Raw genomic sequence first — 72089 nt, forward strand, 5'->3', positions numbered from 1 at the left:
GGATAGAAGTGGTCGTATCCATCTTGCAAAGGGTTTCTTGTAAAAGGATAATGTCAACCAACTAAGATAATAAGAGACGCTTCAGGGCCAGCTTTTTTTCGGGGCTGGCCAGCCCTCTACAATTGAAGGATAAAATCTTCATGGAGGGGGGTGGGGAAGGGTGTCCTTTGCTCTAAGAACCCTTTCAATGGCGTGTTGTTTGCCCTGGATCACTTCGTCCCCAACTTGTTCTTTTGCCTTATGGATGTTGGAAGGTCTGCCTCTACCCTGCTTGGGCGAGAGGATGGGAGGGGTAGCTGCCAGCCCTATGGCGTCTGGCTCTTTCTGCTTTGCAGTCAAGCGGGTGGAGTACTTCGGTGTGGAGTTTACCGAGGGGGACGGCGATTGAAGGGAGCGAGAAGGGACGGATGAGAGGGAGCATGAAGTAAAAATGGCCGATGGCTGTGGGAGGGGGCAGGTCATATATAGATGGTTTGTCTTAGAGGGGGGAAAAGGGGGGCGGGAATCCACAACCAGGTCAAGGACCGACGGGGATAAGGGCGAGGGAATCAAGACCGGAGGGGGCAAGTGGGAGGAGAGTGATAAACAAGAAGAAGTAAAATGCGAAGCAGAGACAACAGGGGGGAGAGACATACCAGATGAAAAGATGACTCCTTTGGCTACCCTTGAGCGCGTTAGAGGAGGAGATGGAGGCCTGATCGGGTTCTTGCCCTGATTGTTTTCAGAGGTGCGAGCGGCGCTTCCACCGTGTATAAGGTCTTGATTTGTTCTGCCCTTGGTGCCGCAGCGACTGGAGGAGTTGGATTTTCTGCTGTTGGGGGCTGGTCCTGCAACTTGGATTCCTGCTGAGTATTTTTTAGGAGGGGTCAGTCTTTGTAAAGGTGACCCACTTGGTGGCATATTCTGCATCGGTAAGCGATTCCTTTGTAGTCTAGCTTCTGCTTCCTCAAGAAGGATTTCCACTGTATAGTGATGTGTTCCTACAAGCCTCCTCTTATATCTAGATGAACTAGAACCCTAGCGTATGCCATCATCCCCGTCGTGAGATAAGATTTGTCAGATTCCATGAAGGTGCACAGAGAGTTTCTGATTCTCCTGAAGATGTCCTCGGACTAGTACTGTAGTGGCAAGCCCGGGAGTCTGACCCATACTAGCCCAACCCCAATTTGTTCAATCTCTGGGTCGAAAAGGGGCGGCCATCTTTTGAGGAGTACCGGTGCTTTTTTGAAGTGCCAGAAGGATGACAATACCCAGCTCATGTGGTCAGCCCTTGCGAACCTTAGCACGAACCAACCTCGCACGAATGTCTGGACAGAGGGGGTTTCCGCCAGATGTTGGCCCCAAGTCTCTGTAGCCCATGTCTTCAGCTTTTCCGCAGAATAATTCCTGCCCCGGATGCATCCCACAAGTATTCTATCTGCTAAATCCATAACATCTCCCCACTGAATATCTTCTTCAAGCCTTAGAATGATGTCCTCAGGTCAGGATTTAAAACAACGTTGTTTCTTTGACAGGCGGGAGGACATGCGGTTAGGGTTTGAAGGTGCCTTAGATCCTACCGGTGCAGCAATCAAGGGGGAGGGGTAAGGGGTCGAAAGGGGGGGGATAGCCTCCAGGAGGGGGGGGATAGCGTTGTAGCTACCAGAGGAGGCAGGAGGAGCTAGGGGGGGGAGAGGAGCTGCAGGGAGGGGGGTTTCGGGGGATGCTTCAGGTTGAAGCGGATGGGGGTGTAGACCCAGCAGATTCGAGGGTCCGGCGTCGATGGGAGAGGATTGGAAACATTCCGCTAGAAAACCAAGGGAGGCCAGGGAGGGAGCAGAAAAGGGTGCCCAGGAGGAGGGTTCACAAGGCTGTAGAGAGGTGGAGAGAGCCGGATCAGTCGACTGTGTGAGGTCCTCAAAACTAGCGGATAAACTTTCACTGTACAGACCTCCAGAAACCGTAAACGTGGATCGCCAGATGGAGCCTTCTACTAGCAGAGAGTCCGAGTAGTCCACCTCGTCAAGATCCATTTCGCCAGCTGCTTAAATAGGATACAACCTCGAAACCAGGTAATCATTGGGGACCGGCACCGACAGCAAAGGAAATCGTTCGGGGCTGTTCAAAGGCGTGAAATGAGGAGTAGCAGTAAACCATTCGGGTTGTGCAGGTGGGGGGAAAACGACGGGAGGCAGCCATGAGCTGTCTCAGCGCAGCTTCAAAACCCTAACAATGATCGGCAGAGGGAAAATAATCAAAACGAGGTGAAATGAGAGGGTAAAACAAACCTGCGGTACTTGAGGAGATAAAAGTCGAGATAAACCCCAGGCACGAGACCCGAGGAAGAATCATGTCGGGTTGGCTGCAGGACCGATGCCAGCCTGCAACCCCGTTATACAACCCCCGTTCAGGCCATGTTACTGAGGCATGGTCGTACCTGCTCCGCTCTCATTCCCATCATCGGACAGTCACCACATAAATTATGTTATATAAAATGTCAAGTATTACAATATGAGTTTCGAACTTAATATTGGTTGAACTACAATTTACACATGAAATATTGTTTCATCACCTCAAAAAATTATCATTATGTTGCTAAGGCATTGCAGGTGAATTCACCAACTCTAAAGACTTGATCATCAATATCTGTGTGTGTTTTATGTGGGATATTGGCTCTACGGGTATCACTAGACCAATTATCTTCTATCTCTATGTTTTCATTTGTCACTCCACTGTTATTGTTCTCCTCCTTCTTCAATTTTTTCTTCTTACCATCAATACTGAGTTCCTTTTCCGAAAATGAAAGAAGATACAATCCATAGTATAAGACATGAAAAAATATGAGCACTGGAATATAAATGAAAGTGGACTATAAAAGATTTATATGACATATACCTCAACATCAACAATGTCAATGCCATTTTCCCCCATAAAAGCAAGAAACTCGAACAAGTTTTCATCAGTTGGGTGATAGTGGCCACTATGTGGCCAGATGCCTTGTATAAACAAAGAAAATAAAACTCCACCATAAAAAATAACACCTTAGTAAATTAGCATTCAATCTTTAGGGAAAGCTTAGGCACAATCATGCCAACTAAGTTACACCCTAAAATGCTCAAGTTATGTAGATAACTTGTGAAAGAAAATAATCTGAGGTGTGATGTCAAATCCTTATTGTATTCGCAATAATATTTCATTATCTAATGCATGAACTTGGTCAAGTATATAGACAACCTGTGCTCAAATAATAGCATTAAAGTAAAGTTTTCTAATAGTCATGAAAATATTTTAACACAAAATAACTAAAAGGATTTCAATCAATACCGTGCAATACTAATTTCATCTTCAAGCTTTTGATGTTGTTTAAATGGACATGATACCAAGTATTTTAAATGTCATAGTTAAAATACAAAACAAAATCAAAGGAAACGTTCAAATAAAATCAAACAATAAAGAGAGGATATCATGGAGTGGACATTGCAATTATAAAAAATGTGTTTACCTGTCCACCAGTGCCTTGTCTGGCATTCCTAAAACATTTGCTTGGCCAAAGCAACCATGAGGTGAAAGAATCACAACATTAAAAACCATAGAAATCCCTACTAGAAACATTTCCAAAGTCAATGGCTCATGTGCCTAAAGGATCTCCAACATCAAATTAGTCATATCCAAGATATGATATCCATTAATGTCTCCCCATACTCTTTCTAATCCCGTTTCCTGTAATCTTCCCACACTAGAGTCAAGTAATAATCAAATGAAGGAATTGACATTTGTTTTTATCTTTTATATATATAAACTTTGAATCTGATTTGTTTCAAGAACATATTAATTCATATTTAAAACCTTCCTAACATGAGAAGGTATCAATCAAATAGGACATCAGAAAAATCGACCTCAATGAGATCCTCAAACAATTCCTACAATATAAATATTTTTCGTGTTGTGATATCTTGGGTAGAAAAAAAACATATCTACAAAAGAAAAAGCCATATATTACTTGTGTTCAAACTCTGTATATGGTGTATTATTAGGCATATTTTTAATATGTTCCTCTTCCTTTACCAAAGCGGACTGTAGCTTGGCTAAACTTTGTATCCTTTCATTCAACATCAATTTCTACAAGATAAATGTCACACATTATTCTTTCTCATTCTCAACATGTTACAAATGATAAATTTAAAGTCACATAAAACCAAGAACAAAATTTTTCTAACCAAAACAAACAAACAAACAAATAGTGCCTCTAATAAAACTTCACACCTCATAAATTACTCTGCCAATTGTTGATGCTAAAGGTGATATTCTTTGAATCATCTTTAGGTCATACTTAATGGGATATTCATATTTTTACTGTGATGTCAATTTGGTGTTAAAAGTAATATATAAATTCAGGTAATTATTAGTTAAATTCAAGTATAATTCAAAAAAATAATGTCATTGCAAGGTAGTGGAAAGAGAAATATCTTCATAATTAGGATTCTCTATTTTTGTTTGTTTTGAGCTGAGTTTGTATTTGAATATATATTTTTCTCTAAATAAATGAAATAGAAAGATGAGAATCAAAATAAACCTGTTAATTTTTAATCAATTCATATTATATATCTCTAAAATAGCTAGGCCATCCTTCTCTGCTATTTGATAGAGATTTATTGTGCATAGAAGAATAACAAATTAATTATCAAGCACAATGATCCAATATATTAACCAAGGAAAGAAAAATGACATGATTGTGGTATTTGTGTGCTCAAAGGAAATCCAACAATGGTTGCATGCTTTCTTTATCATGAAATAGTCTTGAAGACAAATGTCGGTTCAAAATTTAAACTTTAATGGAAGATGTAATATCAAAATAAGAGTCATTCTATGTTATTTTATCTACGATGATGATAGAGTTTTAAATGTGATAATTGCATACAAAAATTCCAAGTATAAAAAAATGGCAGTCCAACATAGAGCATACTTTAGCACATATTTTAAAGTATGTTTTGCACTTCTACTAAATGAAATGAAAGAAATTTCCATAAACGATTTTTTTTTTAAAAGTCACCATAAATCTAAAGAAAAATGCTTTGTGATTTCATAAACCAGTAATGCTCCAACTACTCCTCTATAATAATATCTTGTGATAGATTGAAATGACTCTTGTCCTGCCTGCAAGATGCCTAAAGAAATGTTTTGTCAATGCATATGTAGTTATCAAAAAGGGATATTCCATTGTGACTTAGTAAGCTTGCAGTTGAGAATACATCATATAGACAATCACGACAAGGGGGACCCACAAGAAACCATTTTTGCATATTCAACTGATGGTTGATTCTCAAACAAAGTTATTATTAAAACTAGGAAAAATTCACTTATTAATCACCTTGCGGATAAATATATATTCCAAACTGAAACTATCAAGTTGGATGGATTTATTGTGTATAATGCAAATATATAGCAATATTCCTCCCAACTTTTCTTTCGCACTATCCTACCCACTACAACAGAAACTGGCAAAGATGTTATAAAGCTCTAATCATAAACGATGACAAAGTACATACTTGGTGATAAGGAAAATGTATGTTTTAAAGAGTTATCAGGTTGTCATGCAATATAACTTATTGTAACATTGCCATGGACTATTTTGTTTTCACTCCATTCTAGATATTTCCTTGGCTTCATTTTGCAAAGACATTCTTCTGATAAGGTCATCCACAATGAAGTTCTCTTTCCACTCAAACGCCGCCATGAAGTGAATATAATGAATATGCAAGTGCATTGCAATTTTTAACGTTATAGCGAGAACTAGTGAATCATGCATGCAATATTTCCTAAACATATCCAAATTTGTATGCATAACGTTGAAGCTTTTAATTTTTTTATGGTTTCCTTGTCCAACATTATCTATAAAGAAAAGTTGCATGTCATGATTTAGTAGACAGTTTTGACTAGTAATTGTGCAATGTGCATCAATATGCATTTCTTGCTAAGTTGTCTTGACTCCTAACTTAGGAATGGCTTGTAACAAGACAAATTCCTTGCTAAGTTGTCCTGACTCCTAACTTAGCCAGCAATGGCTTGCAACCAAACAAATCGAAAATGAACTTCATGAAAATGCCTTGGTCCATCCAATACTTAGTTTCCACCACATGGACATCATAAAGAAACCAACAGATAAACATATAACTGAAGATAATCAACAGGCTAGAGAAAGGGCTACAACAAAGGAATAACTTGCTAACACGCACACTATCGACCTCCATTGACTTGTTCTTGTTCCAAAATTGAATATATGTAACCAATAAGCAACAATAACACCCAAAAAAAAGGAAAATATTAGAATATAGTTAATATAGCTGAATAAACCCACATTGAAAAGAAAGCAGTAAAAAGGCCCAACTTACCATTTTTTAATGAAAAAATTTAATCAAAGATGGAATGAAGAAATAAAAAAATCATTATGATTCTAAGGATGTATGGATTCCCTTCCCTCTAAAACATAAAAAAATAATCAGTTTTGACACTTAACAAGGTATGCCAAAACTAGACTAAGATGCAACCTAGCTCTTGCTTATAAGAGTGGGAAAAAAAATATTAGGGAATTCGAAACCTTTCATTGAAATAACTCAACCACTAATACATTTATATTATCTTATTTGTCTAACTGTGACAACTTAGTGTGGCCATCTAGATTGTTTAAGGTAAATGATGATGAACATGGGACAATGATTCGATCAAAATGAGGACCAAAGTCTTTCAACACCGTCCTAACTAGCAAGCATTGATCCTTCAACAATACCCAATATTATGTAGTATGCCAAAGCAGGGGGGAGGATAAAGATATTGAAGATATTAAAAATGAATTTGACTTTGCCTTCTAATAAGAGAGAACATCCATGACAGAAGAATAGAGAACATAACAATAGAGAGAATAGTGCATAGAACAAAATAATAGGACAACATACTATGCCAACTTGGTGTAGCTCCAGATTGGTTAAGGGAAAGGATGACAACCTTGGGACAACAATTCATCTACAATACTGGCTAAAGATAATTAAAAAATCAATACCTATATTATAGAGACACCCACATAGTAAGGCGCCAAACTTACAACAATTACTTGATGAAATATACAAAATAAAATGTTAGTGCTGGACCTCACAGAAGATACTTATCACATCACCAAACCGAACCTAGGGACTTGCATCTCGAAACCAGTTTCCAAATTAACAAATCTTGGGTAATCCCTCATAATGTAATACAAATAAAAATATATTTTGATTCAAAATGAAACGTTAGAGCTTGAAATAGTGGAATAGATTCATTCTCTAATTTCATGCACATTAATAAGAACAATTGTATTCGTGAAAGAATATTGTGCTCTCTTCTATGCATTGAGGATAGCATTTTCATCTTGATGAGAATTTATTTGATGCATGCTTGCCCTCATAATGTCCTGAATGTCATTTATAGGTAACAATTGTGTTTAAAATAGCAACAAGAAATGCTAAATATAGAAGTGCTGAAAATAGCATTGCTATAAATAGCATTTCGGGATACATTCCAACTTTAGTTAGTCCATGAACTAAAATTTAGAATTAAAATTCGAATTTGATCTTAGCAGCTATTTGAAAAATAATTAATTAATTCATCTTGAGTTAATTAGTTGGAGAAAATCAAACATGAAGTCTATGTGAAGACATGCAACAGTTATCCCTTTGATTGAGGAAGTTATCCCTTAATTAAGGAGATCAGGATGAGTTGTACTTTGAGTTGTAATTAGTTAGCTTAGTTAACTGAGTTAAGTCCAGTTAGATTAGTTCCAATAGTTTATGGAACTGATTGTGAGTTTAGTTATTTAATGCATGCATGCATGTAACTAGTGTACTTCAGATAACTGAATATTCTCTCATAAATAACTCATGCATGTCAGTACAGCCAGAGACCCAATTGAGATCAGAGGATGGGACTGTGTACTATCAGTTGTAGGAATATTCCCTTGACGATATCTCTTGCATGCAGAAGGAATTCATTCCATGAGGATTGCACAGTTATTTATGAGTTTGGTGAGTTGTGTGAGAGGTGATTTCACACAGGTGGCAGCGAGAGGACCCAGGAGAAACTTTGCAAGGAAATAGGAGGCTTGGAGGACTGAAGGAAGGTATATGTTGTTTCTATTCAATCTATGAGAAGAATTGAGAGATTGTACTGAGAGCTAGATAGCAGGGTTTTTAGCTGAGGCTTTCCCTAGAGTATTCTTCTGTGTTTATCTGTGATTGATTTCTCATTCTCTGTTATATGTGTTCTAATTGATCTTGCTCAAAATCGATTAAGCTTCTGCAAGTTTGTTTGTAGAAGTAGATCAAGTATTTTGCTTTAGTATATTGCATTAACAGGTGATCTACAGTGGGAATTTCTACATGGTATCAGAGCAAAGGTGATCAAAGCAGAGAAAAGTATACAAATAAGGGAGAAGGGAGAAGGGAGAAGTTTGAAGTTCCTGGATATAGAGATCAAATTCTTATCACATCTCAAATTTCACCAATGGCGTTCAACAGTTTGAGACTCGAGTATGCCTTGGATGGCAGCTTGAATTATATAACCTGGAAGGATCGCATGAAAGTGGTATTAGAGGAAAACGGTTTGTAGGACTTCATTGATCAAGAAGTCCCCAAGCTAGCAGCTGCTAATGCCCAAGAATTGGCAGAATGGAAGAAATGTGTGGCTAGAACGAGGAGAATTCTTTTGGAGGGAGTTCGAGACCACATTGTCTCGTGTCTCCATGGGAAGGAGACACAGTTTTCAATGTGGAAAACATTGAAGGATATATATTAGAATAGCAGCAATTAGAGGAAGCTGGTGCTGAATGATAAGCTTCACAAAATCATGTGTGAAAAGGGCGACACGATCTCTACATATCTGAACAAGATCACCACCTACAGGGATGAGCTTGGAAGTGTAGGAATCATGACAGTCGATGATGACATGGTGAGTCTTGCTCTCCTCGGTCTTCCTAAGAGCTGGCATAGCTACCAAGACTCAGTAAATGGAAGATAGAAATTGCCAGATTTGGAACGACTATGGTCGGATCTGATGCAGGAGGAGATAAGGAGAAGCACTAAAGATGGTTCTTCATCAAAGCATGATGATGAAGAAAATCTAGCCTTAGTGAGTAAGTCGAGGAAAGGGAAAGGGAAGGCTTCCCATTCCAAATGGAGTTCTTCCCATGTGGGAAGAAGATTGACAAATCGAAAGTGTGATGCTTTCATTCTCATGAGGTGGGCCATTATGCTACGAATTGTCCACGGAAGAAATCCAAGAAGGGATCCTTGAAAGGATCAGATGGTGAGGCACTGGCCTCACAATTCAAATTGGATTTCACCCTCATCGCATGCATGGTTTCATTGATGGTGGATTGTGTTTGGTACCTGGACAGTGGAGCCTCATTCCACATGAACAATGACAAGAGTTTATTCAGTACCTTGGAGGAGAAGGACCTCCAGATGCGCATAAAGATGGACAATGATGGAAAGTACCGTGTTTCAGGTGAAGGCACGGTTATGTTTCAGAGGGATCATGGAGCTCCTCTCACTGTGACTGATGTAAAGTATGTGCTTGGACTGAAGAAGAACCCAGTGTCCATCACTATGTTGGAAGACAAAGGCTATGATGTAGTCTTTAGTAAAGGAAAGGCATTCCTAAGGCACATCAACGCGGGACAGGCCAAGAGGATTGGCATTTGAATAAAGAATCTCTACAAGCTGGAGGTAGACGAATGTGCTACATTGAGTTCCAAAGCAGAGTTGGTGTAAAGCCAAGATATTGGCGAGCTATGGCATAGAAGATTGGGCCACTTGTACCATGGGGTCTTGAAGTTCATGCAGAGGATTTCTACCGGACTTCCCAAGGGTAAACTTGAGCAAGTGGATACATGCAAAGGTTGTACCTTGGGTGAGTGTGCAAAATCTTCCTTTCAGCATCGAGACAGTCGAGCTGGAGCAACCTTGGAGCGAGTTCATACAGATGTGTGTGGACCATTCTCAACAGCCTCCACCACTAAACAAAGGTACTATGTTATTTTCATTGATGATTTTTCCCGTAGATGTTGGATCTACTTCATTCAGAATAAGGATCAAACCTTCTCAAGGTTTTGTGAGTTCAAAGCCTTGGTTGAGAAAGAATCAAGAAAGAAAATAAGGGCCTTGCGAAGCGACAATGGTGGAGAGTATGTCTCTCAACAGTTTAAGGACTTTTGTGCAGCAGAAGAAATTAAATGGGTATTGACGGCTTCCCATAACCCACAGTAGAATGGGGTGGCCGAAAGGAAGAACAGAACGATTGTGGGAGCAGTTTGGGCGATGCTACATGACCAAGGCCTACCACTTCATTTGTGGGCTGAGGCATGCAATACAACAGTGTACTTGCATAATAGAAGCCTGCATCATATACTAAGGATGAAGACACCAGAGGAGGCTTTCTCTGGGAAGAGACCAGATGTGACTCACTTCAGGATCTTTGGCTCACTAGTATTTTTCCATGTGACCAAAGATGCCTAGAAGAAGCTAGAGCCAACATCAGAGTTGGGGATACTTATGGGGTACACTGATACACCCCACAACTATCTAGTGTTCTTGCCTACCAGTCAGAGGACAGTGGTACACAGAGATTTTAAGTTCGACGAGTAGAAGGCTATGCGAGTTTCCCTTGAGAGGGAGCTCAAGCTGCATGCAAAGGATGAACTTTTGGTTCCTAAGGAGGAGGAGCCTCAGACTGATGCGGAGTAGCCGCATGCAGAGGATCCAGGAGTGGAGATATCCACTCATGCAAAGTCTTCCAGAGATGGGCAAAAATGCTCAAGGGAAGCTAACAGATTATTGATGGATGTGAGAGAGAATGTGGGACAACCATCTTCTTAGCACAGACAGAGGAGGTCACCTAAGCGGTACACTAGTTACATGGCCCTTTTTGGGGAATGTATAAAGACCGAACCATATTCCTTCGAGGAAGCAGTGCAACAACCATTCTAGGTTGATGCTATGGTGGAGGAGTATGACTCCATAGTTCGGAACAGTGTTTGGGATGTTGTTCCAAGATTGGAGGAAATGTCAGTGGTAAGTTCCCGATGGCTTTACAAGGTAAAGCAAGCAGCTGATGGTAGTGTTGAGAAACATAAGGCAAGGTTTGTTGCCCGTGGTTTCTCACAGGTTGAGGGGATCGACTATGATGAGACTTTTGCTCCTATAGTAAGGTATCAAATCGATGTTGGAACTATCCACACAGATGGGTTGAAAGATCCATCAGATGGATGTGAAGACTGTGTTCCTCAATGGCAAGATTGAGGAAGAGGTGTACATAGAGTAGCCGGAAGGATTTGAGACCTTCGATCATGAGTCACATGTGTGCCGACTCAAGAGAGCTTTGTATAGGCTGAAGCAAGCACCTCGTGCTTGGTACACCAGGATCGACAGCTATTTCACCGGGTTGGGCTTCACAAAGAGTGAAGCGGATGTGAACCTATACCACATCATGGTAGAAGGTAAGCCATTGATCATTGTTCTTTATGTTGATGATCTGATATTGACAGGTGATGATCAGTTGATCAAGTCTTGCAAGGAGGACCTTGTAAGAGACTTTGAGATGAAAGACATGGGTCTCACACACTACTTTCTAGGCATGGAAGTGTGGCAGAAGGATGGAGAAGTGTTTGTGTCTCAAGGCAAGTATGCCACTGAGATACTCAGGAGATTACACACGGATAAGTGCAAGCCCATGCAGACTCCTCTAGTAGGTAAATGGAGGAAGGAGGATGCTACTTTAGGTGAGGTAGTATTTGCTACTATTTATCGGCAGCTTGTGGGTTCATTGATGTATTTAGTGAACACATGACCAGATTTGTGCTTTGCAGTGAACTAGCTGAGTCAAGCTATGGTTCAGCCTACCAAGATGTTTTGGAAGGCAGTGAAGCACGTGAAAAGATACCTCAGAGGCACATCTCAGTGTGGATTATGGTACAGATGGACAGAGGGAGTGAAGCTTCAGGGCTTCACAGATGCAAATTGGGCAGGGAGTCCATCAGATCGGAAGAGCACTTCAAGAGGAATTTTCAACCTTGGTTCAACTGCAGTTTCTGGGTACAGCAGGAAATAGAGGTTAGTTGCACTTAGCTCAGCAGAGGCTGAATACATGGCTGCCAGTTAGGCAGAATGTGAGGCCATTTGGAGGCGGAAAATTCTAGTTGGATTGTTTGATCAAAGGATGGATCCAACTGTGATCTATTGCAATAATCAGAGTTGTATAAAACTCTCTTAGAATCTAGTATTTCATGACAGGTCCAAGCACATCAATATCTAGTATCATCATCTTTGAGACTGTGTGGTGAAGAGGATCATGTTGTTGCAGTATGTTTCGACCGAGGAGCAGAATGCAGATATTTTGACTAAGGCATTGTCAAAATGCAAATTCGAGTTCCACAGAGACAAGATCGAGGTGACAGATAATTGCTTTCTTGTTGAGAGGGAGTGTTGAAAATAGCAACAAGAAATTCTAAATATAAAAGTGCTAAAAATAACATTGTTATAAATAGCATTTCAGGATACATTCCAACTTTAGTTAGTACCTAAACTAAAATTGAGAATTAAAATTCGAATTTGATCTTAGCAGCTGTTTGAAAAATAATTAATTAATTCATCTTGAGTTAATTAGTTGGAGAAAATCAAACATGAAGTCTATGTGAAGGCATGCAATAGTTATCCCTTTGATTGAGGAAGTTATCCCTTAATTAAGGAGATCAGGATGAGTTGTACTTTGAGTTGTAATTAGTTAGCTCAATTAACTGAGTTAAGTCCAGTTAGATTAGTTCCAATAGTTTGTGGAACTGATTGTGAGTTTAGTTAGTTAATGCATGCTTGCATGTAACTAGTGTACTTTAGATAACTGAATATTCTCTCATAAATAACTCATGCATGTTAGTTAAGTCAGAGACCCAGTTGAGATCAGAGGATGGGATAGTATACTATCAGTTGCAGGAATACTCCCTTGAGGATATCTCTTGCATGTAGAAGGAATTCATTCCTTGAGGATTGCACAGTTATTTCTAAGTTTGGTGAGTTGTGTGAGAGGTGATTTCACATAGGTGGCAGCGAGAGGACCCAAGAGAAACTGCACAAGGAAATAGGAGGCTTGGAGGACTAAAGGAAGGCATATGTTGTGTCTATTCAGTCTATGAGAAACATTGAGGGATTGTACTGAGAGCTAGATAACTTGTGAGCTAAAGCTTTGTGTAATCCGGAGATATTTCCAGTTATATGATAATATAGATAATGGGGTTTTTAGCTGAGGCTTTCCCCAGAGTATTCTTCTGTGTTTATGTGTGATTGATTTCTCATTCTTTGTTATATGTGTTCTAATTTATGTTGCTCAAAATCGATTAAGCTTCCGCAAGTTTGTCAGGTGATCTACAGTGGGAATTTCTACAATTTGCATCCATTTTGCTATCAATTATATAACATGTTTCAAGCTCTCAAATATGGATGGAACGGAGGAAAGTAACTGAAACTTTGGATTGCCATTGTTATACCCAATACCCTTGAAATATTTGACAGATATACATTCTTCCGTAATAATTATTAGCAGTTATTACCACCAATGGGTGTACATGTAAGTGAACTGCATGGAATCACTCCAGAGTGCTCCAAAATATTTCAATGCAAACTTATCCCCCCTTAACATGTGCTTGTCAGCATTCAATTGCAATGTTGAATGTACCCTTTGTACTAAAGGATTAAGAGCCACTGTGGATATGGGATACCCACATCAGTGGTAGAAATTCAATCCATGGAGATGTATGTGGCATTGTAGCAATGTACTAGCATCACAATTGGAGATATGAGTTCTTAACTACAATGTTAGAGAAGAGCATACAAGAAGGTACCCATACTATTGGTAGAAGTTCAATCCATGGAGTTGTATATAAAGTTGTAGCAATGCACATGCACTACAGGGATCAAGTTCAAGACTAACTTCAAGTGGATATGGGCCCTTCACCAAAATGCCAGACTGGGCATTCAAAATAGGTATTTCATCCAAAAGGAATTGAATTTTTTTAACACTTAATACATAATGATAATGATTCATAACTACACATGAATTTTTTGTGAACATGTAATATTGTAACAACCAACATGCCCTATTCTATCCAAATCCCATATATAATCCAGTAGTTGTAATAGTTTTGGAGGGAAAGGGATCCTGCTATCAATTTGTTTGGACATGAAATGAACAAAAATGAACCTTCTGAATGCCTCCATTAATGAAACATAAATTCTCCAGCCTGAAAATTCTAGGTCCTTCCGAAGAAATTTAACGTGAATGCTTAAACACTTGGATAGTAACTTTCTAACCTCATGAGAAGCTTACGTAGAATCTTCTTCATGTGATGCTTACAATAATTACTTAAAATCTTCTTCCTATGATGCTTGCACCATCATGCTTTGCATTAAAGGAACCATTCCTGAATTAGTTGCAATTTATTCCAAAAGGTATATCAACTACAAATGGGCACCTTCATACATTCGATAGACATGGGAGTTATGTTGCTCTAGCTTACCATTCAAGAGGGACATGTGTTTTAGTACGTCATACCAACCACGAGCTTTATCCATCGAATGTAAGTATGCATTTATCTCTCAAATTGTGTTTCAAATCAAAGGAATCAATTTGGATGGCCAAAATCAGGGCTTCAAATAAAATGTACGCCACCTGCCAAAAGTGTATACCTTATATTTTAAGGAGCAATGGTTCAAATTTTACTAGAGAGGAATGCTTCAAATCTACCAACTGTTAATGTGGATAAACCAAGTATTTTCTATATATTTCATAGGCATTCTTGAGAGGAAGAACTTAGAATGCGAGTTATATTTACAAATTTATGTCTTGCGTAAGCTCATAAGATGGACTCCTCATCCTTTTATGGAGGATAGTATTTTAAGGAATTTATCTCTATTGTGTAGAATGAAATTCAAAGGTTTGAAGAATTGTGGGCCTATAATGATTACAAATCCAAGGTTGAGTTACTTGTCTAAGCAGAGATCACACCCCATTAGAGGCTATCTATGAGCATTACTAAAACGCTTCACATTCCCAGATCCAATGGGTAATGGAATGGCAACAATTATTAGAGTATTTCAAAGCCTTTGTTGATACTTAAAGTGACCATGCTATGAATTCCCAAATGACAAGGAATGAACTTACATAGGAATTGAAGAGAAGGCAACCCAACTCAATTCCAAATCTCAAACCAGTTATATTCAAGGCTCATCTTTACACTAGCTTTGTAATGCATCTTGAAATACATTGGATAGGACTTGGATTCAAATCTCCCTTGCTATGCTATCCAATTTTGAACTAGAAGAGCACTCGTCCAATAAATGCAGAAAGTGGATGTGAGCAATTGGAGTAAATTGAATCAATCATGGGCTATCATAAAAAAAAAAATGCACAAACCCATTTGAAATTTATGATTTAATGGAAATTAGATAAGAATGACATGGACAACTTTACTGCACAAAGGTGTACAATTCCTTCAGTTTGGGGGTGATGTTGAACCTCATAAATGTCTTGGTTTTCTCATCTTCCACTCACATTTTCATGAGTATAAAAAACCTAGCACATCCAATTTTGTAGATTTCTTAACCAACCTATTATAGAAATTTGGTTTTAAATAAGTAATTCATTGCAAATTAATTTGTTTGACAGTCTCTATGAATATTTTGAATGAAATGTCTTAGTTCTCACCAATTATGATATGTTGAAGGTTACCAATGTTCATCAACATTTTGTGTAGAATTAACACCTACCACAAAATTCCTTACAGAGAATGATTAAAGACAGTTGTAGAATCTCCATAATCACTTCCTTAGGGAAGCTATATAATTCTTCTTAATTCTACAGCACACCAATTCTAGGGTGGAATTCCCAAAAAACATTCAGGTTGACACATGGCACTTGGATTATAGGGCAACATAGTCTCCATAATATCAACTCACGAGCTAAAAGTAAAGTATAATCTGTTAATTCTAGCAATTGTTAGTTTTCATTTCCAAGAAGTTGTTAGGTTATTCTTCAAAATTTGGTTTTAGGAAGTTGTTAGGCTATACCTGGGAATTCCATTCAGGAAGTTATTAGGTTATACATGGGAATTTAGTTTAGGAAGTTGTCAGGGTATTTTGGGATTTTGTTGGAATAAAGAAACATAAAATCATTTGATGGCATTAAATATGATATAAGATAATTTTATTAATGTCCATGTATGACCAGAAGGGTAGGTCAATGGGATGCAAAGGTACAATTAGCGGTGACAGACTATAGGAGTGCTCGAGAAACTCCTATAATATAATATCTAAGAGGTAAAGCATAAAATACATAAACTAAACTACTGAACATAGCCCTAAAAATAACAAGATAAAATGTTACGCATCACCAAAAGAAGGAGAGGAATGAGAGGGGGAATGGGGAAGCCCTCCACCCATAACAAAGATAGAGACGAGCATCAAGGAGGAAGAAAATGGAAATGTCCCTATAGGATCATTGATAGTGGAAAATGTGCCAATACACTATCTGAGAATGTCCTCAAGAGGGAGTCCGTGTGTGAGAGGTTCAAACAATAAAACCCTGCAAGGAAATATAGAATGATCTGTCGATAATCTCCTAACAATCTAGGCCACTAGAAAGAACCTCGTGATGGCAGACCCTGGGGGGTTAGGGGGCAGGAGAAATTATCCTGTACTCACTGCTGAGATAATGAACTCAAATTTCTCAAGAGTCATGGGGGTCAGCCTACTAGCTGAAGAGGGAGTAGAGATCCATGGTGTAATAGATCTAATGCCATATGTATACCATGTCTCTACCTGTCACCTGCCACCACCAGGAGAACTACAGAAGGGACAAAAGAAAAGAAGTGATATACCTGATGGAATTTCTTAGAGGAAGTCCTCATAAGATCATAAGTTTATGCCCTGACACCTCAATTCCTAATAAAGGCAGATGAACCTACCTCTAATCTCATAGTAAAAGGGACATCAGAAATCTTGATGTCTCTGCCAAATACCAAGTATAAATATAGAGGATTAACGTAAAAACAATCCTTCGAGCCAGACTCCTAGAACCACTTGCTCAATAATGAATTAACAATATATATAAAACCTTGAAAACATGTGTTCTAGATTGGAAATGACCACTCGATACTTGTTCCCAGTCCATTCACAATTTTAGGATGAATCAAAACAAAAAATTGAAAATTCTTGTGCCAAATGCTACCTAGAACCAAAGGGAATTTACTAAGAGAAAAAAAGGGAGTACAATGTGTTTTTGTGTTTCTTTTTTGTGACAATACTTGCCAACAAAGACTTGTCTATAATGTTCAGACATGTTGTTTATGGGATAGTCTCCTTCCACCATTTGGTCATAACAACAAAAAATTAACACTGAATGAATTTAATAGGCCATTGATCATTGCAACACCATCTTAGGAACATAGTGTGAATAAAAAGGATCTTTTGGAAAATGTACAATATAATATGTTTTGATTTTCCGCAGTGTACATACCAGGGCGTCTTATATGTTCTCACATTCTATATTCAAGTAAATACAAGCACTAGTATACAATGGTGTTCCAAGGTTCAAAACTTAAAAGTTGTAACTAGTATTAGGTTAGTAGATAGAGTCGTTAACCCTGATTATGGAAGGCAATCATTATGTACAACTCTCCAAATAAGTTGTCTAAAGAAATTGTTTTCCTCTATCGAAGAAGCTACAATAGTAAAAGTCCTAGTGTGTAAGGTAGTCTTGGGAGCCTTGGACACGGGTAGAGAAGTCCCTTTTCATAATAAATGCCTACATGCATGAGGCAATGAATTTGTGGTGTGGGTACAGGGCCATGACAGTGGCTATAGAATTTTCAATTACAATGAATATGCAGGCCTCATTTATTAGTAAATAATCAACATCCAATCAAGTTGAGAATCCATGTTGATATTATAAAATGGAAAAAAATTTAGAGAGCAGAAGAAAAGTGAATTTGAAATGGGAGTACCTTGCCCATGAGAAGCTCTCTAGAGGGAAGAGACACATCAAGAGGAGGGGCACTTCTGCCACAAGGGAAGAGCTCGAAGAAGGCTCCAGTTAAATTATTTATAATAACGTATTCGAGCCTAATTTCCAGGAAAATGTTGTCCCCGCACCATGCCATTGACTTGACCACGTCGAGTACGGAGAATTCCTTCACTTCCATAAACTCCCGTTCCACAAACTCCAGGCTTCCATCACACCGATAGAACCCCAACTCCTCAGCTTCGTCTAGGAGGAGCCTTCCACGACTCAGAGTCCATGAATGAATATCCAGAATCAATGTAGGATCCATGAAGACCAACTGTTCTGAAAGCTTTAGTTTCATTCGTAACTTGTCACATTGAATCGATGAGAAGTCTTTGAGGGTCCAACTCATTAATTTCATCTTGCTTTAATTTGGGAACTGTTGGATCGAAAGTTGTTTCAACTTCAACCTCTAGTAGTTTCACTTTGTCCTACAGGGCGTTCGCCTCTCTTTCTCACTTGATATTCTGCTAATCAGTGATTTTCAAGTGGCCCAGGAAGCACCACCTCTCAAGGATGTGCAAAGGGAAATTTAAAATGAAAAATAAATGTAAATGTGCAAAGGGAAATTTAAAATGAAAAGTAAATGTAAATGTGTAGAGGGAAATTTAAAATGAAAAATAAAATAAACATGTGATCACTAAAAAACTATGGAGGGAAGGAAACAAAGAGGGTTTTGTTATAGCTTCACCAACCCCATATGTTAATAGTAAAAATGTGGTGGTCATGATAGTAATTGAGAAGAAACCCCCATACACACACATATATATATATATATATATATATATATATAATTTTCTCTATTTATGACAAGGATATTGAGTATGTTAATATATGTTGTGGTTAATCATTTTAATAGCAACTTCTATGTTGGTTTAGTAATGATTGTATAAAAGTGTTATAATTTTAGCATTATAGATGTATTCATGGACCCCTTTAAGGGGGTCGTTGAATCTATCTACCTAAATTTTAACATTGGAGATGAGAGTCTCTAAATTTTAACGTTGCAGATAGACTTAGAGACCCCTTTGTCTCTAAATTTAACACTGCATATGGATTCAAAGAAGGGGGTCTCTGAATCCATCTGCAGTGTTAAACTTTAAGGACAAAAGGGTATTCATAATTTTAACAATGTATATGGATTCATAGACCCCTATAGTGAAATGTAACACTTCGGTATCAAAATTGCAATTTTCCATTTCTAGAGTGACAAAAAAAATTTACTAACATAAATGACTAATTCATATCCTTGTTGTACTTGTTATTTGGTCATATTTTTATTCTTAGACTATAATAGTCATTTATGTTAATCATTATTAATTTTGTCACTTATTTTCTAGTCATATATTTTAATCCTAGACTAAATTAGTCATTTAAGTTACTCACTTTTAGTTTAGTCACTTATTGTCTAGTCGTATATTTTATCCCTAGACTAAATTAGTCGTTTAAGTTAGTCATCCTTAGCTCGGTCACTTAAAATTGCAAATTAGTAGTAATTCACTTGAAATAATTGCGGTGACTAACTTTTTTAGTCACCTAGTCACTAATTTCATCATTTTCTACTAGTGGATTCCTCTCCACTGTGAATCTTTTTTATATTTCCTATTCTTTCCTTGGTTCAAGAAAGCACGCAAAAATAGGTAGAAGGAAGGGATGCTTTCAATGATATTTTCACTTATATGTTGTTTATCTTCTCCTTGTAGGAATGACATTGTAAAATTTTTCCAATATATTTTTTTGGTTTGCAGTACAAAGTAGAGGTGGCTATTCTAGAGTGTAGGTGTGGGTCTTTTCTACTATAGATGAAAATAACTCTGAAAGCCATAAATAAAAAGATCTATTTATTGTAGATAAGGGAATCAATTTCTTTTGTTTTCCCACATGGGCGAGCATTTGGATTTTTAGATTAGTATACTTGTCTTCCCATGTAGTAGGGAATTCCTATAATGAAAGTTAGAATATAAATAATTGTATCAACATAAAATTTTATTGGTGTATTTCCAAAAATGGAGATATGCAATTATTTCATTGCTCAAATCTAGAGAGAGAGAGAGAGAGAGAGAGAGAGAGAGAACATATATCCATCTCACCCTAGATATATCAAGAGATCTATCAAGCACCAAGATGAACCAAGAGGTTTGACTCCTCTTGGGGATGATAAATCCAGGGTTAAGATGGATCTATGCTAGTTATAATAGTTTTTTTTGTCCAGAGGAATTGGGAGCTAAGTTTGGATTGTAACAGTGTGACATGGGGCTAAGTGAAGCTTATACTCGCATGACACAAGGTAATTTCCTACTCCTATCAATATAACCTTTTGCTGCAAGGTACACCTCCCAAGCACAATACATGATTAGGAAAAGTTTGAATTAACAACTTGGTAAAGGGTGCCTTAATAATACATTTCATAGTGAACTTATTTACACCGCTAAAAATAATTGATTGTTAATAATAAAGAACTATAAATAAAAAATAATAATATAACTATTAAAAATAAGACAATCTATAGGATAAAAAATTAATTATATTATTTGGCCTAGTTTAATTCCCATTCATGGGGAGGGGTTGAGGGTGGAAGCCACTTTTGGGGGAATTAAACTATCCCAAGGGGCGTCCAAGCTCAATTGAGCAAAATAATAATAATAATTGTATAATATAATCATATGTTTTCTACCCTATGCCAATATACATGTTTTATATAAAGATCAAAATAAATAATTATATCTTGATTGTATAAATGCAAAATTATTGGAGCAATTTTAGGATAGATAATAATTATCTTTTAGATATAGAAATAAAGGTTATACAAATTATATTTCAATGTTAAAATCTACAGATGTGTACATACTCTAGCCCTTTTGGATTTAAACCTATGACCTGTTATGAGAAAACACATACACTTAACAATTAAATCGACTCAAAATGTATTTATTATATATATATATATATATATATATATATATATATATATATATTAATTATTAAAAAATATTATAATTCATTTCAATATAACACTATATATTTTAAGTGCAATTTAATTAAATTAAAATTGGGCAATAAACTTTTGAACAAGATTATAATTTGCTATGATATAAAATGTAATTTTGAATACATAAATAAATTTAAAACCTAAAAAAAACTTTTAATGCATTCAAAATTGGCAAATTAAACCAATAAAAACTTATATTTCTTAAGCATAGTGGTTTTGGGCAAAAATAAACTAAAATAAAAAGCGTATTAATTAAACTACACAAATATTTTATATATGTCTATGCTTTAATCTTTTACACCTTTTAATACATTTTTAAAAATTAATAAAATATACCTTTTATCTAATTTTACATTTGTATAAATATAAAATTTATAAATTAACATCAGGAGCGTCACAAATAAATATTAAAAAATTAAGGACACCAAATGAATATTAAAAAATTAAGGAGTTCTGCATACCATTGGGCTGTACATTCCACGAAAAGGTGAAAATGATGCAAAAAATGGTAAAAAATTCCATATAGCCACACATGAATATTAAAAAGTTAAAAGAGCGACTTTTGCAACCTGTCAGACTCTACACTCAACGATTGGGTGAATAGAATGCAAAAGTAGTAAAAAGTTGCCCATCCGTAGTAAGGTGAACATGAAAAATGAAAAAAAAGGACGTTAAATTCTTTTCCCTATCACTGAAAACCACTCACGGCGTCGAAAGCGAACCGAGAATAGAAATAATACAGTTAAATTCTTTTCCCTATCACTGAAAACCACTCACGGCGTCGAAAGCGAACCGAGAATAGAAATAATATTTAATTAATTTTCAAAACCCTTGCTACTCAATGATTTCTTTGCAGTCTGTGTACAGCTTTCGATCTGGTTCTCGGATCAATCATCCGAGTTAGAAAGCCACTCACGGCGTTGAAAGCGAACCGAGAATAGAAATAATATTTAATTAATTTCCAAAACCCTTGCTACTCAATGATTTCTTTGCAGTCTGTGTACAGCTTTCGATCTGGTTCTCGGATCAATCATCCGAGTTAGAGAAGATCTGAGCCATGGGCCAGTACGCGAAAAATTTACTGACGACCTCGCCTCCTCCGAGGAAAAACCAGGGAATCAAGAATCGTGCCGCGACGAAGATGAAGAAGGAAGAGGACCAGGAAGAAGTCGAACCTGTAACCCGTGCCGTGCTACATGGAGACGATGATTAAGACAATGAGACCATAAATGCCTCCAACCCCGCCAACGATCAGGATGATTGCACCCGTGACGAGGCCGAGACTAATTTCACTAGTAAGTACAATTGATTTCACTGAAAGGATCTATAGTTGATAAGATAAAGATTTCTCATCTTTCATTTCTCGTTTTTCAGAACCAGTATAGCAATGGATCTAGCATAGCATTGATCTTTAGGTTTTTTAGAACCAGTATAGCATTGGATCAAGTATAGCATCGATCTTTAGGTTTAAAATCTTATAGGAAGAGTTGAATTAAAATCTTTAGGTTTAAATTTTTGAGAAATTAAATTATCAAGGGGCATCCTTGGCCGAACTTTGCCCAATCTTCGTAATCGCATCTCATGAATCCTAGCCTTAGCCTAGACTAAACTTAATTAACAAAAATATTTTTTAATATTGCTAGACTAAACTTAATTAACAAAAATATTAAAAAATATAATGTTCAGTGGTTTTTAATTTATCCTCGCTCATTTTTCCGTTTTTTCTATTAGATCTCCGTCGAGACTTAAAATCCCCTCCGTTGTCGCTTGTCTCCTTTGCAACTGTAAACACTAAATCATTTTAATAATTTAAAGATTCGTCCGGCTCATTTATCTTACTGAAATTAAGTATATGCTATAAAAGGTTGTGCTTTACTACTAAATTTTTTCATCCAATAGAGGAGCTGGTTTTAGCCTAAGCTAACTTTAACCGGAAAACATATATATAGAGTGTTGGTCAATCATTTTGATAAAATAAATTGTTTTTAATTTACCTCATTCATTTCCTCTATTAGATCTCTGCTAAGACGTCAAAATCTTTTCTGTTGTTCTTTGTATCTTTTGTGTTGGAGACATGATTGCCATTACACCAAAATCTGCAGGTGTTAGTAAACAGACACATCGCTAGAGCGTTGATCTACACGCACAATGCCACGAAACAAATGGCGCACAATGCCACGAAACAAACGGGGAGCGTTGAGCGTTGACCTACACGCACCATGCCACGAAACAAATAGCGCACAATGCCACGAAACAAATGGCGCACATTGCCACGAAACAAATGGCGCACAATGCCACGAAACAAACGGGGAGCGTTGACCTTCTACACCGCCATTAACGGGGAGCCAACAATCTCCCCCCAACACGAGCCCGGTGTGTTTCGGACTCAAGACCTCTGGCTTTGATACCACTTGTTGGAGACACGATTGTCGTTACACCAAAACCCGCAGGTGTTAGTAAACAGAGACATCACTAGATTTAAGCACATGCCACGAAACACACGGGGAGCATTGATCTCCACACCCCCATTAGTTTCTAGATCTCCAGGATTCTAGATCTTTTTACACTGCCATTAGTTTCTAGATCATTCCAGATCTCTATCTGAATCACATACAGAATTCTAGATCCTTCTTCTGCCTCCATAAATTTGTAATTTCTCTGGCCGAGGAATGCAAGCCAAGACCCAAGCCTGTTATGTAATGCAAAGTGATTTCTGTTCTCCAATGATTGTTCTATTCCGCTGTTTCTCACTAAGTAATCTTGTTGTTTCTCCATTTCTCTGTCTCTGTGAATTATTCTGTTTTTTTCTTTCTAAATCTCTGAGTATAAATCTGCTGTGTGTTATGTATGCTCCGGTCTAACGCTTTGCAAATGTAAACACTTGTTCCTCTCCATAGTTCAAAGACGCGTTCTGCTCAATGATTTTACTGAAATTAAGTACCTGCTATAAAAAGTTGTGTTGTTGTTTCTATTTATCCTGATAAGATGTAAACTAAATCCGATCTCCACAAATATTAAGTTATTATTCGAATCACTTTTTCTATTGGATCTTTGTCAAGACTTAAAATCTATTCTATTGTCCCTTGTGTCCATTGCAACAGTAAACACTTGTTCCTCTCAATGGTTCAAAGACGCGTTTTGCTCAATGATTTTACTGAAATTAAGTACCTGCTATAAAAAGTTGTGTTATTGTTTCTATTTATCCTGATAAGATGTAAACTAAATCCGATCTCCCCAACTATTAAATTATTATTCGAATCATTTTTTCTATTGGATCTCTGTCAAGACTTCAAATTTTTTATGTTATCCCTTGTGTCCTTTGCAACTGTAAAGACTTGTGCCTCTCAATAGTTCAAAGACGCATTCTACTCAATGATTTTACTGAAATTATGTACCTGCTATGAAAAGTTGTGTTATTGTATCATGATAAGACGTGAACTAAATCCGATGTCCCCAAATATTAATTATTATTCGATTTCCCATCGACCTAAATATTATAATTAATATTCAATGGTCTGACAGTCCTGGATTCCAATCACTGTGTTCAGTAATAGGTAGATGTTACAGTATAAAGCTTGGGTCCAATTTGATCATTTTATTTACTACATTTTATTTTCAGCTCTTTTTTTTAAAGGTGTTTATATGTTTTGATGTTTTTGGCTCCAATTTGGCCCCAAAAAATCTTATTTTTTTTAAATGTATTAGCTTTTTGAAAAACTTTTGGATCACTTAGATGGTAGAAAGTTCATAATTCAATTTGTGATTTCAATAGATTTTGAAGAAATTCCACCAGAAAATATGCCAAAAAAGTATAACAAATATGTTGCGGTACCTGTTTTCTGATAAAAATAAATTCAAATCATTTTTTTTCTCCGACAAACCTTGCATCCTCATGTTAGTTATGTTCGACAGCTCATTAATAAGATTAACAGTGAGAGCTGAGTCTTTTATATTAGCAGCTTGCCTCTTTTAAGCTTCTTGCACAGACAAACCCGTTAGTAAAGTTATGATTTTCTCTTATTGCTCCTGACAGGACTTATCTCATTGCATATGTGTCGATCAGTCTGTCTTAATTACCCTTCGTCACTATTCCCTATTGGCTCCCTTGAGCAGGTTTTCTTTGGCAGCACATATATATAGAGTGTCGGTCAATCATTTTGATATGATCAATTGTTTTTAATTTACCTCACTCATTTCCTCTATTAGATCTCTGTTAAGACTTCAAATCTTTTCTGTTGTCCCTTGTCTCCTTTGCAACCGTAAACACTTGTTCCTCTCAATAGTTCAAAGACGCGTTCTGCTCAATGATTTTACTGAAATTAAGTACCTGCTATAAAAAGTTGTATTATTGCTTCTATTTATCCTGATAAGATGTAAACTAACTCCGATCTCCCCAAATATTAAATTATTATTCGAATCATTTTTTCTATTGGATCTCTGTCGAGACTTCAAATCTTTTCTATTGTCCCTTGTGTCCTTTGCAACTGTAAAGACTTGTTCCTCTCAATAGTTCAAAGACGTGTTCTGCTCAATGATTTTACTGAAATTAAGTACCTGCTAAAAAGAGTTGTGTTATTGTTTCTATTTATCCTGATAAGATGTAAACTAAATTCGATTTCCCCAATTATTAAATTATTATTCGAATCATTTTTTCTATTGGATCTCTGTCAAGACTTCAATTTCAAATCTTTTATGTTGTCCCTTGTGTCCTTTGCAACTGTAAAGACTTGTTCCTCTCAATGGTTCAAATACGCGTTCGGCTCAATGATTTTACTGAAATTAAGTACCTTCTACGAAAAGCTGTGTTATTGTATGATGATAAGATGTAAACTAAATCTGATCTCCCTAAATATTAAATTATTATTGGAATTCCCATCAACCTAAATATTATAATTAATATTCAATGGTCAGATAGTCCTGGGTTCCAATCACTGTGTTCAGTAATAGGTAGATGTCACAGCATAAAGCTTGGGTCCAATTTGATCATTTTATTGACTACATTATTTTATTTTCAGCCTTTTAAAAAAAATCTTAATTTTTTTTAAATATATTAGCATTTTGACCAATTTTTGGATCAATTAGAGGGTAGAAAGTTCACCATTTAATTTGTGATTTTAATCAATTTTGAACAAATTCAACCCGAAAATATCCCAAAAAAACTTCAAAAAAATATAACAAATAATTGCGGTACCGGTTTTCTGATAAAAATAAATTCAAATAATTTTCTTTCTCCGACAAACCTTGCATCCTCATGTTAGTTATGTTCGACAGCTCATTAATAAGATTAACAGTGAGAGCTGACTCTTCTTAGATTAGCAGCTTGCCTCTTTTAAGCTTCTTGCAGAGACAAACCTGTTAGTAAAGTTATGATTTTCTCTTACTGATCCTGAGAGGACTTATCCTCATTACCTATGTGTCGATCAGTCTGTCTTAATTATCCTTCGTCGCTATTCCCCATTGGCTCCCTTGAGCAGGTTTTGTTTGGCAGCACCATCGAATTTAAGACAACCCATGATATTGGGATTGAATATCAAAATGAAAGCTTTAATAGGTTGAGTTCTCATAGGTTACATTTGAGGAGCCTTTTCCAGTAAATTCTTGTTGCTGAAATTGTTCAATTATTCACATGAAATTGCCAATTGAAATCTTCCCCGAACCTATATTAGTCCTCTCTATGTGATTACTAACATGAAATTCTTTGTTAAAGCTTCCCCGGACCCATATCAGCCCTCTCTTTTGTGTGAAGCTTTAGCGAGGGGAGATAAAGAACCCTCTACTTATCTCTGCTTTACACAGTTTTTGCTTCGTTTTCTCTGTGTGCGGACTTAATATTTTAATAAGTCAATGGATTTTATTTTTGGATTTTGCAGGTCCAGCAAAAACTAATGAATGTAGAGGTTGCAAAGCGTGAAAAGAAAAGGTTAAAAGATTTTTTTAACCTAAAGAAGGAGCTTTTAGAAGTCCTGGCTTAACTGTTGCTGCAATTGATGCAGACAAGGTAATTTGAATTGTTTTCGCTTGTAATACCTGTGCAGCTACATAATAGTTAGGAGTTACAGATCATGGAGTTATACATCATGGATAGGCTAAAAGCTCTCCTCCGGTATGAGTTTAAGTTAACGTCTGCTATTGCTATAGAAGTGAACCATGTTACTTGGGAGCGGGAGAGGGGAGCGAAAACGGGAGCGGGAGTGACCATTTTCAGAAGCTCCTGGTTTGGGAGCGAATTCTGGAGAATTTTTTAAATATATATATATATATATATATAGATATATAGATATTTTATATTTTTTAATTTTTGATACATATATGTCAACAAAAACATGTAGAATGATGAATTAGATATAAAAAACGTAAAAAAGCATAGATTGAACCATATAACAACAATCATCTAGAAGTTATAATCTTCATCAACCACGTCCGCAAGTTAGTAACATAGTAACATACAACATATTGAATCTCATGATTCATCAATCTTAAAGTTTCAAGCTTTCAAAATTCAATATATAACATTTATCATCATTGATCACCAAAGTTGTACTTGTAAGCTAAGTGTAACCATTACAACAAATAATATCTAACATGAAATGAAATGTTATAAAATGAAATGAAATGAAACAACTTTCATGAAGCATCATATTCATAATTCATTACTAATGAGTTATAATTGCCAACTTCAAACTTAAATTGTCATATATTGTTTAGAAAAATATCATAATAAATATGAAAGAGTCAATAGTTATAAAAGCTACTAGAAACTAGAAAAGAGAAGTAAATCTATTATCTATTTCTTATGCTTGGGCCTCTTGCCACCACGAGAAATGTCTAATTTTTTAGTCTTGTTGCGAAATCAGGATCTTTGTCATTAATATCACCCTCCAAGCATTAATATCCAGAGGTATCTTTGTCATTACCTTTGTATTGTATAGGGATCTTTGTCATTAATATCACCCTTTAAGCATTAACATAAGATAGAAAAAGCATAGCATGTCAAGTCTACATTTTTAGAAGGGTCATGATAGAGGAGTTCGACAACCAATGTCACTAACATCAAGGTACATAGAGGGATTGGTACTCTTGATTAAATACGAGTTCCATACCCTAATACATGACAATATTCAATGGAAACATTGCAATCCCCCAATCCTGAAATCCTGAAAAACTAATAAGTCTGCTGGATTTTGAATGAAATCTAAAATTCTACTTTCTCCATGTGAAATCCAATGAGGACGAAACCACTCTCAAACATCCTGAGTCATTTCATGGTAATGTTAAAAATTTAAGTAAAAGGATGAAAATGAAAATTAAAGAATTAACATTACCATGAATAGCATATCAATACTAGGGCCTAGACTTGATCATTAAGCTGCGTCGCTCAAAAACTATTTGTTTCTTTCAAAAGAATTGCATTTCGAACATTACTACAAAAAAAAATTCAAAAAAGGCAAAACGCTCCCGAAAAGGCAAGGAGCGAAATTTTTTTTAGGGAGCGATTTCGAGAGCGCGCTCCCTAAAAAAAATTTCGCTCCCGAGTCGCTCCGGCCCGGAGCGCGGATTGGGAGCGGGAGTGAAGGAGGGGAGCGATTTCAGGAGCGCGCTCCCGACCCACTCCCGAGTCGCTCCCGCCCAGAGCGATTTCGGGAGGGCGCTCCCGACCCGCTCCCGAGTCGCTCCGGCCCGGAGCACGGATGGGAAGCGGGAGTGAAGGAGGGGAGCGATTTCAGGAGCGCGCTCCCGACCCGCTCCCGAGTCGCTCCTGCCCAGACGTAGGTTGGGAGCGGGAGCGAGGGGGGTCGCTCCCCCGCAACTATGGAAGTGAATGTTTTCATGTTCTATCCAAATTATATCATTCATTGGAACTCTTGAATGTGCCATGGGGTTAAGTGAGAGAAGAAAGCTCGGAGTAGTAATGTTTAACTCTTCTGTAATAAACGTTTTTGTTCCTTTCAGAATAACAGAGCAAAAAAGTGATTGAAGTTTCTTCTTCAAAAAATAGGGATAAGCAGCAAAAGATAGAAAAAACCAGCGAGAGGCGAGTTTTCTGCATATTTGGAACCTATATAGAAAGATAGATTGGACCAAAATTTAAGAAATAAAACTTATATTTCTTTTGTGAGACTGGAGGTCGGCTTCAATCGAAAGTCACTGACGAAGAAGACGATGAAAAGTACCTTAAAGAAGAGGAGAATGGTCTCACTGGTTCCGTTTGATGGCACAGACCCTAGCAATATTTTCGTTGTTGTTGCACTCGAACTGTGTGCCTTTTACATTTGTGAGCAGTTTTGTCTGTAGTGATTTTGATATGTTTTAAAGTACCTGCTACTGTGTTGTCACCATGGACAATTCAAGATAACTTTTTCCAATCTGTTTAAAGCAAATGAGAGGAAAGAAAATGCAATTATAGCCCTTGCCCCTTACCATTACATCAAAACTTATGTGACCCTGCATATAGCAGACTTCTAATACATATGTTGTTATCATTTATTCAACTATTAAATTCTTTAGACATTACCTTATACTTTGCTTAAAAAACAGATAGATATGTTGACAACTTTGTTTCTCAGAATAGATTTCAAAAGTGTGGAGTAGGGTAGGCTGTCGGATCGAGAAACTCCATAGCGCATGCCCGACCTTATTTCATGGGTTTGTAATGCACTCAAAGCATAATAAAATTGTCTGCTTGCATTCTAAAGTTGTTTCGGATTCTAAAAACCTTTTATGACTTACGTTGACCGTTAATTTTTAGTTTTGTCTAAACCTTTTAATATATTAGTTAACTTTTCTAATAAATCAATTGGCTATTTTTGAAACTTCATCATACAGGTCACTTAAAACATGGATTTTTGAATGTAATTGGCCAATCTATATATAAATGGTTGCTTATTTATAATCTATATAAATGGCTATAATTGCATCCTTGAAACAATTATCAGTTTACTTTTCCATTCTCTATTTTGTTATCAAGTAAAAGAATATCTTATCTTTGGGATATACATAGGGTGGTCGTTTTTTTACTTGTAATCTATTGATCTCTTTTTCTTAGGGATATTCATACAATCATTTCAAGATTAAATGTTATAAGTTTGAAACTAATTTCAAGTGGCTTTAGTCGAATTTATACAATCTATTCAGCTTTTTTATATACATTTTAAAATGTAATCAGATTCAAATCTGGCCTCTAGTTCTCTTAATTTTGATTGGGTTTGGTAACTTAGCCTGAAATCTAGTATTTGATAGATTTTAGTTTTCTTAAATTCTGATTTTTTTATTGGGTTTGGTAACTTAGTCCCAACTCTAATATTTGGTAGTTTCTAGTTTTCTTAAATTCTAATTGGGTTTGGTTTATATTAATATCAAGATTTATAAAACTATTGATCTCATCCTTTTTTTTAAATCATTATATTGCTCTCTTTTAATCACAATGTTTAGTATTTTGACTTAATGTCATTGGTCAAATTAGTAGATTTATAAATATGTAAGAAATATAAAAGTAATTCCATATAATCCTATTAACCTTGCTATATCTGGCCCAAATCATCCATCTTCAGCAAAGAAATTTAATTTCAATGTAGAGATAACAACTTTTATCTCATAGGAAGCATTCATCCACTTCCACATAGTAGTGCATGAACAATATTTTTTTTTAAACCATTTTTTAATCTTTGGTGTACATAATTCTTGGATTGACTTGCCCATGAGGAAAAAGAACAAATGTTTTTGTTTTTGTTTTAATTTATCTTTATAAAATTGAACTATTTCATTTTAAATTGGGTCATTATATATGTAGGAAACTTATTAAGTATTCGTCTCTATTAAAATTTCGATATAGTTTAATATATTCATTCTTTGGGAATAGAAAGGCTCAAGTTAGAGGATGAGTTGATTTTCTTATTTCTTATCATTTGTATTAAAAGACGTGGAAGAACTAGAGTAGTTTTAATTTCTATGTCATTATTTAGTTTTAAGGATATATCCACATTATAATTTACCAAGAGAAAAATGGGAGATTGTTGATATTTTGAAATTGTTATCCATTATATTGTTCTTAAGCGTTGGGAGGAGTATCATATTGTGAATGTTGATGGAGGTGTGCATGATTTTCCAAACATGTAATTTTACAAAGATAATTAAGGCATAGTTGGTAAGGTCATTTTTTTCCTTCTTACTAATATTTTGAACTTGTCTAGTTGTGTTAGCTTCTTGTTTAGTGAGGTTAGTGTTGTACATTTTCTTCAACACCTTCTCATCTTAGTTGTTTCCTAGTGCAGGTTTTGTTTAGTTAATGATTTGGTTGGGACTATGAACTTACTAGTCTTGGTTGGGATATTTCATATGGATAGGCCTATTTTTTCCTTGGCATTTTTTGATATGAATGAAATTTATCAAGGTGACGTACTCATTCCAGCAGTGAAATGCCTTACAAAGCTTCATTCAATTGTAGAATAGTATTTAAAAAATTCATCTAACTAGGCAAATGGGTGCCCCAACAAATTGTTCAATAAGTTTGATAGAGAAACTATAACAAAATTTTTCTAAATGGAATATTTCTTCCGTAATATGTTTAAGCTAGAGTATAACAAGATTTTAAAATATTTTAGTAATCAAATAATATTTACTATCATTATATGGCAAGGGAAATCTCAATTGGACTTATTTCTTTTATGGAGTTGGGAGCTAACTTATTTAGTACTTTGGGTTCGAAGCTCTTTATTCCAATAAGCAAGATGCCTTCCACCACTTTTACCCATTAAATATATGAACTTAAAGTTTTGAGTGAGATGTGTTGTGTATTTATCAACAATTTGGCTTGTTTCATCATAAACTCCTAAGGGGGTTCCTACTACTTTGACTTTCATCATTGAGGCTTCTAGAACAACATTTTCTCTATCTAATTTTTTTTTTTTTTTTTAATGAAATGGGAAGGAGTGCTTGCAAATAAATAGGTTTGTTTATTAGATCTTAGGCTTAGATGCTTACTTTAATTTGGCTAACTTCCTTACTACATAAACCATTGTTAGGTCAAAAACTAAGGTTGAACTTAATCTCAATTGACATAAAGGGAGTAAGAAATGGGATATTAAAATTTATGAGTTAGATCTCAAACTTTTGTGATCCATATCGATAATTAGTATGTCTTCCGAATTAATCACATGTTATAGAATGGGTTGACGTTTCGTACCAACTAATGTGGTTCATCCTCAGGACAAATGGTGAGAAAAACAGTCTTAACAAAAAATTAAATAGCAGAGAAGTATCTGGGTCTTGAGGTAGCCGTTAGGAACTAGCCATTCAAAACTCGTTGTTAGGTTAAGAAATAGTTAAGGAGAAAAAATATTAAAAAAATTAGTTAAAAAATTAATTAAATTATATCTTAAATTTAGTTTATAATAATAAATTCCAAAATTAAAAATAAATAAATAAATAACTAAATAAATATAATAATAAAAATAAAAAAAGAAATAATAATAACCTTAATATATATATATATATATATATATATATATATATATATATATATATATATAAAATAAAAAATAATAATAACATTAATGGTAATAAAATTAATTATAATAATAGCAATAACTAGATAAATAATAATAAAATAATAAAAACAAATAATAATAACATTAATGGTAATAAAAATAATAATAATAACCTAAAAAAATTTAAATAAATAAATAAATAACAATAATAACCTCAAGGGGATATTTTTGAGCAAACATTATGAGTGGCTATGGGATCACCCCTTTCACCTATTGTAGCCAATCTCTTCATGGAAAAGTTTGAAAAGAAGGCTCTTGACGCCTATCCATTAAATCCTAAGTTTTGGATCAAGTTCATGGATGACACCAGTGTGGATTGGCCCCATGGGGAGGACGAACTAAAAAACTTTTTAAACCATCTCAATAGCATTTCCAAGGACATCAAATTTACAATGGAAATTGAAGAGAATAATTGCATCTCTTTCCTAGACATCCTCCTCATTAGAAACAAGGATGGTTCTATAGGTCACAAAGTGTTCAGGAAAAAGGCACACACTGATAATTATCTCCACGCAGATTCCCACCACCACCTAGCCCAAAAAATGGGGGTTCTTGAAACCCTCTTCACTAGAGCGTGTAGAATTTCAGATGAGAGCCACACCTATGAAGAAATCACCTACTTAAAAAGAGAATTTTCCAAACTAGGATACAAGAATAAAGATATCTTCAAAGCCATTAAAAAAGCCAAATCTGGAAACAATAAAAACAAATCTAACAATCCCCCAGCTACTAGTGCCCACCTTCCGTATATTCAGGGTGTAACTGACAAACTAGCCAAAATTCTCTTAAAAAAGAATATCAAAACCTCATTCAAACCCTTGACAACTATTAGACAAAGAATGAAATCAGTCAAAGACAACCCAGAACATCTCCAGCAAAAAGGTGTTTATATTATCAGTTGCTCCTGTGGAGAACAATATATTGGGGAAACTGGTAGATCAGTCAGTATCAGGCTAAAAGAACATAGTGCAGATATCCGTAGGGAAAGAACACATTCCTTAGCCTTGGCGGAACATGCTGGTAAGACAAACCACCATATATGCCTTGAAAACACAAAAGTCATTGCTAATGAAAAACACTATTTCAAACGAAAAGTCCGAGAAGCTCTTGAGATCATAAAACACCCGCATAACCTCAACAGAGATGGAGGCTTGGAAATTAGTAGGAATTGGACCTCTCTCCTCACCCCCATAGAGTAAATTGACCCTCCTTTTTCTTCTTTTTTTCTTCTTATCCTCCCTTCTTTAGATCGAATCGGCTCTTCCCCTAACCTTAAAACTTTGTATAATACACTATCTAGCTTTTAAGCTTAAAAACTCATCATTAATAATTCATTAACCTCCTAAAAATCTTGCATGAATTAAATAAATTAAATAAAAATAAACAAAAGAAAATTATTATAAAAATTACAATTAGTTAAAACAAATCATTATGATAAATTATTTAGTAAATAAAATTTAATAAAAAAACTCAAGCAATTAATAAACAAGTATAATAAGTATATTCATGTATAATAAATAAAATTAAAAATAACTTTAATATATCAGAAAATTATAAGAATATTAAAATATTAAAATCATCTGCAACATATATCACTTTTTATAATACATTAACAACATATTCCTTAGTAATTAAGAAACTTGTAAAAATTAAACAAATATAAACAAAATCATCATTTTATTAAATAAAATATAATAAGAAACTTATTACATAAATAATTCACTTAAAAAGCAATTAATATATAACTATAATAATTATCCATGAATAATAAATAAATAAATAAAATTAAAAAAGAGCCTTAAAAAGAGCTCACATTCTTGACATCTCAACCACAACCTTATTTATCAATACTGTTCTCTCTCCTTTGTAAATCAAGTCCTGATGATGAGTCTTGGTCTAGACTCTAAACGTCGACAAAGCAAAAATGAAAACTGTGGATTATCCGAGTTTAGATTCTAAAAAACCAAACCACAGAAATCTACAATCCAATAATAAAAATAATAACTTTAACATTAACATTAAAAAGAAGAAGAAGGGTAACTATCACAATGAGAGGGCATGAGTCGAGTTCTTGCTTAATTTCCAACCATCATCTCGATTTGAGGTTTAGATTGCTTCTCAATATCAATGGCTTCCAGTTCTTGCTTAATTTCCAACCATCATCTCGATTTGAGGTTTAGATTGCTTCTCAATATCAATGGCTTCTCTACGTTTCCATTGATGGAAATGATCAACCCTAGCGATGATCTAAGAATTCTCAATGCACACATGGTGCTTTGGTTACTTGATCCTGAAGTACATACCACCAATAATAGAATTGTTGTGGAGAGTGCCCAACCAATGATTTATCCTTCTTAAGTTAGTTAGTCCATTTCTTTGATGAGGTGTGGTCTATGGCTTAGTTTGGCACCTTCAAATATGTCTTCAAGATGTTGGTCAGCCTCAAGGAGACAATAGGTTGATGGGATATCTAAGGTATCATAATCATATCATTTGAAATACTCTAAAAAATTGTCAATTTTTTATTACTCTAAACTAATGGAAAAACATGAAAACATGAACCATTAAGAAATGAGCAATATAGACAATCATGTAATTTGGGGAAGATATAGGAAAGATGCATTCTATTGGTCATATTGTCCTAGTCCTTCTATATCGGTACAACTGGTCTTATTGTCTTCAAAATAAGAGCATAGTTGGTCATTTACTCATTAGGAGAATTAAACTACACATCCAACGAGTACCCAACATGTACACTTTTTAATGTATCTTCATTTTTTTATCAATGCCGGTCTTCTCAAAAGTATGCATGATGGGTGCTCATTGGATGTGGAGTTTAATTTTGCATCCAACGAGTGTCTACACTTGAAATTTGAGTCAATCTATAAGGAAATATGCTAAAAATACAATTAAAAAAATTTGGTTTGTTCTTTTCCCTCCAAAACTCATAACTCTTATTTTATTATTTTTCTCTAGGAGGCTACTTTTAGTTTAAAGTTTCCTCTAATGCAAACAAATTTCTCTCCTAACTCAGTCTAGATTTTCTCTACTACCATGTCTCATACAAACTCCCTCTTGAACCTTTCCTTATATTTCACTTAATTTGTTATATAGTGTACATTTTCTATGCATGTTTTGGCCCCTTATCTCAATTTTTCATATCATCTTACACATTTGAAAGACTTAACCAAATTTTCATGTCATTTCCTAAAATTTGAAGGAAAAAAAATCTTGCTGTATAATTTCATAGTATATGAAGGTCTAATGGCCAATGGTTTGATGTGGGATCTAATAGGACATGATTCTATTTCCATATTCTCCCTATATCATGTGTTTCTAACAAAAACTTACCAATTATTTCATTGATTATTGCTTTTCCATAGGTGGCTAAACCTATTCAATATCGTATTCCCTCCTTTTGTTTATAATGAAATATTAATCTTGAAATTCCTTTTAACTACCCAATCAATCTTTTTTTAAACCTTTGTACAATTCTATTTATTGCTAACATTGCGACTTATCTTGGTAGCTATTTTGTTTCTAATCATTAGTCCACCCATAAATCATTTTTTAAGGTTCTATTGTATATCTCAATTATCATCTACCATCATTCTCCAAGGGAAGATTTAACCTTTACCTTCATGGGATACCAAAGAATAACTTGACAGTGAGAACTTCTCCAAATATATTTTTTAGGGGGACTTTATGATATTTTCAATGGATTTACTCATTTTATTACCCTTGTCATCTAATAAAAGTCAGTGTGTTATAACTCTATTATGAAATAAGCAACTATCCTATATTTTATTACTAGATAACAGGGAACTACGAAACCAACTTTTATGCTAATCACTTATGTGTCCAATAGGGTATTGCTAGACTTCATATCCATATGAATAATATGTAAATGCAATAATGGTAGGAATATTATATCCCAAAAGTAAATTTTGGAAATCGAGAAAATATTCAAAGGGGGGTTGAATCAATATTTTAATAATTTTAATAATTATTTAGTCAATCAAACACATTCAACAATACATCAATGCACCTATCACACAAAGCTTAAACACGATATATTTATGTAGAAATCAATACAAGAGAAAACCACAATTTTTTTTTTAATTATAATATAACTGCAAGCACCAACTTCAATTTACATCAAATTTTGTAGGCTCCAATCTACATGAGGCATCAACCGCCTCTTCTTTGCAAGCACCAACTCCCACTGTTTTGCAAGCACCAACATGCTAGAGGCACCAACCCCTCGATATTTATAGGCACCAACATGAAGGAGACTCTAATCCCTTGATCTGCAAACATCAACTTTCTTCAGCCACTCAGATCCCCCTTTCATTCATTTTCAAACTTAGATTTATGGCTCTTTATTTAAAAACATCACACTAACACCAGTGTTAATTCTAGTATCTACTTCCTTTCTTTGATCTGTTCTCCTTTGATTTCTTAGCAATTCATAGATGCAACATTTCTTTGACATGGAAGCTTTAGTTTTCATTTGTAAACACCCCTACTTACCCTCGGTGAAGTGTTCACTTTGATAACCCAAATTCCCTAGTATAGTTAGGGAAATGGGGTAATGATGCTTTTTTTCAACTTTTCTCCAAGCTTTCAAAACCCAGAAGGCGTGTTACCATCACACTCATCTTCGTGAGACTTTTCTAGTGTATAAAATATCTCAAGGTATTTCTCTTTAAAGGGTTATTAATTTTACTACCATGTGGCACCCACGTGGCCTCCATGTGGTGCTCACGTGGCATGCCATCCCACTGCCATGTGGTGGTGATCCTTTAGAATTCAACGTCTCTTGCCTACTTGGAATGTTCCATGTGGCACATTCATTCATAATGTTTAAATAAGGTTCTGTGCTCCAAGCTATACATATGGTCACAATGCACATGTAATTTCAGGGACCCGCACACATTATTCACTACCCATCCATTGAACAGAGTTGAAGGGATTGATTGATGATGGGAAGAAAAAGTTCTACCCCCCCTTCAATAACATCATGGGGGGGTGTTGGGGGGGGCTTCTATTATCATTTTTGTGACTCATGATTCTAATGATCAATCAGACAACTATCCATCCATTTTATGATCCAATGGTTGGCGCTCAATAGCACTACCCCCACTCCCTCCCCCCCAAAGTCATAGGGGGGTCTCACATTATTATATTATTATTGTTAATTCCCATGCTTGATCATCGTCATTTATTGGGATATGGCCCCCTCCCATGAATGTGTTATGGCCGTAGAGACTAACTACCTATTTATTGGTCCAAGTCTCCAACTCCACCGAAATGGCTATGGTCACGTCGCACAGTTGTATGGCCTTACAACCTAGCCCTCAGGGCCAAGTTCTCTACCCAACGCATATTGTTGTCCCTGACTACAATGGGTTACATGATTAACCCTTCCATTTGGTACGACAAACCCAAACTCTAGTACTAATCTCTGATTGGTGTGAACATAAGGATGAAACAAACCCGGGACTCAACACACTCATTGTGATATAATGTGAGGGTTCGACCCTCAAGGCTTAAGCCTTTGTTCCGGCATGACTATTAGGCTGGCCCCGATCTCCAAGCATACCATGCGTGTGTGTGTGTGTGTGTGTGTGTGTATATATATATATATATATATATATATATATATATATATATATATAGATAGATATTTTTTATGCAGGATTCATGCATTTTCCATTTACATTTCAATGACTGTGTGTGTGTCACACACACCACACACACGCACACACAATACATTTCAATGACTATATTGTGTGTGTGTGTGTGGGGGGGGGGGGGTCTGTGTGTGTGTGTGTGTGTGTGTGTGTGTGAGTGAGTGTGTGTGGTCCATGTGTGTGTGTGTGTGTGCGTTTGTGTGCAACTATCACCGCCAAGCCAAATTATAGTGCTTGAGGTGGGGTGTTTTTGGAAGGGAAACCAAACTGCATCTTCAGTTGAACATGATGTCACAAGGTCACAACACCTTCATCCACCAGCTACACATATTTCCACTTGTGTGTGCTTGCAACTATCACTGCCAAATCAAATTCTAGTGCTTGAGGTGGGGTGTTTTTGGAAGGGAAACCAAACCGCATCTTTAGTTTAACATGATGTCACAATGTCACAACACCTTCATCCACCAACTACACATATTTCCACTCAGTCTTCGAGACTGACAACTAGGATTAAGATCCATATCAAGATACTATACAATAGAGAAGTACCAACTCACTGTTAGGAGAAGAGAAGCCACATTAAAGGAAATTTTCTTCAGTGGATAAGTTATTTTTAGGTTGAAGGAATCACCTCCATCTTCAATTGAACATGATTTCATAAGGTCATGACACCTTCATCCACCAGCTACACATATTTCCACTTGTGTGTGCTTGCAGCTATCACCGCCAAGCCAAATTCTAGTGCTTGAGGTGGAGTGTTTTTGGAAGGGAAACCAAACCGCCTCTTTAGTTGAACATGATGTCACAAGGTCACAACACCTTCATCCACCAGCTACACATATTTACACTTAGTCTTCCAAACTCACAACTAGGATTAACATCCATATCAAGATACTATACAATAGAGAAGTACCAACTCACTCTTAGGAGATGAGAAGCCACATTAAAGGAAATTCTCTTCAGTGGATAAGTTATTTCTAGGCTGAAGGAATCACCTCTCTAGGTGGTTCATCAGTGAGACAAACACCAGTTCTTCAACCCCCAAGGAAACCCCTAGTGGTTCATCAGCCTCACAGTCAACTAAGTGATTCTCCCCAATGCAATAGGTTCTTTAATCCCAAGCTTCTGGTGGTCTTTTTCAACCCTCAGGCAGTCTCTACTTTCCGTATTTTTTTACCCCAACAAACCTCTCTTGTGATATTCTTCTACTAGAGGTTTTTCCCAAAAATAAATTCATATGGTGTTCTCTTGCATACATTTGAACCCTCCCAATATTTTTCATAGCATTGTTCCCTTGGTCTCATCTATTGTGCATGCACCAACGAGTGAGAGTGAGAGAATCAATGAAAGAAAACATGTTTTGCAAGAATATACGACTCCTACCTGTCCAATAATGAAATTGCCTCCTCCTCTCTTCATGCCGCTTAACAAACAAAACCATCCATCTTTCCCAAGGCTCCACGCAATCCCACTCCTGGACAGCGCAACCCATGTTGCCCTTAATTCTTTTGTCTTCTTCTTGCTTGTTGTTGTAGCTGAAGGATACATGGCCTTTTCCTTGCCTTTGCAGATAAATTAAATACCCAGTAATATTATTTAATCTCCTCATCAAACCCATGGTTGATGCATTCAATTTTTTGTCAATACCTCAAGTGACCTTCCACCTCAAGCAAACCGAAATTCGTCCCATTTCTCATTTTTTGAGTAATTACAATTATTTATAAGGATGGGGGGAATTTATCCAGGGGTTGTTATAAACCCATCCCCTTAGGGGAACAACATCCTTGATGTTTTTATTCCCAAATAAAGAAAATCATGCTTAACCCAACCATAATGATAATGATCATTATATTTGCAACTCATTTACATTCTATTTTTACGCACACAGTTGCTGACCCAACAACTAAATGGCTATACAATCTAGTCAATTGGCCATTTTTTAGTGGTTCTCTTGTAATCCTCTAGTGTTTTTTTGTGCATTCTAATGTCATCCAAGGGTCACTATTGATTTTTCATCTAAATCCACTTCACCCAAAAAAAATCCAATGACCTGCTCACAACATATGACCTCTCATGAGATTCATCATAAGAAAAATTGCAATGAATGTAAACAAACCCTCACAAGCCACTTTATTCATGAATTTGGCCTTTGTAATATGGCCTGGAAGCATGTTCATTGACTTTTTTGTGAGAATGATCCTTGAATAACAACCTATCAACCACATTAGTATTTCATAAAATGATTCATTTGTTAGCATACTCATGGACTCAACACATCTCTACATATGTTAATAAGGCCAGTGTTGGGCGAGTATCCCCTAAACCATTCTCATGGATACTTTGTCACTGTTTGATTATCCTGGTCTTCCTTCCTATCTCCAACAACCCTCTTAATTCTACATTGGGATTCATTCAGATCTACTTTCCTTGTTAAATCCCATTCATCTGTTCCCCAAAGTTCCATTATCTTGCATCCATGCCAACAGATTTCTCGAGACCCAAGACATAAAAGGAAAAAATAAAGGAGGATGGAATATTCATAACAATTCATAACAACAATATAGGACATAACAATGAAACATGTCCATGCACAAGTCAACAGTAAAAAGAAAGATTGTAAGCCCAGTACGAGTGCAAATCAGGAGGAAAAATAATAAATCACCTATTAAAAGAAGTTTGAAATCACCAAACACATAAAAAATTCAATAGTTACAACAACCCAACTTATACATGAGTTCTAACATCTCCCAATGTCTCATGAGTCTTCTTGCTATAATGAGCCACAACAATTTAACTCAAATTTCACATGAAATTGTTTATAATTTAGTGACATTGTTTCCAATGGAAACAAGATAATTATGCTTCCACATTTAACCATCCCTCTCGGTAGTTAAGGTTGGATGATGATATTGCCTATCTTCCATAGTTATGTAGGTTCTAGGAACATTTAGAGCTACATCTCAAACTATCTTGGTCTCTTGAATGTGGTACAACCTTGAGCCATCTTACTTATTTTATGGGCGGTCCTTTCTCAAGTGGTCATCCCTACAATTCTAGCACTTATAGGGTCCTCTTCTGTAAATTTTTCGCTCTTCTCCTACAACTTGAGAGGGTTGATGTTTATTAGTAGCATTGAACCTCTGTTGAGTCTCACCGCTATTGTTGGTAAAACTTCTTTCCTTCTCTTCTGACTGCTAACCCAAATTTATGTTCTTTGTTCCTTTAAGTTTGATGTTGCCCCTTTCCTTCAAATCGACCAAGAGATCTAGTCTACATTTTCATTTCTCATAACAATGTTTTATTTGAATATTTCGATGCTAGAGGTAGCCCACTCATGAACCTTTGGAATTTTTCCTTCTCATCCTTAAGATATGCACATATCTCAACAATTCCAAAAACTTGTTGATGTACTCTTCATCTATCATTTGTCCCATTTTTAGGTCATAACATTCATTTTCTTTACTGTCATAAAATCAATCTGATAAATATTTATTTTTATTCTTTCAAATTCACTCCAAGATAGCTCCTTTTCTCTTATGCCCTTGAAATTCTTCAAGTCTTCCACCACATGCCTTCTTTCCCTTTCAAGCTATAGGTGGCTATCTTTCCCTTCATGTTCTCATAATTTCCATGGATTCTTAAGAACTCCTTCACTCCAAGCAACCATGCTTTGGCACCTTCAAATTTCTTCATTTCTCCACCAAATGTGGGTGGTTTGGACTTCTTGAATTCTTCTGTAATTCTTTTCACTACGAAAAAAACCCTCCAAAATTTAGCCTACACTTGAATTTTGGATCCTACTGTGGATCTTGTGATTGTTTGTTCCATAGTCACTTTATGGTTGGTCGATAAGTTTCAAACGGTCACTTTCTCACACATGCTCATTCCACAACAAGTTCATGAGCTCACTCTTTTAAGAAATCCTGAACAGGCATAGCACAAGTCCATCAAGGCAGTGCATGTCTAATGTTCAACCTGGATTGATAGTTAGTGTGCACTTTCATTGACAATCTCTCACTTTTGGTTGTGATTATTCTTCTATTTTGGTGAGTTTTTCCAACTGTCGCTCTTGCACCTTCGCTTTCACAAGTGTTGCTTTCATGTTTACAACTGTCGCTTTTGCTTATTTTCACTTTAATAAGTGTCATTTTCATGCTAACTTTGTTCTAGCATGTGTTTCTTTTAATGTCGTTCACATTTTGGAAGTGTCATTTGAACTTTCCTCTTATTGTCGCAAGTGTCATCTTTTGAGCATGGAAAGTGTTTCACATCACACACATGTAGTTTTCGTTTGTTTCAAGGGGTAATATTTGTGAGAATGAGTTATTATTATCACGTAGACATGTATCACACTTATTCCCAAAGTTTCAAGAATTGTCGCACAAGTGTCATCACTGTCGTCACAAAGCGTACCTTTTGTGTCGCACTTGGGAAAAGCTATCGCAATGTCATCGCATTGAGGTAAGTATATTTTTCATGTGTTCTAAGTGATAAATTTTGTGTCATCAATTATTATAACTGTGTGATCGTGCTTAAGTTTTTTCATTGTACACTTTGGCCTCACTGATCCCACACTTATCCAAATCCAAAAAAGTTCTTGCCCGAGCAACTTGGCCTCACTTATCCTTCCTGAACTGCGCGTTGTGAGCCTTAGTCCTTAGTCCTCAAGCTTAAACCTTACCTCTTTGCACTACGTAATGTACAGTGCTTGTCTTCCAAAACTGCACACTATGCAGTCTCAGTGTTGAGTCTCAACCCTTGAGCTCCAGAACTGTGTTGTCCATTCCTTCAGTCAACCTCCTCTGCGCATTGCATAGTCTTAAGCATTAGGCCTCCATATTGAGCTCTTGAATTATGCAACTACATAATCCCTAGTCCTTTTTCCCTGCACAACTATGTAGTGTGAAACCCTAAGCCTCAAGGCTTCAATCAGATCCCTTGAGCCTCTTAACTGTTCAGTTGTCTAGCCCTGGCCTACCTAAACCATGCACTACATAGTATTAAGGCTTGGACCTGGCCCATGACCTCCTAATATGCACAACTTCACAATCCCTGAACCTATCTCCCAGCCAATCACTTAGTTCTAGCTCAATCAGTGGGTGTCATGAAGCATGTTAGACTAGGGGTTTATCAGACTGATGTTGTCTTATCATGTGTGGATTTTAGTTACAGGTATTACATCATATGGCTTGGACCTGGCCCATGACCTCCTAATATGTGCAACTTCACAATCCCTGAACCTATCTCCCAGCCAATCACTTAGTTCTAGCTCAATCAGTGGGTGTCATGAAGCATGTTAGACTAGGGGTTTATCAGACTAATGTTGTCTTATCATGTGTGGATTTTAGTTACAGGTATTACATCATATTATGATAGGATGATGATGAAGGAGATGAATAAGGGTACCCTACTAGAAGACACCTTTGTATCTGTAAAGATAAGTTGATCAATTAAGAAAGAAAAAGGGACACCAGATTGTGACAACAACTGGAAATAAAGATCACATTGAAAACTCCCTACCTTGAAGCCTTATGGAGAAGGAAGAAAAAGAACATGTTACATCTTTCCAAAAGACACAAAGAAAGAAGCAACAAATAATGGCTTGGAATTTTCACATCATCATGTGTTTTGGGTAGAATCACTCTAGGGTCTTGGGTTGAAAACCCCAACAGAGTAGAGGGCATATAGCATAAAGAGACACACAAAGAAGCAATTCTAATACTTAAACTATTGTAGTAGGAAGAAGAAGTATTACTCGGAGGTCCTATGCTTGAGGTCGTTCCCGTAGGGTCGTCCAAACCATCTTCTTCCTCCAATGCCTTAAAACCTATAACTCATTCAAGAAAAACATATACAACATTAGTAATAGAAAGCATGTTCATGATATAAGGGTTAGATCATATAAGAATGTAAGAAAATAAACATTAACGTGAGATTTTATAAGCAAATCATGACATAAATTAATGCGTTAAAACCATAATCATCAGGAACAAGACAACAACTCTTTATTAATGTAAGCTAAAGAAAATATGGAAGAACCACAACTTGAGTCGTCTGTTGGCTCCAAGCGGAACTGTCTTCTAGATCTGTCCCACCCAGGCCTCAACAATCCTCCTCCATAAGTATACACAAGGATGTCATGAAGGGATGATGGACATCTCAAGAAGGAAACAGGGTTTTCATATGACTTGGGAGTGTAGGTGGCATAGGGATATCTTCATACTTGATTAGGGATATAATAAACTATAATATCAATTTTTAATCTTTTCTCCTCCTATAGGCCTTCCCATGGAGGTTTATTTATACTTCTCTAAATTAGTTTTTTTAGTTGGGAAATAGTTGGGCCACAGGCTATAGTAGGTCAGTATCAGGTCAAACCCGTAAAATCGGCCCAAATTAAGGGAGATTATATATTTTTTAATGTTTAACAAATATACGTGGGTTTGGTATAGGCTAACCTGCGTGTACGCGTGCTTTATATAGGGAAAAATCATGTATGGGATTTAAAACATTGTTTTTTAGAAAATGGACCAAGTCTGGTAGGGAAGGGTTGCCCTAGGCCATATCATAGAGCATCAAATCTACCAAGGGTGGTAAATGGTGCTATAACATCATGTAGTCCATGTCATTAGTGTCATATTATGTCATGTCAAGAGTCATCACTTTTGGATTATGTAGATCTAATATTGGAGAAATGTAATGTAAAGTGGAAGTCCAAGAGTCATCCATAGAATGTGAAAATTCATGAAGGAGTCAAAGAGTCATAGAGGATTCAAATAGTCATGAGGGTAGTCCAAGAGTCACAAGGAAGGTGAATGGTCATCCCATTTGTTATATATACACCCTCATAGCTAATGCAAATGACATTTTTCCTTGGCTCCTCCTACCAGCATTAGAGAGGAATATAATTATTTTGGAGGAGCAAGTGGTTGCTCTAACGCTCCACTATTGGAGCTAGTAGTGTTCACTATGATTATGTACCTTGGAACTTTTTTTTAATTTTGAAGTTCATTGAGCTAGCACACTTTCATGCGTATGTCGTAAATATTGTAAGATTATTCTTTGAATGTTTGTGATGTATGTTGTTTTCATATGTACTAAGGAAATTGAACTATTTTGGTGGCTTTAGTACTTATCTTGTTGAAGGTGTGTTGTATGTGTTTTAACAATAGTTGCTTCTATGTAAACTATTTCTCTAGTTGTCCAACGATTCATTCATATGTAGATGCTCATGTGTCTTTACTAGATTAGTACTCTTACTCTTATTTTAAAGGCTCACTTTTCTCCCCCCTTTGGTAGAAGAGCTTTGATACATTCTACAGTTTTACTTTCCATAAGAAATACTCGCTTGTTCATCTAAAATTACATGTGCATTACTCTCTTGTCCTTATCATTGTAGCCAAGGGAAATCTCTAAGAACATATGGCAGTGGAGCCTTACTTCCAGAAGGGCTCCCACACCAAACGGTGCAAAGTTTGATTGGGACTGTTCATCGAGGAGACCCCCTTTGTTGACGGATTTCTAGTACTACCAAAAAATGGTGCTAGAAGGAGGGCCAAATGAAAAGTTGTGCCCATTGAGTTTGTTTTGAATCTTTTATCTGAAATGTTTCATCCCAAAATTTTAATCTCAGAATGTTTCTCTAACCTATCTCCTAGTAAACTTTTCATCTATGTGGAACAATTTGATGAATTGCCTCAACTTAAGTTTGACAGTGAGGGTGATACATCGATTACCGAGCATGCATATCTTTCCTTAATTTTTGTGAATATTATCAAAATGAATATGAATATGTGGCTTGTATTCTTTTCTTACTCACACTCGAAGGTCGAGTTAACCAATGGTGTCATACCCTACCACCCGCTTCCATTCACTCTTTTGAACCTCATCAAGGAGCTTCATTTAGCATCTAATAGGTATGATTACCTAAATTTTCTTAAAATAATTAATCAACTAATAATGAAACCTAATGAACCAATTAAGGATTTCTCTGATCAATTCCTTCACCTTTGTTATGAATTTCTTGAAGAAGATACAGATTCAAATTTCTTTAAACAAAATTTTGAGCTTTTGGTTCATATCTCTTTGCATGGTGAATTTGAAGCTCCTGATGTTTTTCCTCCCCCAACTCTTGTAAATCATGAGACACCTCTAGTTTCAGAGGAGGAATCTACTATTCCTTTTGTTCCTTATCCTCCTCCTTTCCCAGTACCAGTTGGGGTGCCTCTATGAATTAATGCTGAAGTTTGGAAATCTGTAAATCAAATTACCAATCCATCTCTTCAACCTTCATCCACCTCTCGTGGTTCAGATCTAATGGAGGAAACCTTAGAATGGTTCATGGAGATTAGGGTGAAGACTAATCCTTTCATTCCTCAAGATGACATTAACGCTCTTAACCTAAATATTGAATTTGGTTGCACTGAAAGTGTTACTTCTTCAAGGGAAATTTTTCATCCTCTATCATCTACATGTCATGACTCTTTGTACCATGATCTGTTTGATCAATCCTCTACACCAACTAGCTCTTCACAATCTCTTGATTTTCAAGTTGTTGGTTAAAATTGTGATAAAGTACAAGATGGTCATGTTACACGGGTAGAGGAGAAGAAAGGTGAAGAGACTTTTTATCTCTATTCCCTCCTTTAAAACCTCTATATCAAGATGTTGTTCCCTCATTCGTGGATGACTTTCAATTTGCTAATCTCGGTAGTGAATAAAATGAAATCAATTTGTTTAGATTCATAGTCTTGAGAAACAATCATTTTGATGATGATGATTCTGTTGATGTATGAAATAATGAATGCCCAGGTGCACCAACTAATATTTTGGTTCTTCTAGAATATTTTGATTTGAAATATTTAGATCTAGAATCTAGTTCAGTCAAAGAATATTTTGTTATGAAAACTTCCTCTTCATCTCACTATCCCTTGTGTTCTATCATTTTCTATGCATCTACTAGAAATGAAGGTAATCCATGATTTTCAAGTTCTTCATCTGATGATTTAACTTCTCAATTGACACAAGGTAGTGAGGTTATCCATGATGAAAAAGGAAATAATAAAATCATTGAGTATCCACTCTACTCCTTGTCATTTTCAGTTTTCCATGAGGAAAAATCTTCACATTGGTTTGCTAATGAAATTTCTCTGATTCATAGATCTTTAGATTTGTGATCAGAATAATCTTTCAACTTGATTAATCTGGTTGTAGAAGTTGTAAAATCCAATCAAATATGGCTACCATGCGGTTAGTAGTGGTCTCCTTGAAATCAGTGGATGTAGTTATCCTCACACCATGCATGATCTGATTCAATCTCCAGAATGTGTTTTTACAATCCTAGAAAGTTTCAGGACTGATAAGGAATTCAAGGCATTTCAACTTTCATTAATGGTTATGTTAGGATCTTGCGACTCTAGTATGATCCCCGAACTAAGTCAGATTTGGTTTTTCTCGTAAAATTATTTTCTTTCCATGGTCTCACTAGATGTAACTTTCTTCTTGAAAGATGTTTGGTATTTTGGATATAGTCTTTCGAACTTTCAAGATTTGATTTCTGATTAGATTCAATATTTTATTTCAGATGACTCATCTCCATGCAAAGATCTTGTACTTAACTCGGGTTTGGAATGTTTATCTCTCATGGAAGCATGGAACTGTGAATTTGATCATTTCAAATAATGTCTTTGGCCAAAGTAATCGTGCCTATCAATTGCATTTTAGAATAGTTAGCTCTTGGTTTTTCTTGTGAATGATATTTTGCAAATATTTTTCTTCATTGCCCCTGAAATCCCCTTGAGTGCTAATGAATGCAAAAGTTATCTGGTGAATCAAATTCTTCTTCACTCATTGTATCCTGAATGGTTTCATGGGTTTTCTATATTAACATTCCTTTTACTTTTTTCGATGATTATGATGCTACTGTAGTATGTAACCAATTACAAGGAGATGGTTTGTTACATTCATCACACAAGGAACATGATTATATTATTCATATCATTTACAAAACTATTTAGGCTGACCTATCCTTATTGCCTTATAATCCAAAATATTTTGCTTTGATTGGTCCTTCTGATCATAATTCTGATTCAGATGACTATCATTCAACTTATCATTTTCTTACCATCCTATCTGATGACAGTTTTCCTATATCCTTTAATCTCTATGGTTTATCATCTCACTATTCGAATACTTGTCAAGTGGTTGAGGCACTTAAGCTCTTGTTGATGGTTATGTCATGCCCTCACTATCTTGGCAAGCCCTTTGAACACGACCATATTCATTTTCCCTTGCAAGACTCTCATCCTTGCTATGGGGTAAAATGCACGGGATGAAAACTACCCTTGAAAGTCTTCCCGGGACTTCCGACAGACCGTAAGGTTATCTACAAAAGGTACCTGTTACACACATTTTCATCTATCTGACATATATTGACAGGATATGGAGAAAGGATCACCTTTGGTTCTTTCTAGATTCGCTTGGGGATCTCCGTGCAGTAAGTAGAACTCCTCCTGATCGACTCCAAGACGATTCCTGCACAAAAGAACGAACCAAACCAATCACAGCATATACTTCTAACAATTAATGAAAGAATCCGTAACAAACATGTATAAATGTGTAACTTATCTACTCAACACAACAAGCATCAAAATGGATAAATAAATGCACAATATCATCGACACTTCGAGTAGTGGAACACAACCGCAGTCCTATATTCAGAATAGAAGAGTGATTACAACAACCCTATTGCATCAACCTTCCTTATCCCTTCTTCCTCTCTCTCTCTCCTTCTTTCAGCTAGCTCCTTCAAGAATATGACAATATCACAACAACACCATGTATTATCCTTCTAAATGCTTTGACCCTTGTGCAATGGCCCTCTCGTTGCTTAAATAGCAATCGAATTAGGGCTTCCCAACTCTATCTGTAGTTCATTTGGGTAAAAACCATGAACCTGCCTCTTTTACCAGCTTTTTCCCATTTGCCTCTGTTTCCAGAATAGAATTTCTCCAAATATCTTGATTTTTGGAGTTTCCCTGCTTTTCTTGCACAAATTTAGTGAACTTTATTGAGCATCAATAAAGTTCACTAATGCTCCCCCTGGTCTAACAACATGAGTTAGCAGGTAGACTAACGCTCCTTTATGCTTGTAAACAAGATTTATAAAGCAGGTTGTCAGTGTACAGAGAGCGTTAGTGTGGATTCTGGGCCTGCAACTGTGGTCAATCTTTCAGTCATCTTGTCCTTCTCCTCTAAGTTTATTAGGAGGTCAATTTGTCCTATAACAATCCTGTTCCCGCACTTTTAATTGAAAATCCATCTTTTCAAGGATTTCAAGGTTCTCAAGAGGATGTTTTCGAATTTCATGATCAAATCATTGAATGGTTGGAGCAATCTTACTTGGAAATATTCATCGCAAATAACTAGTTTCAACCTTTTCTCATGCTTGCTAAGGAGGATAGTATAGATGAGGATACATTCACAAGACGATTTCAAGGTTTGGTTAATTATGGTTTTCATTGAAAAGGTAAGAGTGCGAGCTAGTTAGAAATAGTGGTTATGACATATCTTTCTACTGATAAGCAAGTCCTTCAATTCATTGTGCTAATTATTCACGCTCTTATTTTTTATATCGCACATTGTTTTCTATATGTTTTAATTGCTTGTATCTTTGTGTATGCAAGTCAGGAAAAGTTACAGTGGCTACATTAGAAATTCTATTACACTTGACCTTCTAGCTGGTTAGGTTAGGAGTAGGTCTAGCTGCATACCAGTCTCCCTAGCACACTCTTCTTGCACTTACTCTAAAAAATCTTTCTTGTGTTTTCTTACTTTCATCTTGCATCCTGTTTTCAGTTAGCCTCCATTTACTTTTTCCTCGATTTTGTTTCCTTTTTTATGTCTTGTCTCTTATTTCATGTCTTTTTTAATAATACTTTGCATGAAGGATGTTTCCTTCGGCTCAAAATACAATGTGGAAAAATAACAAAGGGTATTGTGACACAACAACATTTGGCTAACCTTTAGTCCTTCTTCTTTGTCTTGGTTCATACCTTTTTGTTCGATGATGTTTTGATGGAAAATACAATCCTTTCATAAGGAGAGATTTGTGTGAAACCATGATACCCATATCTATTTTAGGAGCCTTGTTTCTTTGCTCGGTTATTTATGTTCTGGTGTTTTCCATGCTTATCCAATCAAGTAGATAAGGAAAAGGGGAAAAATATAAACGAGAAAACTCATATCAGTAGTTTTATATATGCTTCTTAGAAGGAACAACCTCTTCTTCTCTCAATAAGTCAGGATCCCTCTTCCACCCCATGAAATAAATAAGTGTCGAAGCACAATCCTATAAAAACAAATAAGTAAAGGGTGAAGAAAGATAAAGCCTTTGTGCACAAAGAGATGAAGAAAGTAACTTCGTCAGGGTATTATCTAGCCTCACTAGAAGCAAAGCAACACTTGTGTTCCTGAAGTGACTCTGTCGAGGTCTTGTCTAGGCCTCTTAGCAGCGGAGCAACACCAGAGATGAAAAATTACACTATGAATATCTTAGTCTCACAAATTATATTACCCTTCTCCCGAAGTTGATACATTGCGATATGGATACATTTATGATTGTTTCCAACCAAGAAAGAGATTAAGGGGGCTATGTCTATAATCGGGTTAAGTGGGGAAACCAAAGTAATCCACACGATGAATCAATACTTCTTAAGAAACTAGACCCTGCACAAAATATTTGACGAAGGCAGAGAAGCTAGAGTTATACTAGTGTGTCACGAAGTGTTTTCGCTATGTCAAACACCCTCCAAAATTTGGCCTACACTTGAATTTTTTAACCTACTATGGATCTTGCAATCATTCATTCCATAGTCACTTTATGGTTGGTCAATAAGTGTCAAATTCACCTGCTCACACATGCTCAGTCCACAATAAGTTCATGAGCACACTCTTTTATGCAAGCTTGAACAGGCATAGCACAAGTCCATTAATACAATTCTTGTGTAATGTTCAACCTGGGTTGACAGTCAGTGCACACTTTCTTTGACAATTTCTCACTTTTGGTTGTGATTGTTCTTCTATTTCGGTAAGTTTTTCCAATTTTCACTTTTGTGCACTTTGCTTTCATGTTTACGAGTGTCATTTTTTTTCACTTTAATAAGTGTCATATTCATGCTAACTTCGTTTTGGCACATGTCACTTTCAATGTCATTCGCATTTTGCAAGTTTCATTTTCACTTTCCTTTTACTATCGCAAGTGTCGTCTTTTGAGCATGAAAGGCATTGCACATCACACATATCTAGTTTTGGTTTGTTTCAAGGGGTAATATTGATGCTAATGATTCATTCTTATCATGTAAACATGTATCACACTCATTCCCAAAGTTTCAGGCATTGTAGCACAAGTGTTGTCACTATCGTTTCAAAGTGTACCTTTAGTATCGCACTTGGGAAAAGTTTTCGCAATGTCATCACATTGAGGGAAGTATGTTGTTCATGTGTTCTGAGTGATAAATGTTGTGTCATAAAGTGTTCTAAGTGTGTGATCATTCTTAAGTTTTTTCATTGTTAACTATGGCCTCATTGATCCCACACTTATCCAAATCTGGAAAAGTTATTGCATAAGAAACTTCTCCTCACTCATCCTTCTTAAACTCCACACTATGCAGTCTCATTCCTCAAGCTTCAACCTTTCCTCTTGGCACTATATAATGTGCAATCCCTGCCTTCCAGAACTATGCACTTCACAGTCTCAGTGCTCAGTACCAACCCTTGAGCTCCAAAACTGCATATTCTCTGCCTTCAATCATTCTCCTCTGCACACTACAAAGTCTCAAGCATCAATCCTCCATCTTGTGCACTTTAACTACAAAATTGCACAATCCCTACACCTTTGTCCCTCTAGAACTGCGTAGTGGGTAACCTCAAGCCTTCATCTTGTCCCCTTAAACCCCTCAACTACACAATTGTCTAGCCCTGGCCTACCTGAACTGCACACTATGCAGTCCCAAGGCTTAGCCCGACCCCTGACCTCTTGAGTTGTGCAACTGTGCAATCCCTTAGCCTGTCTCATAACCTATCACCTAGTTTTAACTCAGTCATTGGTTGTCACGAAGCATGTTAAACTAGGGGTTTATTGGACTGATGTCTCCTTGTCGTGAATGGATTTCAATTGCAAGTATTACATCGTATTATGACAGGATAATGATGAAGGAGATGAAGAAGAAGACCCTGCTAGAAGCCACCATTGTAGATGTAAAGACAATTTGATCAATTATGAAAGACAAAGGGACAAAAGATTGCGGTAGTAGTTTAATATCAAAATCACATTGAAGAATCCCTACGTTCAAGCCTTATGGGGGAGGAAGAAGAAGAACATGTTCCATATTTCTAGAAGACACAAAGAAAGAAACAACAAATAATGGCTTGGCATTGTCATATCATCATGCAGTCTGTGTCATCAGTGTCATGTCATGAGTCATTGTTTGCCAGATAATTTTTGGATTATGTAAATTCAATATTGGAGAAATGTAATGTGAAGTGGAAGTCCAAGGGTCATGCATAGAATGTGAAAAGTCTTGGATTCAAAGAATCATAGAGAAGTAAAAAATTCATGAGGTTATTCCAAGAGTCACAAGGGAGGTGAATGGTCACCCCATTTGTTATATATACACCCTCATAGCTCATGCAAATGATATTTAACCTTGGCTCCTCCTACCAGGCATTAGAGAGGAATATAGTTATTTTGGAGGAACAATTGGTTTCTCTAATCCTCCATTATTGGAGCTAATGGTGTTCACTATACAGATGTACCTTGGAACTTTTACTTAATTTCGAAGCTCGGTGAGGTAACACACTTTCATGTGTATGTCGTAAATATTGTAAGACTATTTTTTGAATTTTTTTAATGTATGTTTTTTTCATTTGTACTAAGGAAATTAAAATATTTCGGTGACTTTGGTACTTATCTTGTTGAAGGTGTGTTATATGTGTTTTAACAATCATTGCTTCTATGTGAACTATTTTGCTAGTTTTCCAACGATTCAGTCTTATGTATATGCTTGTGTGTCTTTACTAGATCAATACTATTTATTCTTCTTTTAAAGGCTCATTTTTCTCCTCCCTTTAGTAGAATAAATTTGATACATTCTACAGTTGAACATTCCACAAGGCATATTTTCTTGTTCATTTGAAACTACATGTGCATTACTCTCTTGTGTTGATCATTGTAGCCAAGGAAAACATCTAACAACATACGAAAGTTGGGCCTTATTTCCAGAAGGGATCCCACACCAAATAGTCTGAATTCTAACAGGCATACAGTCCCTTTCTCTCCTTCTTTGATGATGATGATGGTGATGATTTATTCTGGTAGCAGAACTTGATGGTCTATCAAAATGGTGCCCATAAGTGTTAGTTCTTCTCACTGGGGTGCTCAATGGTGTACTTCCTCTCACATTGTCTTCACTATCTTTTGTCTGCATTTTCTTGGCTCTGCTACCATCTACCCCATTTTTTCTTTCTTCTGGAACCAAAGGGCTCTACCTGTCTCTCTAACTAGCCCCCATCTCCTACTACCTTTGTCTATGTAAGTCAGAAAGGCTTTGAAATATTACTGCATTTACTTCATATTTCTTTTCCTGAGCCCTTACAAACCTTTTGTTATCAACCTTACAACTCCTAATATCGGCCTTTAGGCTCCTCAAAGTATCCATTAAGTTAGGAGAGTCTACCTCTCCCCCTTGGTCAATTGATATTTCTGCTTCATTTGTCCTTGTTCCTTCACATCCATGCTATGATTTGTCAGAGATATTCTGCATCATTCTTGTCCTCATTGCCCTTTGCTTCTTGTGATGTGTTTTCATTCACACACAATTATTACATACATCACAACGTAAATAAATAACAAAATCATGACCATGCACTTATTTTTGTGGAGCTATTATAGTAAGGCTAGTTGTAACAACAATTTATGTTAGTTTATTGATATCAAGCAATCATCAAATCAAATATGGAACACTGGTTATATACGATTCACTAACAACAATGCATTTTTGGAACACAAAATTATAGCTTTGTCCCCATAGATATCTGCAACAAGCTCAATATGGTTTTATGGCCATAAATATTCACAACCAGTTCACACTGGCCATTTGAGACAAGCTAAACATATATATCCACCTCACACCTGCCATTTAAGTTAGGATCCATTAGTTAAGAGAGCCAAAAGTCCGCAGCCAGCTCATGCCTACCATTTAAGATAGGCTCCATCAGTCAACAACATATATCAGTCAAGACCAAATGCTAGCTCATATATTGATCAACTATAGACTCGCTTTTAATACCTAATAATTTTGTATATAAATGTCTTTTGGATTAATCACATCATTAGGATTCGGTCGACGTTTCGAACCAACTAATGTGGTTCATCCTCAGGACAAGGTGAAAAAATCATACAATCTTTAAGAATAAATATGAATCCATCAAGTTCATGATGGAAGTTGAGGTGGATGGATGCCTTCCTTTCCTTAACATTCTCCTCTCTAGAATGAATGATGGTTCCATTTCTCACCATGTTTTTTGAAAAAAAAACTCACACAGAATAATATCTTCATGCTAGCTCTCATCATTTTCTTGCTAAAAAGTTTGGTGTTCTCAGCACCTTGGCTACCCGGGCTCTGAGAATCTCTGATGAAAACCACCTAGAGCAAGAGAAATCTCATCTCCTTGAAGTTTTTAAAAATAATGGGTACAACAAAACTCAGAGCCTCAAGGCCTTTCAAAGAGCCTGTAAAGGACATAGAGTTAAAACTGCTCGTGTTGATCCTATCTCGAAGGTTCATCTCTCGTTTATTCAAGGGACCACATATAGGATTGCCCATATCCTTAGAAGGAATAATGTTTCCTCTTCGTTCAAACCTCTAAGGACCATTAGAAATTCTCTTGGTTCGGTTAAGGACCCTATCAACCCGAAGGACATGAAAGGAGTTTACCTAGTTCCATGCTCCTGCGGTATTCCTTATATTGGAGAAACAGGTTGATCAATTAACCAGAGGATCCATGAGCACGTTACAAACATAAGGCACAATCGTTCCCACTCTTTGGCTCTGGATGAGCATGCGGAGAAATCGAAACACCATGTCTGTATTGAGGATTCCAGAGTCATTGCTAGGGTTGATCATTTCCACCATAGGAAGCTTAGGGAGGCAATCAAAATTGAAAGGCATGCTAGAAATCTCAACAGAGACGATGGTTGGAAATTAAGTAAGAGTTGGATTCCAGCCCTCTCCTTATAATCCTCTTGTCTTTGTCCTCCTTGTATTATTATTATTTAACATAATTATTCTCAAGCTCCTATGTACTTTATTTTAAAGTAAATTCCCTCCTCTCATTTTCTTTATATATTGATAGCATATATTATCCCTTATCTTTATTCATTTTCTAACCCTATTTTAACATAATTAATATATACTATTAAGCTCTTAATTGCTTCATTAGCATATAATATTTTGAATCTATCTCTTAACTCCTCATTGCTTCATTAACATATAATCTTAACTCCTCTTTACCTTATTTTTTACAGTATATAATATTCTAGATCTAAACCTCATTAGTATTTAATATTTTTATAATCTCCTAACAACTGTCGTTAGTAATATTTATAGGTTATTCTTAACCATCTTATTAATTTTTTGAGTATTCTTAACAATACTAATTTATAACTAAATTTATAATAATAAATAATTCCTATCCATTTTAGAATATTTTGAATCCTACGCTTAACCTTATAACCTAATTATTAATTAAAATTATACATTACAACTATTTTTATTTTATTATTATATAATCTCCCATCCTCTTTTTATTAAGAACTTATTCTAACTTTCTTAACAACTTATTACTATTATTTATCATAACAACTAATTTATAACTATATTTAGAATAACTAAAATATTAAATAATTTATAACTAAAATTAGAATATCAAATAATTCCATTCTAACTTTTTAGAATTTCTATTTACCTATTCAACTAATCTCCAACGGCTAGTTTTTCAATCACTGACTCTGGGTTATGATGCTTCCCGCTATTTATTCTTAAACATTGTATGATTTTTTCACCTTGTCCTGAGGATGAACCACATTAGTTGGTTCGAAACATCGACCAAATAATAATGATGTGATTAATCCAAAAGACATTTATCTACAGTGTGGATCACAAAAGTCTCAGGTCTAACCTAATAATTTTTTTTATCAATTTTCAAAAAATCAATATGAAACCCCCTTGTAGGAACCAATATTGTCACTTTCCCATGATAAAACCCATCCATTCCAGGTGTTGAACCTGGATGCTCTGACACGAATGTGTAAACACCCCACCTTACCGTTAGTGAATTTTTCACTCGCATAAACCAAATTCCTTGGTACAATTAGGGAAATGGGGCAATAATGTTTTTTTTTCCTCCAAGTTTTCAAAACCTAGAATGGGTGTCACCATCACACTCATCTCAGTCAAACTTTTCCAGTGATGTATTTTTTTTCCCAATTTGGACCTTGGGATATCAAGGTATGTCTCTTTAAAGGGTTATTAATTTTATTGCCATGTTACACTCACGTGGCTTCCATGTGGTGCTCACATGGCATGTCACCCTACTACCATGTCGTGGTGGTCCTTGAGGATCCACCACCTCATGCCTACTTGGCATGTCTCGTGTGGTACTTTCATTTGTAATGTGAAATTAAGTTTTTTCACACACACACACCATCCTATAACCCGCAACCCATCCATGTACCAAACACTCATGTGGGCATCATAACATATATATATATATATATATATATATATATATATATATATATATATATATATATATATATATATATATATATATATATATATATATAAGCTAGGATATACATATAGTCACAGTGCAGATGTAATTTTGGGGACCCACACATTGTTCACTGCCCATCCAACAAACATAGTTGAAGGGCTTGATTGAAGATGGTGAGAGTATTAGAAAAATACTGATGGGGGGTAGTGAATCATTATTTTTACTTACTTAATCTTCAATTTTAAATTCAGAGAAGTATACACTCCTATTATTCAGAAAACTCACATGTGTACACAATTACCACTATACACTACTATTATTTAGTGAATGAAAGCTATATATATGAAGATCACCACTTTTTTCACAATTCCCATAAGTCATTTAGCTTAAACATTACATCATTCTTTTATTACTTATTCATTATGCAATTATCAAGAGCATTAAAGATAAGATATACCATAATAGATAAGAAACACATTAACACATAAGGACACTGGGATTTTAGGTGAAAACCCAATGTAGGAGAAAACCACCAATGTTGTTGTCTCTGTCTTCTTTTTTTATAAAAACTCTTCTTACAATTTTATACTGGCGTAAACTGTTGCCTGGATGTATGCTCCTTCTTGCGAGAGCCTACAACCTCCACTCATTATCAAGCTCCTACTAGAAGCAAGTTCCTACTTCCTCTTTGAAGGTTGCGACCCTCAACAACTCTATGGACCACGTTTCATAATTTTCATACTGAATCCACCTATATCAATCATCAAAACATGTATGCTACCACCCACATTAACCATAAACAATGCTACCCAATACTAAATCCATTAAAACCAAAACCAATATTGAATACCACTATGCCAATCATTGAATATTGAATACCAGTTGAATCACTGAAGAAGACCTATAATTGAATTCCCATTAAACCACTACAACCAAATCTAACCAATATACCAATCCAACCAAAACAATCAACATGATACATTATCGTAAACCCTTGTCATATGCCGAAATAACTCAAATGATCATCATGAAATATTGTCATAGCTAATCAGTGCCACTCAATCCAAAAACAAGTCAATACTCGATTCTCATTATTACTACCATAAACGAACCATAGATCAACAAAATCAAGAGCCAAATTTCTTGATGAAAAACAACAAACAACAAAAGGCCCATCCATTGTCATAGTTAGAACAACATTACACACCCTAATTACTTCAAAATGTATACGTGATTTTCCTTAATATTATCTGCATATGTACACAACTATGCATGAAACCAATGTACATATCTCAACTCAATATTCACAAACCATGATTTATGTCAAAGACAACTTCTGCATATAGTACATTCTGCAACAAGTGTATGAAGATGCTAAAATCATTCAGAATCTTTGTAACAAGCTTATTATTATACCAAATCCTAAGTCAAAAAATATCATCTACCATCAACATAATCACAAATTAGCAAGGAAGAAGATGTCAGTTAAACACTCTCATTCATCATAGTGACTGTAGTCGACCATAACCAATAACAAGTAGCTAATTCAAATAGCCCACATTAACTTAGATAGTACACGCAACTATTTGGAAATAGATCCACGTATGTACATGATATTCAGGAATACAAAAAGTGTACAAATCTCAAATTACTGAATTAATTCATCTCTGAAAACACAACCCATTTCAAAAATATATATTTTCATATACAATTCCAAAATCACAAATCTCAGCAAACACATTCAGATCATAGCTCCATTATAACCACATCTTTCATTGTTAGCTACTTAAACATAAGAAAATCAATCAAGCATATTCATTAGTTTTTTTTCAATACACTTTCAGATCTTTCATATTTGAGCCTTCTCCTTACTTCCTGGTGCAAACCTATTGTAAATCAAATCACACATGAATAAGCCTTCAAATACACACCCAAATCCTTAATCTCCTTCTCCTTATATAGTCATTTTCGTTGCCAATACCATAGGAAAATCCTTTGGTAATTGTTGACAGGATCAAATAGATGTAGTCGTCACAATACTATGGGTAATTACCATGGAAAAATCACTTGGTTTTATATTTTTTAATGGTTATGATCACATACATGACTTTTTTTCATTAAACCTGCATATGTACGTGACTATTCTTTACAAGGGTTGCATATACTCTTCAAACTTCACATTTTACATGTTTTCTAAATTACAAGGTTGTCGATACTCTTCCTTATTTTTTTAATACATGTACCAATATTCATGTTCTTTCTTATTTTTGAAATACATGTACCAATATTCATGTTCTATAATCATCATACCATAACCAGGTTAACATCAAGGAAATATTTGACATGCATGTTTCCATCAAGGACAACATACTAATCATAATGTCAACAATCTCCCTCTTTGGACTTGATGACAACCTCTTGCAAACACTAAGTATTCTCTCCCCATTTGAAATCAAGGGCAAAGGGAAGAACCAAGCTGAAGGAAGGAGTCTTGATGTCATTCTCAGCACCGATATGTTGCTATGAACCAAGAAGTGCAACTGCAAGATATGAGAATAATCTTACATACTAACAATGCTCCCCTTGAGCATATGTTGGATTTTCTAGTGATATGTAATGTAATTACAAGACTTTATAAACAAAATACATGGTTATCCATAAGTACATATGATCTCTCTCATAAACAACAACTCTATGACCCAAGTTTACATCAATCACCGAAAATAATGGGGTAACATACATGACATGAATTGATCCCAATAATCCATATATGACTGAATTTTGCAATGTTTACAACATGGGACTTTTCATGACCCTTTCATCAAGATACATACATGAGATTAATACATGACATCCATAGATACTCTCAATAGAAGAAATAGATATATACATGATGAAATTTTGCAACAACGATAAAGACTAAGAAACAACATATGAGAAGGCATAGGACTAACCAGAAACATCAACAATGAACATTTCATACCATATATTTTTTTCAGCAAAAGTAGTAATAATGAGGAATTATCAATAGCTTCAACATACATAAACCAGAGAATACTGACAACAACAATAAATATGTCGATCATTGAGTAATGCAAGAAGATATATCAACAATAATATGAACTCATAATAGTCAACATCATGCAATAAGGATTGCCCATAATGCCAAAAATGAGCCATTAGAAATATAAAATGTGTTCCCCTTGAACCTGTGCTAACTCTTTATCACCACAACTTATATATATCCTATTCACCAAGGAATATGTTAGCATGAAATGCATCAAGGAACTAGATCAATAACATCAATAATTTAATATCATTGATCATTGATCAACACATTTGAACATTAGATAGCCATCATCAACAGTATGTAATAAACCAATTTCAAAACCATAATTTCATAAAGGTGTCAATGGAAGCATGAGAAGCTCCCCTTGAGATTATGCCACTTCTTCTTCACCACAAAGAACCGTACACGACAATACGAGTTAAGTACCACATACATATGTGATTTTCATCCATAAGAAACATGTATACAAAATAAATGCTACCTTCTGAACAACCATAGCTCCCCTTAGTACATACTTCCCTATTGTGTTAAAGCATTTAACATAGGGAAGAAGCAGAAATCATCCCCAACCGTTGTCGAAGATACTCAAATGAATCACATGGAAGAAGTTTGGTGAATAGATATGTAATTTATTCTTTTGAAGGAACACACTCCAACCTTATTTTCTGTTCTAAGGCTTTCTCTCAAATAAATGATACATTATTGGAATGTATTTAGTTTTCGAATGCATAACTAGGCTTTTTGAAATACTAATGACACTTGTATTGTGACAAAGAATAGGCATAGGTTGAGGAAAATGAACTTGTATTTCTTGCAGTGTTGGAATCATCCATAGTAGTTAAGTACAACATTCTACAAATGAAACATATTTTGCTTCAACAGTTGATAAGGCTATAGAGATTTGTTTCTTACTGAACCAAGAAACTAGACGTGGGCCCAAATAAACTGCTCCTCTACTAGTACTTTTTTGATCATCAACATTAGGTGCCCAATTTGCATTAGTATAAGCATGAAGTGAAAAATTAATGTTTTTAGGATACCATAGTCCAATATCTTGTGTGCCCTACAAGTATTTGAATTTTATTTTAACAGTGTTGAGATGTGTCTCTTTAGGATTAGCTTGGAATTATCCAGCTATACCAATTTCATGCATGATGTCTGGTCTAGTACATGTAAGATAAAGTAAGCTTCCAATTTTATACCTGTATTCGAATTGATTAACAAAAGGAGAGTCATCATTTTGGCTAATATTTCTTCTTGTTACCAAAGGTGTGCATACAAGTTTATAGTCTTCCAATCCATATTTTTTCATGATCTTATTGAGATACTTACTTTGAGAAAGGAAGATACCATCCTTAGTTTGATGTGTTTGAAGACCAAGAAATAATGTTAGCTCAACAAGTAAATACATTTAAAATTCTTATCGCATGGATTAAGCAAATCTTTGGCTCATAGATTCAACATTTCTCCCAAATATGATGTCATCAACATAAGCCACTACTACCATTAGTTTGTCTTTCTCAACTTTAATATATGTATTATTATCTGTTGAACCTTTCTTGAACGATTGTTGTTGAAGATATTTTTTAATACGAAAATACCAACCTCGAGGAGATTATTTTAATCCATATAAAGCCTTCTTGAGTTTTCAAACAAGATTTTTGTCATTACCGAGTATGAAGCCTTCTTCTTCTAAATCACCATTTAGGAATGTAGATTTAACATCCATTTGATAAACTTTAAAATTATGAAAACTGACAAATGCTATAAACATTCTTATAGTCTCGAGTCTATCATATGAGGGCTTCACTGGGGAAGCAATATCATACCACATGCATTCATATTGGGGTATATATATTAAGAAAAAAATGACATAATATATTGAGCATATAAAGGGGGGTAAAGGTTTTTTATATTGGCATGTATAAAAAATGGAGCTCAAAGATAATGAAAAAATATAAAGGGGTATAAAAAATGTTGATGAAAAAATGGATACCTAAAATATCTAGTGAAAGTAGGCATTTTTTAAATGGGAAGGTGTATTGGATTCGTATTGGTAGGTGGTTAAATAAAGTGATTTTTAGAGGCATTTTTGAATATGTAGTCAAATTAAAGGTATTATTCAATATGCCATGAACACACATGATATGTTAAAGGTTCATTGAGTGAAGCCCTCGTGTTCTAGAAACAGGTGCAAATGTTTCTTTAAAATCTATTCCTTTTTGTTGATCATAACCTTTGCAAACAAGTCGTGCTTTGTTTCTAATTACTTGACCATTTTCATTTAGTTTGTTTTTAAACACCCATTTAGTCCTAATTATATTTTTAATATGATGCCTTGGTACTAAATCTTGTGTATGATTCTTTTCTATTTGATTGAGTTCTTCATTTATTACCTTAATCCAACATTTATCCTTGCTCGCTTGATTCACATTTTGAGATACAATCATGGATAATAAGGCTAATTGACCAGGTGATCCAACGAATTTTCTTCTAGTTTGTATTCGAGCTTCTTTATCACCTAGAATTTAGGATTTGAAATGAATTTTCTTAACATACCTTGATGGAGTCTTTTGTGGCACATTTAAATTTTCATTTTTTTATTATGATGTTTCTCCTTCTTCTTCTCCTACAACTTCTTGGATCTTAGTGTTGTTCATTATCTAATTGTACTTATCTTTTGATACTTGCAGATCCTTCATCAACAACAACATCTACACTTTCAACAATATTTTGAAGCCTTTTATTATAACATTTATATCCTTTACTTCTAGAAGAATATCCAAGAAGGATTCCTTCATTAGCTCTAGGCTCAAATTTCTCAATCTTATCATAATTTTTCTTTCAAAAACATATGCTTCTAAAGATTTTAAAGTATTTAACATTTGTAGGTTTTCCATACTAGAGTTATGAGGTGTTTTATCATTGTTAACTTTAAATATGCCTTGTTGATTATATCAACAATTGTTTATACTACTTCCTCCCAAAAGGTGTGAGATACTCTAGACTCATCAAGCAGAGGATGTGCCATATGTTGTATTGTCCTATTCATTGATTATGTTACTCCATTTTGTTGAGGAGTTTTATTTATGGACAATTGTTGTTTGACACCATATTGCACACAAAAATTGAAAAATTCATCTGATACAAACTCTCCTCCTCTATCACATCTAAGACATTTTATTTTTAATTTCAATTCATTTTCCATTATTTCCTTGAATATTTTAAGCTTTTCAAGTGCCTGATTTTTAACCTTCAGTAAGTTAACCCAATACATCCTAGTAAATTTATTAATTAATAACTAAAGTATTATTCACCACGAGGAGACTTCTCTCTCATATGTCCACATAAATATGTATGAAATAGTTCAAGAGGTTTACCTGAAGTACATTCTTTAGCTTTGAACTGAACTCTTGATTGCTTACCAAATTGGCATGATTTTCAAATGCTATTTTTAGGTGGTATCATGTATGGCATGTCACGAACTACTCCCTCCTTGCTTGATTTATATAGTTGAGAGAGAATGAGGTGTCCCAATATTTTAGGCCATAGCCAATTTTCTTCAAATTTGCTCAAAAAATGATGTCCTTTTCCACCTAATATGTAGACATTTCCTAGAGTTATGGTTCCCTTGATTATGGTTTTACCTTTGCCCAACTCTTTCACCGAGCAACTTTTTGACCTGAAAATAATTTGGTGCCCCTGATCACTCATTTTACTAACTCTCAACAACTTATGCATTAGTCCACCAAAAGATAACACATTCTCATCTTTGACCTTTTTGTCAACACTACAGATCCTTTTCCTTTAATAGTAACAAATGAATTGTCACTGAAAGTGAATTTCTTTTCTTTTTAAATTTCATTAAAAGAAATGAACTTATCTTTGTATCCTATCATATGTTTTGAACCACCGGTGTCAAAGTACCATAGATTCTCTTAATCTCCTGCATACAGGGCTAAACCACATTTTTCTGAGGAAGTAATCTTCATTTTCCAAACTTTGGGAAGTTCTCACTTCTGCTCATGCTGGTAAGATGGGATCATCCTACTTCAGTGTTCAGTTTCTTCAGATCCAAAGTTATTGAAAATAGAACATTCAACTTCATTCTTAAGAGGAGATAAAACATTATTGGAAGACTTCCTTGACCTATTCACATTATGTTGATTTCTTTCTTCTCTAGTCATGATAGTTTTATAAACAACATAATGAATTTCCTTGTGACCAAAGTTATGACAAGTAAAGGTTTGACCATTGAAGTAAGCATACGTGGGAGTGGAGTACCTTCTTGAATATATTGGCCTTTGATCTTGCTTGATTATGGCTTGATCCTTCAGTGTTTTGCCAAGTTTTGTTGCCCAGGGAATTGCTTCCTTTTACAACATTGGCATAGATTTTTGTACATGCTTCAAAAGATTTCATAGATTCTAATGTTTCACCATTTTGATCTGCATTATATCCAAGGCCCGCCTTGATTAATGGAGAACGTTGAACCTTAATAATTTCATCTAAGGTTTTAAATCCTTTTGAAAATCTGAGATTTAGATTTAATTGTGTCTTTGTTTTCTTAGGCTCTTTTCTTAGTCCAGCAATTTCAAGTTCTAAATTTTCACAATGTTTTTCTTTTTCTTGGACTTGTTTCCTCAATGTTTCTTCTTCTAATTTAGCCTCTTCTAGACAGATTTTTAGCTGAGTTATTTCTTCAATTAGATTATTTTATTATACATACTGATTTATTTTTATTAATTCTTGTTTATGATCGTGGGTCTATCAATCTCCTCTAGTGCATCCATAAAATCATCAACACTATCAGATTCACTCGCAAATTGATCTTCAAAGGTCATAAGTAATTGGTATTCTTAATTAAAATCTAATTCATCTTCCTCGTCATCAAAATAGTACTCACTATCTTCATGTGTTTAAAAACTTTTCTTTGCTAGTTACGCCAAAGGCGTGGTATACATTGGAATTGGGGTTGAAATTATTTTATTTTTCATTAAATAAATGGACAAGATTTGATCTTAAAGGTATTTTATTAATCGAATACAAAATTTGATGGATGATATCAAAATTATTTAAATGGATTTTCAGTTTCAAACCCAACAATATTAAATTAAATTAAATTATTTTTTATTTTTCCATGTGGCCCGTTCCATTGCATTCTGACGGAAGTTTCTCTTCAGGTACCTGTTTCAACAAGTTCCAATTCAATTTTAAGTTATGGAAGAAGAATGCATATTTGATACTTGAATATCGAAAAAATCTTGATCACAGTCATGATGACCAGAGGTGATACAATTAAGGGACCAACCAACAATGAGGGTTCATGGTTATCGTTCTCTCCATCGTCCCCATGGTTTTGTTAAATCGAATTACATGCATTCTTTCTATTATTCGATTACATTTAAGAGATAAATTCTCATCCACGTGACCTATCTTAATTATTTTAAGAGGTAAACTTTGGGCTTCCTTAATGGCTTCTGACCAGTCCTTTTTTCTTTTGTTGCAAGGTTTTTGGGTGTCAGTCATTGTTAAAATATTTTTTCATGGCTCCTTTGCGTATAGATTTTCGGTGGAAGATGAGAGTTCAAATGGCACTCTTTATTCTCACATAACTTAATTTATGTGATATCTAAATATGCTCTGTTTAGATTATCTTCCGGATCTATCGTATAAGGATTCTTTCATTTCATATTTTTCTCTCATTCTTTTCTTTAAATGTCTTCACATTCTCTCTTTTTTTTCAAGTTTTAGTGAGAACACCATCCTTCCTATTTCGCCAACAACAACATAGGTAAATTCTATTCAATGGAATCAATTCCTTTTATAAATTTGTTTTGTTTGGGAAAAAATTCCCCCTCTACACAGTTTGAAAATCCCCCATAAATATACATTCATTGCATTGGACCTGCCCTCTACTTGGTTTTCACAACAATATTTTTTTTTTCTCTTTTAAGATAATGACTAATTAATTTTAAAAATTATCAATATAATTTCTATCACCATAATATAAATTTATATTACTAAAGTATTCCCTCGAGAAATTAAATTCCTGTTCTTTTTATTTTAAATAGAGAAATAAAAATTGCATACTGCGGTGAAGTTAGAAACAAATAGTGGTGTAAGTTTTTTGTATTATAGTATTTAATAGATAATATTAATATTATTAACATTAAGTTTTTATATAAATAATATTAATATTAATATTAATAAATAATATTAAAGTATGTTGATTGGTTTCATTTACAAAAGTTGATTGGCATATAAATAATTGAAAACGATGTTTTCGATGTATATCAACCACATTTACTAATGTGGTTGTTTTACTAAAACTTTTTTTGACATTCTTCTTTGAAGCATTCTTTCATTTTTCTTTCTTATCATGATTTTATTTTTAAAGACATTTAGTAGCATAGTGACCTACTCTTATAGAAGCAAAACAATTAAAGGGAAGTTTACCTTTGAATTTACCAGTTCCTACTTGCAAATTACTCACTAAGTTCGATTCTTCCTCATGTAAAATGTAGCATGTATATTTAGGTTGTGCTTTTTTTTTTTTCACTTTGTATGTGGCTTTGAAGGTTGCTTCTCTAATCTCTGATGTATTCCCTTTTTTTCTCATCTCATAAGCTATCAAGATCCCATGAAACTGTTCTAGAGTAAGACTTTTTAAATCCTGCATTTCTTCAATGGCAGACTCCTTAACATCGAAATTTGGGGTTAGAGATATCAAAATATTGTCAATAATAGTAGAATCCTCTATCTTGTCGCCAAGCCCTTTCATAGTGTTAGTAATATCTTCCACTCTAAGTAAAAAACTTGCAATGCTTTCATCATTATGCATTATAAGAGACATACTAAATTCTATATTATTGAATTTTAGCACTTTATACCTTAGTTTAACCTTCATAGTTCTGGACAATCTTATCCCATATTGATTCTGTGGTGTTAAGTTGCATAAATTTCATGAATTCAGATTTTGTTGGACCTCCTAAGATATCATTTACTTCCTTTGCATTATTATCATGCTACTTAATTACTGCCTTATCTATGGGAGTTGAGGTTGGATATTGATATCCATTTTTAACAACTGTCCATACATCAAATCCTTCTAAATGAAAATTTGATCTCACTCCGACCTTCTAAAACATAAACTTAGTACCATTAAACAAAGGTTGCTTGGTAGAAAAAATATATCTTGACTACTCATCTTGCTAGATCTCCCTTCAAGCAATCAAGCTCATGCTGAGGGATCTACTCTAATACCAATTGTTAGAAAATTACTTGAGGGGGTGAATCAGTGTTTTTACTTACTTGATATTATATTTCAAATTCAGATAAATCTACGCTATTGTTATTCAGGAAAATTGCCAGTATGCGTTTTTAGTGAGTGAAAGCCACATATATACAGATTACCACTTTTTTCATAATTCCCATCAATTATTTAGCTTAGACATTGCATCCTTATTTTATTACTTATTCATTATGTAGTTATCAAGAGAAGTAAACATAATATAGACTATAGAAAATAAGCAACACATCAACACATAAGGACACCCAAATTTAAGGTGGAAACCCAATGTGGGAGAAAACCACTATTGTTGTCATATTTGTCTTCTTCTTTTATTATAAAAAGAAAAATATCCCTATAATTTTGTTTTGGCGTAGACTCTTTCCACGTTGCAAAATCATTCCTACAGGAGGCTACAACCTCCACTAATTATATATCTCCTACTGGAAGGAAGCTCCTACTCCATCTCTGAAGGTTACGGGCCTCAACAATTTTGTGGACCATGTTTAAAAACTTTCATACTAGATCCACACGTATAAATCATCAAAACGTGTAGGCCACCACTTAGATTAAGCATAAACAATGTTACCAAATATTGAATCCCTAAAGACCAATAACAATATTGAATACCACTATTCCATTCCTTGAATATTAAATCATTGAATACTAAATACCTATTGAATCACTAAAGCAAACTATAATTGAATTCCAATTAAACCACTGCGACCAAATCCAACCAATATACGAAGGCAACCAAAACACTCAACAAGATACTATATCATAAACCCTTGTCACATGCAAAACTAACTCAAATACTCATCAGGTAAATACTGTCATAGCCAATTAGTGCCACTCAGTCCAAAACCAAGTCAATACTCATTCATGCTCATTATAAAGACCATCAAGCAACCATAAATCAACCAAATCAAGAGCCAAACTTTGATCAACAATTATTATAACAAAAACAAAGACATCCTTGATGAACAACAACAAACAATAGAAGGCTCATCCATTTTCATAGTTAGAACAACATTGTGCACCCTAATTACTTCAAAACGTATACACGTATGTCCTTAATATTACCTACATATGTACACAATTATTGTACATGAAACCAACATACATATTTGTTGTTGCTGCAACAACACCCTCCAAAATTTTTTCCTACACTCAATTTCGGAGCCTTCCTTGGTCTTGTATATTGTCATCACAAATATTGAAACTCATTCCATGTGTTTTCTTGATGTATTTCAATCCCTTTTGCAGGATATGAAAAATGTCGTATTTTCACATGTTTGTTGTCGCACAATGTGTATAATCATGTTTTGGGAGGTTTCAAACAGTCAAACTTGTGTAAATGAGTTATTCTAACCTTGTAAACATTTGTCGCACTCATTTATAAAGTTTTAAGCATTGTCATACAAGTGTCGTCACGGTTGTCTCAAAGTGTATCTTTAGTGTCGCACTTGTCGTAAGTGGTCATAAAGTCGTTGCACTAAGGGAAGTTTGTTGTTCATGTGTCCTCGGTCATCTACGTTGTTGTGTCATCATGTATTCTAAGTGTGTGATCATAGTCAAGTCTTATCATTGTTCACATCAGCCTCATCTGATCTCACACTTAGTAAATTTATGAAAACTTTTTGACCAAGCAACTCAGCCTCATCCAAATTTACTGAAATGTGCATTATGAAGTCTCAAACCTCTAGCTATGACCTTTTCTCTTGACATTGCGTAATGCATAGTTCCTGCCTCCCAGGATTGATGCACTGCGTGGTTCCAGTGCTCAAGCCTAAGCCTTGGATCCAAGAATTAAGCAATCCATCTTCCCAGCCTAGACTCAACTATGAATTATGTAATACCTAGCCTCAACCTCAACCCTTGATCCCCTGAGCTATGCAATTGCATAATGGACTAGTTTCCTCTATCTCTCGGAACTGCACAATGGGATAATTTAGTGCCCATCCCCTCAACCTATCACACTAACCTTAAAAATTGCATAGTTTCCTACCTCATCACAGCCTGGACTTCACATTGTGTAATCTTAAGGCTCAAGGCTCACCCCTAACTGCTTGAACTACAAAATTTCACAGTCATTGAGTCCTTCTCCCAGCTTGTCACTTGGTTTTAGCTCAGTCAATGGATTTACATGCACTGTCTTAGACTACGGGTTTCTGTCGGACTGATGTCATCTCGTCATGAGTGAATTTCATATCCAAGTATCTTACCATGCCATGAAAATATAATGAAGAAGGAGATTAAGAAGGGAAAGATGTTGAAATACCTCTTTGTAGTTGAGTATGCAAGCTAATCAACCAAGAGAAAGAAAAGGGGCACCAATTTGCGACCACAACTCAATACTTGAGATCATTGAAGACTCCTTAGTATCAATACATACAGAGGTGGATAAAAGAACACTCTCAAGTAGAAACATAAAAAGGAGAAGCAAGAGTGGCTTGACATTGCCATATAATCAAGAAGTCCCTGTCAGCAGTGTCATGTCAGGGCATGTCATGAGTTGTCGCATCCCACACCATAATGTGGATGATGTAAATTATCTATTCAAAATGTATTGTAAAGTGGAAGTCCAAAGGACACATTCAGAATATGGAAAGTTATGCAAATTCAAAAAGTCATAGGAATTCAAAGATTCATAAGGGTAGTCAAAGAGTCACAAAGAAGGTGAAGTATCTCTTCACTAGTTTTATATACACCCTCATTGTATGAGAAAAGGAATTTTCACCTTGGCTCCACCCACAAAGCATTAGAGAGACAAGCTAGTTATTTTGAGGAGCAAGGAGTGGCTCCAACACTTCACTATTGGATCTAGTGGTGCTCATTGTATACATGTGTCTTGGAACTTTTACTTAATATAAGAATTCTTATGGCCAACACGTTCTTCATGCATGGATTATGGATATTTGTATGACTATCTTGTGAATGTTTTCAATTCATGTTTTATTTCATATGTGTTAAAGTAGTTGTCCTATTCAGTTATTTTGGTACTTATCATATTGAGAATGTGTTGTAATTATTATTATCGTTGTTACATCCCCGTGGACTATTCTGTTGGATATTAGAAAAATATTCCTTGTTACATTGGTTGCAACTGTTGCATCTCTGTGGACTATTCCACTTAATGTTGTACGAATTCTTCTTGTTTATGTGTGTTTCTACTAGGGTCATACTATTACCGCTCTCTTAAAGGCTCACTTCTCCTCCCCCTCCACAGTAAAATAACTTGACACACATACGACCAGACACTCACCAGGCACACCCCCTTGCTTTTCAAGGGAACATTTGCACTCCTCTCTCTTGCTGGCAGTTAGAGCCAAGGCATATCTCTAAGACAACCAGCAACCAGGCCATATTCTAGATGGGGTTCCTATCCCAAATGATGTGAGGTATAATTGGCACCACGTATCAGGGAGACCCCTTAAATTTTGGTAGGTCGAGCACCGTTAACATTTTTGGCGCTAGAAGGAGGGCAACCAGATTTTTATGGTTGATAACCTCACCCACCCAAATATTACTTCCTCTGGTCAAGGAAGTAATATCCCCAACACCTCCCCTGTGCATAGTCCTGATGTTGGAAATCCTTCTCAGCCTGAGACTATACAAACTTGTCAAATCTCTTACTACCAGATCCATGTCATCCGTCCTATCACCCGTAAGTTTGCAAGAGTTATTGGATTGATACCTGGGGTACATAATCTTCCATATTTTCGAAAGAAGAACTAAACCACCCCCACTGGTATAGTTGTCTCAACAGTTGAAGATTTGGTTCTTACCACCCTTGAAGAGTTAGAAGACTCTCAAGAGAATGTTGTAAAACTAGAGTAGCCTCCAACCTTCAACAATGGTGACGGTGATAACATGGTACTCTCAGACGATACTTTCTGTGGGTTAGCCGATGAAGAAGAAAAAGAATAAAACCAATAAGGTTTTGATTAAAAAGTGGAAAACAATTACAAAGACATGGTGGACCAAGATCTAGACTAGATTTCTCAGCGGGCACTTGCATTACCAAGAGTTCTACATTAGATTTCACTACATTCAGAAAATATTTTAACAAAGGATGACCTTGACAAAGTAATAAAAGCGAAGGACCATCTAGAAAAATTCTACCTATATATTAAAATCCTAAAGGTACGTTATGATGATGTTGCATGCTTACTTTTTCCATGCACCTTAGATGGTAGAGAAGTTGTATTGTATCATAGTCTTCCTTTGAATTCCATCCAGAATTGGAAGGGGTTTAAAAAGAAAATTCTTGAAAAAATCGTTGATGACAAGAGAGCTGGGAAATCTCCATTAGAGAACTTTGGAGGTCTAAAATGGGCCTCCTAAGAAAAATGTACAACCAAAATAAAATTTATAAGAACCAATAGGATTCAAGATGAGGATGTCAACCATGGGGGATGATTCACCATTTTTGGGGTAAAAAGGTAAAAAGATTAAAAAATAATAAAATAATAAAACTTCTTTTTCAACTTGTATTTTCAACTTATCTCCCTAAGGTTTTACTCAAATTTTGAGTTGGAGCTATTGTTGGATG

General features: G+C 35.4%; 1 long non-coding RNA gene across 3 annotated transcripts; it reads left to right on the top strand.

Moving 5' to 3' along the window:
• Positions 1-21941: 21941 nt before the first annotated feature.
• LOC149249703 (uncharacterized) lies at positions 21942-29697 on the top strand. Of its 3 annotated transcripts, none has more exons than XR_016266790.1 (3): positions 21942-22395; positions 26971-27098; positions 29051-29697. It is a non-coding gene; the product is annotated as an uncharacterized LOC149249703 (long non-coding RNA). The 3 variants fall into 3 exon arrangements; XR_016266789.1 differs by lacking the exon at positions 29051-29697 and adding an exon at positions 27239-28215; XR_016266788.1 differs by lacking the exon at positions 29051-29697 and having other exon boundaries at positions 26971-28215.
• Positions 29698-72089: the final 42392 nt, after the last annotated feature.

This window comes from Pinus tabuliformis, chromosome 7 (assembly GCF_031772625.1).
Source record: "Pinus tabuliformis cultivar Carrire ecotype Pingquan chromosome 7, CPIR1, whole genome shotgun sequence".
Taxonomy (NCBI): domain Eukaryota; kingdom Viridiplantae; phylum Streptophyta; class Pinopsida; order Pinales; family Pinaceae; genus Pinus; species Pinus tabuliformis.